The sequence below is a fragment of the Lactuca serriola genome, chromosome 5 (assembly GCF_051521515.1).
Source record: "Lactuca serriola cultivar US96UC23 chromosome 5, Lser_US96UC23_V15, whole genome shotgun sequence".
In the NCBI taxonomy this organism is placed as follows: domain Eukaryota; kingdom Viridiplantae; phylum Streptophyta; class Magnoliopsida; order Asterales; family Asteraceae; genus Lactuca; species Lactuca serriola.
In genome coordinates, this window is record NC_136412.1 from 255,428,026 (window position 1) to 255,500,114 (window position 72,089).

Consider the following 72,089-nt stretch of genomic DNA (forward strand, 5'->3'; position numbering starts at 1 on the left):
TATATGTGAGGATGCTAGTTGTTATGTTATACTATGCTGTGTTCAGTCAGTTAGCTTCGGACTTCGGTCCGATGGAGGGGACAAGGTCCCAGTCAGTTAGCTTCGGACTTCGGTCCGATGGAGGGGACAAGGTCCCAATCAGTTAGCTTCGGACTTCGGTCCGATGGAGGGGACAAGGTCCCAGTCAGTTAGCTTCGGACTTCGATCCGATGGAGGGGACAAGGTCCCAGTCAGTTAGCTTTGAACTTCGGTCCGATGGAGGGGGCAAGGCCCCAGTATGTGCTTTATATGTTATTGCATGGTATGTGGTAGATTGGGGGAGCTCATTAAGCTTCGTGCTTACGGTTTTCAGTTTTGGTTTCAGGTACTCAGTTTTTCAAAGGAAAAGCTCGGAAAGGTTGCAGTGCACACACCATAGACAGTTAGTCTGGGAATGTTTGACTCTGATAATGATATTATGTTTTGAACCAATACCCGAGAAATTATGTTATGACTTGTGATACAGTTTTATAAATATGTTTTTAGTAATGTTTTTAAAGAAATTTTTGGGTCGTATTTTTGGGTCGTTTCAATTGTGTTAAACCATTTCTCTTTCCTTTGACTCTCCTTCTTATGTGTCTTCAAAAACATTTCAGAATCAACACAATGATGGTCATTTATAAACAGGAACATACAAAGGGATTCAATTTTTTTAGGAAGCCACACATTGTCACCTGAACTCTAGTTGTGAAAATTCCCCTTTTTACATTATACAAAAAGATCATTGATGATCATTTTCTACTTGATATGGAACATTTAAAAGCCTAAATTACATTCTTTTAAGATTGTATTAAAGTCAAAATCAAGTTATTACTTGATGAATATGATTTTCCTAATAACAATGCGTGAACCCTCTCTTCCATTTCATACATTCCTACATCATGAATAAGATGGTTGTAGATTAGCCATACAAAATGAAATGTTCTGATAACCAAAATACTATACATCTTGACACAAAATAAAAAATAAAGTAAAAATCGATTTTAAAACTGAAACATAGCTCCGAACCAACAATGGAGCTAAAATAAAAGCAAAAAATCATACAATATTGATCATTTTAAACATGAAACAAAGCTCCAAATGAACACAAGAACCCAGTCATCAAGATTTATCTACCACATCGGACATATCGACCTGTAACCCACCTAATAAAGAACACACCCCCAAAAGTTATACAAAACACACACCTGAGAAACCTAAATATTTGAAGGTTGATAGACAACTATCTCTTTTCAAAATAAATGAAACTAAATACAAAAATTGATCTATATATGAAAATGTCAAGCTTTTTGTCAATTACGCAAAATTATCAGATACTTTGTTGAACATTCCCTCTTTACACCTACCACTTGAAAGCGCTCTATAAGTAGATGGCCTAAAAAAGCCACAAACCATCACAAAAAAAATATATTAGGGTTAACCTTTTTCACATATAGATTTTTGAAATTCAAGCGTTCTTCAAAACTGTGAGACCATCCTTTGTTGCAGCCAAGATAAATGATTCTGAAGCATTAGGTGGGTAATAATATTTTACTGCAAATATATAATGCAACAAATTAGTCAAAACAATTTCCATAAAAAACCCTATATTTTGATTCTTTTTCTTTTTAGACCTAAAACTTTTTTCTTTTCTGAAAAATACCAAACTTTTACCTATCACTTGTTATTTTAGACCCTAGCAGGTTACGAAAAGGGAAATCAAGTATTTTCATTTCATAAAAAAACCCTATATTTTGTACTTTTTTCCAGTTTAGACCTAAAATGTTTTTTTTTTCAAAATAAACTCAACTTTAAAATTGGTTACAACATTTAACACTAGTTGTATAATGTACTTAACTACGCCGATTTAATGAAGCTTAACTTCGCTCATGCATAAAAACGTGATTATATCCTTTCAAATTAAAATGAAATCATAAATTTTTATTTTGGTAATTATTATGATTATCTTTAAGATTCAATAACAGTGATATACAAACACAATGTATTGATCTAAACACCATGTATATATAAGATAGATTAATAAAATGAGGTAGTAGACCAACTATTCAATTTTTTTTTCTCTACAATAAAATTTCATAGTTTTGTCAGTTTTGCTCATTCACCACATTCCAATGGCTTTGGTTTAAGAGTATGATAGTGAGTGCGTTTTTTAACTGTTCAAAAAAAAATTGATTAAAAAATTCGGCCAAAAAAATAATATAGAAAAGTTAGAGAGGGAAATATGTCCAAACTCACCAAATACGTATAATAGACAAAGTAAAAAAATTATTTTGTATACAGTTTGTTAAATTATATGGTCTTTTTTTTTCAACAAATAAAAAAAATTGTTATTATGCTAAAAGATTCTTCTTGGCCATGTATTATCCATTTTACCAAAATATATCAAATTAACATCAAACTTTTTATTATCGATAATAATAACATTTTCTATAAACAATACATCATGTTTAATGATATAATATATATATATATATATATATATATATATATATATATATATATATATATATATATATATCTAAGATAAAGTTTAATTATATCTTTTAGACAAAAATAAAATTCTGTAATTCTTTTAGGTTATATTCGCTCAAAAGATAATAGATTAGATAACATTTTTCAGTGTATGCATGTAAACTTTTTTTTTTCGGTATAGTCAACAAGTACCTTATATATTTGGTCTTGAAAATTATAATCAATTTTAAAGTTGAGTTTATTTTGAAAAAAAAAACATTTTAAGTCTAAAATGGAAACAACTACAAAAATATAGGGTCTTTTATGAAACAAAAATACTTAATTTACCTATTGGTGACCTGCTAGGTCTGAAATAACAAGTAATACATAAAAGTTTGGTCCTTTTCGGAAAAGAAAAAAAAATTTAAGTTTAAAAAGAAAAAAAAGTCAGAATATAAGGTCTATTATGGAAATAACCTCTTAAAAAAAAGAATTTTGGATTTATTCATTAAATTTTGTACATAATTTTTTTTTTGGAAAATTCAATAAAAGCTTTATGTTTTCTCCTTATAATCGATTTAATCTTTATATGTTTTTTTATTCAATTACATTCCAAAAACAAAAAATTGTATTCACTTTAACCCTTTCAACCGGTCAACAGTTAATTTTCAAAAATTATATTTTGGACCTAAATTTTAAATTTTATTAAAAAATTTGGTCTAAAATTTACATTTTTGGCCCAGATTTCAAATTTTTTTTATTATTTAATCATAAATTTGGTTTTTCACATTTCTTCGAAAAAATAATCGAATATGTTTTGTTTATTATATAAAATCATATTTATAACAATAAAACATATTTTTCACATAAAACATCTTTTTTCTATATAATATTTTAAAAAAACATTTTCATAGGCAAAATACATATGTAAAATCCATTTTTTTAAAATCATTTTTGTATGCAAAATACGTATTTATAAAAATAAAATTTTCTTTATATACATATTTATAAAAACATAGTTATGTTAAAATGTGTAAAATAAACTTATTTAAAATATGTTATTATACCTACATATACTTTAAAAGAACTTTATAAAATTGATATTTAATAAGTACATAAAAAATATATACAAAGACCTATTTCATAGTAAACATATTTGTATGTATTTTATGCATACAAACATGTTTTTTATTTAAAAAAAGGTTTACAAACACGTATCTATACAAATACGTTTGTATACAAACAAGTTTTTATACATAAACGCATACAAATAGGTTTACTATGGATTATGTGTTTGTATATATTTTCTTTATAAAAACATGTTTGTGTATATTTTTATAAAATACATGTTTTTATACATTTTCTTTATAAAATTGTGTTTGTATACAAATGCATTTATTATAAAATAAGTGTTTCTATATATCTACGTTTTATAGAGCATGTGCTTGTAGATATTTTTTTTATATATTTACGTTTTTTTTTGAAAGAGACATATATTGATGTATTTATATGCACACAAAATGTTTCTATTGTACTTAATTAATACCTACATTATAAAAGTTTTTAAAGGTATATATATATATATATATATATATATATATATATATATATATATATATATATATATATATATGATAAAGTATTTTATAGAAGTGTATTTCACGCATTTTCACGGAACTATGTTTTTATAAATAGGTATTTTAAAAAAAAAATCTTTTTATAAATACTTATTTTGCATACAAAAATGTTTTTTTTAAATGTTTTTGTATAGGTATTTTGCATATAAAAATGCTTTATATATATATATATATATATATATATATATATATATATATATATATATATATATATATATATATATATATATATATTTCTTACAGATTTAGACCAAAATTTACCCTTTTCACCCTGATTTCAAAATTTTGTTACGATTTCATCATAAATTTAGGTTTTTACATTTTTCTTTTCAAAAAACAAGATCTTATATGTTTTGTTTGTTGTATAAAATCATATTTGCACAAAAAAAAACATATTTTGTACATAAAAACCTTTATTTATATATATATATATATATATATATATATATATATATATATATATATACATAAAACATTTTTATATGCAAAGTACTTTTATAAAAGCCTTTTCTATGAAAACATTTTGTATGCAAAATACATATTTATATAAACATTATTTTATTTTAAATACCAATTTATAAAAACATAGTTATGTGAAAATGCATGAAATGCACTTATGTAAAATACTTTATTATACCCCTATATACCTTTAAAAACATTATAAAATAGGTATTTTCTAAGTACTGAAAAAATATTTTTTGTGCATATAAATACATAAATATTTAAAAATCTATTTTTATTATTATATATATATATATATATATATATATATATATATATATATATATATATATATATAAACACATATTTTATAATAAATGCAATTGTATACAAACGGATTTTTATAAAGAAAATATATGCAAACGCGTATTTCATAATAAACGTATTTGTATATATTTATTTATTAAAACTTGTTTGTATACAAAAGTAATTGTATAAACCGTGGTTGTATAAATACGTGATTGTGTGTGTGTGTGTGTGTGTGTGTATATATATATATATATATATATATGTGTGTGTGTGTGTGTGTGTGTGTTTACTATGAAATTGCACTTTGTATTCATTTTTTTATGTACTTAATAAATACTTATTTTATAAAAGTTTTTTAAGGTATATGGTATAATGACGTATTTTACATAAGTGTATTTCACACATTTTCACATAACTATATTTTTACAAATAGGTATTTAAAATAAAAAAATATTTATAAATAGATATTTTGCATACAAAAATGTTTTAAATTTTTTTTTGTATAGGTATTTTGCATATAAAAATGTTTTTCTTCAAAAATATATATATATATATATATATATATATATATATATATATATATATATATATATATATAAAGGTTTTTTATGTGAAAAATATGTTGGTTTGTGTCTGAATGTGATTTTATACAAAAAAAAAAACATATTTGAATTTTTTTTTTCGGAAAAAAAAAAGTGTAAAAAACTTAATATATGAAAAAATCATAACAAAATTTTAAAATTTTGTCCAAAAGTGTAAATTTTGGACTAAATTTTTAGTAAAATTTAAAAACTCATCCAAAAGTGTAATTTTTGAAAATGAGATGACCTGTTAAGCTGGTAAAATTGTCAAATTTGATATAATTCCTGGTTTATGGGTACTTAATTAAATAAAAAAACATATAAAGGGTCAAAACATAAAGATTTTTATGGAGTTTTTTCTACTGTCAAAAAGGGTTTCTAGCTCATATGTATGAGGTGTTATCATTCCTTTTTGAAGTTGAATGTTTAAGTCTGATTGTAGACATAAAAATAGTTTAGAACTTGATTAGTTTGATGTTCTAAAAAAAATTTGTCAGACTTCGAAACTTGAAGCTTGATGTCACTGTGAAATTATGTGTTAAGATTAATCTTTTTGTTAAATATACACAGCCTTTTGGCAAATTTTGTGAATTTTTATATATAAATGCTAACAAGTAACTACTTTTTTACTTTATAATATTTTGAGATGGGGTGATTAGCAAGATTTAGTATAAAGAGGGACTTATCTGCAAAAGAAAATCATTCAGCTCATTCTTTACCATATCTTTTTGGCTTTTAGGTGTGTTTGCAGAGGAGACGGTGGGGTTCCAACTCATCGAGTATGTCTTGTAGCATATACAAAAAGATTCCACCCTCACATCAACCACTACTTTCACACACAGTAGTATTTTTTTTGTCAAACAATATGATTCTATAAAGAAATTATTTTTACTATTGAATTAGTTCATAAAACTTCTTTTAGTAAAAGCATGACCAAAAAAAGAGAACATAACCAATTTTATTGGTATTTATTAATATATCAAGTTAGGTGTTATATATTTATATTAAAAGTTAACCAATTTTATTGGTATTTCTAATATATATCAAGTTAGGTGTTATATATTTATATTAAAAGTTAACTTTGTTAATCATACATCAATCATCAATGAGTTAAAGATTTTAGAATGTATGCTTTAAATTTTGAAAACATATATAGATCTATTCATCGGGGTGACAATCATGTTGTGTTCAAGTGGGTAAGATGGCAGGTCATAAAAGTTCAATACAAACATGACCTTGGTGAGCTTAGTCCTCTTTCTCAACCTTAGTCGGATTAGCAATAAACATGTCAACCCGTGTTACCCGTTTAATTATACGAGTTATTGATTTGGATTTGTGTTCTTAGGTCATATTCGGATTTGTGGGTCACGGAAACAAAATCTAAATATCACATATTTGCTTATTAGTCATTGCTCTTTCCTTTATTTAATAAATACTATTTTTTTATTTTTTTAATCTAATAAAACAAACATATTCACAAGTCAACCTGTAAAATTATTTGAAAACTCAAAGACAAACATATAATAAATAGGTTGGCAGGTCAAAAAAAAAACATAACTCAAACTCATTTATCTTCACATCGAGTTCGTATTGTACCGCATATTATATCCAGAATGTCACCTCTACTAATTCACGTCTAAAATCCTGGCTAAGTTTGTCGCTATTTTATAAGGGAAAAATCAATATCAATCAATTTTGGAAACCTAGTTTAAAAGATTCTGTTACGAAGCAACGACTCGATTGTTCAGTTGATAACTTGATGAACTAGTTGCAACCGTTTAATGATTTATTTGTTGACTGATATAATATAATATTATTATTAATAATGTTCTACCACCTCCATGTTCGAAAAAGCTAATTTCTTTGTTATTTGACGAAACTCTTAATTTATATGAACACATTGTTGTATTTGACTTCTTGTGTTTGGTGCTATTTAAATGACTTTTTTATGTTTATAATATTCACTTTTTTGTACCAATGTTTTTCTATCATTTGTACAAACTTTGTCAATGTAAGAGGTTCCCATATCTAGTTAAATATATGTACACCTATATATTATTATTATTTCAAACATGATTTGCCTAATTTTATTATAACGAGAAACTAGATTATGGCTCGCGTTAAACGCACAGAACATAAATTAAATAAATATCATATTAATAGGTGGCATTGTCTTAGGTGAAATTTTAATAAAAAAATGTTAGTTAGATTCATTTTTAGAGTTTTGAATCAAACTTGTTAAATAAAAATATTAAATATTTATATTAGAACATTTTGTTTTTTAATACAGTAATTTTTAACATAAATGATCTACATGATCTTTATTTTATCATGACATGATGTCACTCCTTGATTAAAATATGTTGTGTAGTAGCTTTATGAAATTGACTTTGTTCGGTATACCAATCCCCATGGAGGCTCGCATGGTTCTTTTCATATTGGTCATGTAAACCCAAAAGCAACAATAAGTTGTTATATGTACCAGCAACCTGCAAAGAAATTCGATAAACATTACAATTAAAGTGCATTGCCATAACTATAAACATCAAAATCAGACATGTAATTTGGTCAATTTCTAAATTATTTTTTCCTTATAAGAATTAAAATATGATTTTTCAGGCTATGCCCAATTACATATACATATCTTTCGCTTAAAGAAATTAATACAAAAAAATAACATGTTATGAACAAAAAATAATATTAGTTTCATAATTTGTCAGAGGTTAACACTAATAAATTAAATTGAACTTTCACAAATCTTGCATTTTGGTCACCACATCCAATTAACAAATGAAATTCAGTTTAGTGGATTGATTCAAGAAATGCATTCATGACTTCTTGTAGCTGAATTTGGGGAAATGCTAAGACCTACTGAGATATGCGGGAGCGGTCTGTGAGGCTACGGTTGGTTTCTAAAGGGCATTATAAATTCAAAATCATTAGCATGTATCTTTCATACATGCTTCAATTATCAAATTTAGATCAAAGTTGTCAAAATCAAATAATAATAATAATAATAATAATAATAATAATAATAATAATAATAAAAACAGATATGTAACCTAGCAATCAAACAACAATTTTTTTCATAGAAATAAATATCACAAATCTACATTTTACACTTTATATAATATTCTTAAATTATATCTTACATTTTCATCTTTAATGGTCACTAACACCTCTTTCAACCCTATTGTTGTGACATGAAAGAACTATAGAGTACACACATGCTTAATCGTACCAACAACAATCAATATTTTTTATGATAATATTGATATAAGTTTTGTTAATGATAAAAGATAGATTATCTTTTATCTATTTAAGTTAATTTTTTTCCTTTGTAAATCCTTTATTTGTGTATATATATACATGTAATACTTTGTACAAATTAATAATAAGAATCAACAATATATTTCTCATATGGTATCAGCCTAACATAACAGATCCCTCTTTTTCTCAACCCTACCCACGCCTCTCTTCTTCTTCTTCTTCTTCTCGCTTCTTTAATCAAGATCCATGGCTGCCGAACTATCCATGACTACTCTTCTTCACATGCTCACCATTAAACTTACCTCTACCAATTATCTTCTGTGGAAAAATCAAGTTTATCCACTCCTCTCTCATCAAAAACTCTTCCCTCATGCGGAAGGTGCTTCCCCTTCCCCCTCTCAAACAATCACAGTCGATGGGAAGCAATCCCCTAATCCGGACTACATATCCTGGCTTGAAAAAGATCAAAGAGTCATGCTTCTTCTTCAATCTTCTCTAACCGAGGAAGCCATGGCTGAAGTTATTGGCATTACAACTTCTTGAGAACTGTGGACCACCCTAGAAAAGGGCTTACAACCATCACTCATCTGAATGTACAGAAAACTTGCGCCAATTGAAGAAAGGTACCTCATCTGTCTTTGTTTTTGCCAAAAAATTTAAATCTCTGTATGATCAATTGATAGATACTCGACATCCGGTCGATTCTATGGACAAAACTCACTGGTTTTTATGCGGTCTTGGTCCCGCTTTTGAGACATTTTCTACTGCACAACGGGTTGTCCAACCACCGCCATCCTTTGTTGGTCTTGTCTCTCAGGCTGAAGGGCTAGAGCTTTTCTTGGTTTCTCTTCATGGATCTGCCCCACCTGTTGCCGTCTTTTATGCTCAACAGCAGCCTTCTCGAGGCTGTGGTTCTGGTTCTGGCTCTCGAGGTGGCCGAGGTTGTGGTTTCAGTTTCTCTGGTGGCCGTGGACGTGGGAAACATCCTCCACACTGTCAATTGTGGAGGATATTAAAAAAAAGTAAAATGAAATATGAGGCTAAAATTAATCCAAAAACTATTTATCATAATGTATATTTCATAAATGGAAGTCAAGTATATAAACCTCATCTACTTGTTGGAGATCAGCAATAACATGAAAATCAAACTTATGAAGGAAGTCGTTATTTGCAGAGTAGAGGATGGAGGACTAAGCGTTGCTACAATTAGCATATGTGCTTTCTGGAATGGATTTGGCAAGAAATCTTAACAATAAAGAAGATGTTATTTTTGTTGCTTTAAAATAGGATCATTGATAAAGATCCTAGTCGTGGTGAAGCAATTTGTGACGGAGAACCGTTCTAACACGATGAATAATGAAGTTAGTATAAATGTATATTTATTTATAGTAAAAGGAAGAATCATATTTTGAAATTTTTTTAAGGTTTAAGTTGTGAATCAGAGTAATGAACAAACCTATATAATACGATATTTTTTCGTATTGAATAACAACTAACATAGGAGTTTGTTTGTTATTTTCCAAATAGTTAGCAAACTGTTGTGCATACCCATCCCAGAGTGTTACATTTATTTGTTTGCTTCTATAAAAAACAAAAAATAAATAAATATACAATATAAAATGACATTATAAAGTAAAATTTGACACAAAATTTTGAAAAGTAAACACAATCTAGATCTTCCAAGCTCAAATTTACTCTCTTTGATAATTTATTTTTCTTGTTCACAAGGGTTCCATTGGGAAGCATCTCACAACATCTCCAATAACATATATTATATAAGATAAAAAATGCAAGATTAGTATAAAAGTTTCGGTATGGTGAGTGATGGTAAATAACATAATATTGTTGTATAAATCGTTAGATTGTAACATATAAACTAACCGACATGTGTGTTCTCAACAAAGGCACCATCCAAAATGGTGTTGAAGTTTGCAAAAGAGAATCCATAAAGTGATCCAGTCCACTCATTGAATGGTGTAACTTTGGTTGTGATATAAATATTGATTTTGTTTTCATTATCAACAAAACTATTTTTGTTTTGATTAAGACCAAGTTGTGCATTTTAGATGTGGTAACAACCATCCTCATGAAGCAAACTTTTAAATCTTTCAACCCATCTATTAGTAACCTCTGCCTTGACCTTCCTTCCCTAAATGCACAAAAAACCAGTTTATATATTGTTATATGTGGTTAGAATGAACTTGTAAGAAAAATTCATAAATAAAAAAATTATTATTACCTGTTCATCAATGAGAATCATATCAATTTTTAAGTCTTTGTTGAAGATCCATAAGCAAGATGTTTTATGAGACATATTATTCTTACTCTCATGGTGAATTGACTTTTTGAAGCATCAAGTTGGTATATGAATATAATGTTGCTTTGAACTGTGTTTCTGTTTGTGAAAATACTAATCATTGTTAAACACATGTGACTCAACCAAGTAATATGGACTGGGTAAAATAGGCAAAACAGGAACAATTCAATAATTATAGGGTCAGAGTGAAAATATAGTTTTAAGGATGAAATTCATAACTTTTGACATAACTCAAGGACGCCGAATGTAATTTAGTCTAAAACATATAATGTAGAAAGTCTTTTGTATGTAATCAAAATCAAATTATAAATATAAAATAAAATTCTTATCATCCAAATATTAAGAGTAAATTACTGAAATTGTCCCTATGGTTTGGCTAAAATTGCATGTTTAATCCCTAACTTTTTTTCACTCAGATCGTCCCTATGGTTTGATTTTGTTGCATTTTTTGTCCCTATGGTTTGGTCAAAATTGCACGTTTGGTCCCTACCTTTATGTATGTAAGGGACAAAAAAACGCAACAAAATCAAACCACAGGGACGATCCGAGTGAAAAAAAAGTTAGGGACCAAATGTGCAATTTTGACCAAACCATAGGGACGATTTCAGTAATTTACTCAAATATTAATGATGTTATATAATTTTAAAAAAAAAAACCTCATAATGCAAACCTGAAAATAAAGTTAGTATAAATAGTTTTTTATGATGCTCATCAGAAAACATATCAAGCAGTAGAAGGGGCAGCAGTGGTAGGGGTAGGGGTATTTCAGGTAAAGAGAACGTATAGATAAATGTTGTTCTACCCTCATTCATCATGCAAATGGTATTCAATATAGAGGAGTATTTTTTTTATGTGGTGTATAGAAATATACCATTTCCATTCATTAATATATATCATTGTATTTGATTCATGATTACATTTGATTACACAAGTTTCAGGAATGTTGCAAATAGAGGATATAACGTTGATTATACACAGACTCACAAACAAACATAGATCAACACATTAAAAAAATCGATATAAAGGATATACTTTTGTTTTTGTAAATGAATGAAACAAATAGGCTAAAAGTAGACTGGTTAATTTTTTTTATGACCTCTCAACAGGAATACAATAATAACAGGTAATAAGAACAAAGTAAATACAAGAAATTGGAGAAGAAGAAAGAGAACAAAGTAAAGAAAGAACCTGAAAAAAAAAATTGGAGAAGAAGATCGCTGAAGAACAACATTGTAAATCGTAGGGCTCAATCCAAAATCCTAAGAATAACAACTTCACTCTAATTGTATATAGGATGTTTTTTGAATAAAAACAAGCATTATCTTCCAAAAAAATAGGGATCCTAAAATATTATCTCTGAGATTTTCGGCTATTCATTTGGAAAAAAAAAATAAGATATTAGTTATATTGATTCAAAATTTTAAATTAATTGACTTGCTTATTTAATGAGTTTAAAATTCAAACCAATATCTGAAACTGATTCATTTTATGTGGGATATACTGTTAGATAAATTATAAATAATATTGATTTTAATTTTAACTCTCACATAGATTTAATGGGATTAGATTAGATTTTATATGTTAATAACCGAATTATTGATATGCTTATTTAATAGGTTTTTCAAAAAGAAAAAAAAAACTAAACGGATTTGAATTTTGAAGCCAAAAACTATAAATAAAGAAGTTAAATTATGGACAATATTAATTAGAGAAACTGATATCTGGTATATAAATAGAATGATATGCTTTAATTAATAACATAATTGCTAAATTTAAATATTCTATCATTATTAAAGATGCTATATTTAAATGTAATTGTATTTGAATTCTATTTGGGGAGGATGATGTCAACAATTTGATTTAAGGGTGAAAAATAAAGGATTGAAACAAAATCAAAGGCCTTGATTGCTTCATTGATGAATTAATGGTTCTCTTTTAATAATATTAGAGACTAGTAGTCAGTAGTGGCTTAGACCATTATTCGTTTGACAACCCTTCGAAGTCAAAGACAATATTTTTTTATATCAATAAAGTTATCCAGCATACGTCCTTCTAAAGGGGTTCGGCAGTTGATGTGGAGCTCAGGCAAACCACTTCCAAAAAAGCACGGGCCACGAGTGGGAGCAAATCAAGTGGATGAGTACCAAATACCTTTGTCCTTCTTTCTCATGTTCTCTCTCTTGACCAAGCATAGGGTTTATCAGTAACACTATGCAGCTCAATTTTATTCTTTATATATTATTATATAAAGAGAAAATGACACATTAGCCCAACAATGTATTTTGAATTTGTCGAATCAGTCTCTTAACTTATTTTAGTGTTTTATGAGGGAATAAATGTTTGTTTTTTTTGTCAGGTCTAATTGGTTACTTTGCACAAAATGAATGGGTAACCCAGTTACCCCTTTTCCACATAGACAATTGTTGACATCGTCGTTTGAAGATTTGCAAAATCTGGAAATATCAGGTCAAAATTAAACTTCAAAGTCAAAATTGGATGATAGTTTAGAGCGTATTCCTTCTCCTTCTTCTCTTCTCTCTATTCTCACTCTAACCCCATCTCCTACCATTCATCGTCTTCATCTACCTCACCTTCATCGTAAGTTCACAATAGTTCTTGACATCTAAGTAAACTACATTGTTTAACCTCAAGCAACAATGGGGAAATCCATAATCACTAGCAGATTGGAACTCCACCTTGTCACCTTGTAGTTGGTCGGAGGTTTAGTGTTGGAATGGCTCCACCCTAATTATACTATCTGGGCGCCGCCCTCTCCACCAATCCCCACCATACATCCAACATTATCCCTTCAATTCCAACGCTCTTCAACTCCTGTAAACTCGCATTCATCGTCTTCATCCTATTCATTATGTTCTCTATTGTACCACTTTCTAACGACATCATTACATAAACTATAATCTCATTCCCTTCCCTACCTCCAACGCCACCACTTCGATGCTCTCTCACCACCACCACCACCACTTCTATCAGAGCTTCCATGAAAGCTTGACACGCCACCGATAAATCTACACTCATTCCGTGTAATACCTGTTTTCTAAAACATGCAATACCCCAAGAGTTATAGGTTGTTATGAGATGAATAGATAGACTAAAGCCTTTAGTTGCTTTATTTTGAGAAATGTTATTTAAAAAAATATAGTTAGAAAATGTTGTAGTTCATGTGATGAGGATTTTGTGGATATAAAGTTTGCTGAAAAGGAGTCCGTATGAGAAAGTTATGGCTATTTGAAGTTGAGTTGAAAGTACATTGCTATTTTGAAAAAGTCAAGTCAACGGTTGGACTTTGACCACCAAGACGTGGAATATGATTGTCACGACATGGCAATTTTACCACTCACGATGTGAGACAATGTTTGTCATGACGTGAGATCAGGTGAGTCCCTGTGACACGTGACAGAAGAGTGTGACGCGTAGCAGAATCGGGTCTAGACGCATCTCACAACGTGAGAGCATCATGCTTACGACATGATCCACCCCTGGGTATAAAAATAAGTGTTTCATGACATTTAGTGAGTTTTTATACATGTTTGATTGAGAAAGTTATGACTATTTGAAGTTGAGTTGAAACTACATTGCTGTTTTGAGAAAGTCATGTCAACGGTTGGACTTTGACAACCACAACGTGGAATATGATTGTCATGATGTGGTAATTTTTCCCCACACAATATGAGACAATGTTTCTCATGATGTGAGATCAGGTGAGTCACTGTGACATGTGGCTGAGAGTGCGTGTGGCAGAACTGGGTCTAGACGCATCTCATGACGTGAGAGCATCATGATCATGACATGAGCCACCCTAGGTATAAAATAAGTGTTTCATGTCATTTGTTGAGCTTTTAGACGCGTTTGATCGAGATGCTTCCTGAGAGTAGTTTACGGAATGTTATACCGGAGGAGTCATACCGATATACGTAAGATACGGGGTGAGTTACGAGATTGTGATTTGATAGGCTCGAGTATGTAATAATTATTATACATGATAGTTGTCAGGATTTGATAGGCTCAAGTATGTATTTTGAATATCCGTGATACGGTGCTATTACAAATGTTGTTTTCGAGATTTGTATGTAAATCTCACGGTGATATTGTTAGTTGGGACTATGAGGGTTATAAACCCTAATTTATTAAAGTTGCCCGATGTGATAGATTTAGTTAAATGGCTTACAAGTTAAGCCTATTGTAGTTATATCATTGTATTAATGAGTTTGGTGACAAATATTCATGGAGTATAGTTAATAGTAAGTTATGCCAAGTTCTGAGGAACTTGATAATTATTGGCTAGGTATTGGCGTGTGATGAGCTGAAACACATTGTAAGTCGAGGACCAAAGTTGATGTATCTGCCACTTGATCAGGCGAGTAATACTATTCTAACATCCGTTATGGTTGATACCTATGTAACACGGTATGCGTGTTGTATTAAAGGATATTATATTTGTAATTATTGTGACGTTATACAATACCTCAGGATGGACCATGATTATATACATGGGAGATTGTATTTTTACCACATATGTTATCTCGGATTAGAGATAATAATATTTAATAGGTTTGGTTATGGATTTTTGGTGGTATATTTATTCATTGCTATTATCCTAGATTGGAGATAATAATATTTGATTGTTTTGGCCTTAGTATTTTACTAGGCAAGATTATTAAGTCGATGTGTTGTTGGATATCTTAGGAGATATCGAGGATATCCGATGGATGGATTATCTATGATATTTATTTACTACTTGATTATTTTTTTATATGTTATTATAGATGTTATTCATTAAGCCGTAAGGCTTATATTGTTTGTTTATGGATGTTTTGCAAGTTGAAGATTGTAGCGCCCGAATCGATCCTGTGCATGCGGCTAGCACGATCCTAGTGATAGTTTCTTGTGCTCCGATATGACATTGTATACCAAAATGTTTTATAAAAGAGGTGAAGAGGTGATGTGAATTTAATTTAATGTTTTTAATTAATTAAAAGCCACATGGTACATGCAACTGATTATGTAATAATTATTATACATGATAGTTTTCGGGATTTGATAGGCTCGAGTATGTATTTGGAATATCCGTGATACGGTGCTATTACAAATTTTGTTTTCAAGATTTGTATGTAAATCTCATGGTGATATTGTTAGTTGGGACTATGAGGGTTATAAACCCTAATTTATTAAAGTTGCCCGATGTGATAGATTTAGTTAAATGGCTTAATAGTTAAGCCTATTGTAGTTATATCATTTTATTAATGAGTTTGGTGACAAGTATTCATGGAGTATAGTTAATAGTAAGTTATGCCAAGTTCTGAGGAACTTGATAATTATTGGCTAGGTATCGGTGTGTGATGAGATGAAACACATTGTAAGTCGTAGACCAAAGTTGATGTATTTGCCACTTGATCAGGCGAGTAATACTACTTTAACATCCGTTATTGTTGATACCTATGTAACACGGTATGTGTGTTGTATTAAATGATATTATATTTGTAATAATTGTGACGTTATACGATACCTCAGGATGGACCATGATTATATACATGGGAGATTGTATTTTTACCACATGAAGGTATAATTATTTATATATGTTATCTCGGATTGGAGATAATGGTATTTAATAGGTTTGGTTTTGGACTTTTGGTGGTATATTTATTCATAGCTATTATCCTAGATTGGACAAAATAATATTTGATTGTTTTGGCCTTAGTATTTTACCAGGCAAGATTATAATGTCAATGTGTTTTTGGATCTCTTAGGAGATGTCGAGGATATCCGATGGTTGGATTATCTGTGATATTTATTTACTACTTGATTATTTTGTTATATGTTATTGTAGATGTTATTCATTAAGCCGTAAGGCTTATATTGTTTGTTTATGGATGTTTTGCAAGTTGAAGATTGTAGCGCCCGAATCGATCCTGTGCATGCGGCTAGCACGATCCTAGTGATAGTTTCTTGTGCTCCGGTATGCCATTGTATACCAAAATGTTTTGTAAAAGAGGTGAAGAGGTGATGTGAATTTAATTTAATGTTTTAATTAATTAAAAGCCACATGGTACATGCAACTGATTATGTAATAATTATTATACATGATAGTTGTCGGGATTTGATGGGCTCGAGTATGTATTTGGAATATCCATGATACGGTGCTATTATAAATTTTGTTTTCGAGATTTGTATGTAAATCTCATGGTGATATTGTTAGTTGGGACTATGAGGGTTATAAACCTTAATTTATTAAAGTTGCCCGATGTGATAGATTTAGTTAAATGGCTTACAAGTTAAGCCTATTGTAGTTATATCATTGTATTAATGAGTTTGGTGACAAGTATTCATGGAGTATAGTTAACTGTAAGTTATGCCAAGTTCTGAGGAACTTGATAATTATTGGCTAGGTATTGGCGTGTGATGAGCTGAAACACATTGTAAGTCGAGGACCAAAGTTGATGTATCTGCCACTTGATCAGGCGAGTAATACTACTCTAACATCCGTTATGGTTGATACCTATGTAACACGGTATGTGTCTTGTATTAAATGATATTATATTTGTAATTATTTTGACATTATACGATACCTCAGGATGGACCATTATTATATACATGGGAGATTGTATTTTTACCACATGAAGGTATAAGTATTTATATATGTTATCTCGGATTGGAGATAATGGTATTAAATAGGTTTGGTTTTGGACTTTTGGTGGTATATTTATTCATAGCTATTATCTCAGATTGGAGATAATAATATTTGATTGTTTTGGCCTTAGTATTTTACCAGGAAAGATTATTATGTCAATGTGTTGTTGGATCTCTTAGGAGACATCGAGGATATCCGATGGATGGATTATCTGTGATATTTATTTACTGCTTGATTATTTTGTTATATGTTATTGTAGATGTTATTCATTAATCCGTAAGGCTTATATTGCTTTTTTATGGATGTTTTGCAAGTTGAAGATTGTAGCGCCCAACTCGATCCTATGCTTGCGGCCAGCATGATCCTAGTGATAGCTTCTTGTGCTCCAGTATGCCATTGTATACCAAAATGTTTTATAAAAGAGATGAAGAGGTGATGTGAATTTAATTTAATGTTTTTAATTAATTAAAAGCCACATGATACATGCAACTGATAATGGTAGCTTATATGGACCAAATAAGTAGGTGAAAACCGACTTTATGCCCCATAAAGCAAAGAAAAAAATTAAGCGACTAATTTAGTCAACTCAAAATACAATGTTGGACTAATATGTCTGGTGGGATGTCAAGTCCACCAATCAAATTACACTATTTAGTTGCAAATAAAACGTAATATAACGGTAAAAAGGGGTATCGATCCTCACGGAAATGGTTGTATCCAATCACCAATGCAATTTAATATAACTAGTGTAAATAAACTCACTAACTACAATTAAACTAAAAGGGGGGGGGTGTTATGATTGCTTGAAAATTAAAAGAATTGAAGAACTAAAAAGTTTGCAATTAAGCAAGGTGATGAGATGCTCAAATATTGGAGAGAATTGGTAAACCAAAGCAATTTAACACAATGAACATTTGTGTGTTTATCATTAGGATTTAATATAAAGCTTATCATTCATCCCAAATTGGTATAGCAATCATGAAGCATGATATGCCAAGATTTCTCATAGGTAGTATGGAGATTAGGGAAGCCTACAACACACTTTCTTAATCAAAATCAAAGATCCAATTGAAGCAATTGATCCCAAGAAGTTGATTAGCCTTAAGAATGAAGAAATCCCCAATTCCTAGAGGATGTCAATGCTTACACATCCATAAAGGAGTTATGATTCATAAGCTAGAGATGATTTATACCATCATAAAGCCCTTGTTCTAAGTAAAATTCAATGATTCAATGCCAAATCAAAGAAATAAACCAACAATTGCTTATTAAAGTACCAAGCTCAAAATCAAAGCATTAAACAAGCATAGGAAATATGAACTAGAATCATAGACATAAGATATATGATAAATAAGCATAAATCCTTCAAAAACCCACAAACATTCAAAGGTTTTAGCCAAGGTCTACCAAAATAGAGGATTTAGTCACTCATGGCAATAGAATAACAATCACAAAAGTCTAATTGCATAAGGAAACTACCAAATACTTGGAAAGATGAAAAGAAATGAGTTTCAAGCTCCAAAATCGCCTTCTTCTGGTCTCCAATGGTGTAAAATCGAAGTTATAGCTGATAGATCCAATCCCCCAAGGTAATGGCAAGCTAAATGACCAAAATACCCAAAACTGGGCAATTGCGCTGGTACACGCGCGCCGGAAATTCCACCCGCGCAAGTGCTGTTGGAATGCTATTGGCTCATTTTTCCTCTACTAACCATTCCACTACCAAAGATTCCTTGGTCCCCTCCATATCCCACATGATTCAAATTAACCAATCATTTTTTAGCTTCAAATATGGATGCTCCAAGCCCAAAATAACAATCCATGACCCATCTTCACAAGCCCACTTCATCCTAGTCTTTAGCTTTTTAAGCCCAAATCTCCTTTACTGGATCCATAAAGCCCAATAATGTCTCGGAAGCCCAGAAAGCCCATTCCAAGCTAATCCACAACCACAACAAGCTCCAAAACCCTACAAAATACCTCATACAAAATAAAAAGTCCCCGGTATGATTCATGATAAAGAAAATAAATAAAACACAATGCAACATTGATAAAAGGATCTAAAAATCTAAAACAAACTAATAAAAATAAGAAAATAAAATAAGCTATCAATGTCATTTTTTTCATATATATATATATATATATATATATATATATATATATATATATATATATATATATATATATATATATATATATATATATATATATATATATATATATAAACTAACGAATTTATTGAGCTTATTATAATATATTGTTTGGTGAAACTTGTAAATTAATTTTTATGCTAACTTTTTAATACACTTTTTGAGACAATTTATTGATAAATTCATTCGGTATTTTCTTTCATAAGTTTTTCATTTTCAATCCATTATTTCAATATCAAGTTACATGTTTTATAAAACATATATTTTTATAACATTTTTTAGATTTTTTTTTTATAATTTTTTACATGAATTTTTTATGTCCTTTTACAATTTTGATTTTATTTCCTTTTTTAAATATTCCATTCGTTTTTATAAATTGTTATTTTTAATTATTTTTTTTTTAATTTTTTACATATTCATTTTCATGCATTAAGTTATAAAAAACAAAGGTTCTAAAAAGTCCGTTATGGCTCCAAGGATCGTACTTAGCGCCAAGCTTTGACAAAATGTCGCATTAACTCACTTATGTATATAAAAATAAATAATAGTAGAATATATATATATATATATATATATATATATATATATATATATATATATATATATATATATATATATATATATAGACACACACACACAAAATTGCCGTCTTAAGTCACGCTTTACAAACGATGTGTTTCGTTGCGACTCAAAAAAGTTTAAATCTTGACATTACCGTTAAGGCACGTCTTATATTATTTAGAACTATGTAAAAAACATATAAAAACTCCTTATTATTTGCATATTCATTTTTATAAATTCATATAATAAACCCAAGTTATATAAAACTTTGAATCTTTTTTATTAAAAATATAATTTAAAAAAGTTGAAAGTTGTAAAAAAAAAATGCTCAGAGACAAATTCAAGTAACTTTAGGTTATATCTTGATGCAATAGAGTATGTAAGTTGGTGTTTTATATACATTTGAAATATTTTATTGAATGTTAATTTATTTTCAATTATATAAATTATTTTGTCAATTAATTTTTATCCAATATTATTACTTTATCAGCTACCGTTATTTATAATAAAAACTAATTTTTAACTAAAAACTAAATTTTTATCTAGTCTTTCAAACTTATCCTATAATCTTTTTCCTCAAAACCAAATAAGTACATTTTTAGTTATATATTATGTCATTATACATACAAAATTATACAATTTTAAACTATACTTTTTATGTTTACTTTTTAAGCTAGTGTGGAATATTTGATGTAATATAAGTTAAAATAACTAAAATAGTAAGAAGGCTATCATAATTCATAAAACGACCTTCATTTTCAAATCTATCACAAAAATAACATTAAAATAACCATATATCTAAATGACATTTACAAAATGTCTTTAATTTTTCAAAATTACTTTTTTGACCATTCCAATAATCTTTGAAATTACTTTTTAAGCAAAACTTAATACTAACACCCTTCGTACGGCTTAAAATAAATAATGTTTTTTTTTTTGGAAAAGTTATCAACGAGGATATTGGTCCTAAAAACCTAAGTACTAGTTTCAAGTTCAAATTTTAAGTAGAAGGGTATTCAATCATATATATCATAACAATAGTTTAAAATGAACCATACAACTTATGACCTTTTTGTAATCTTTGTTTTAGGTGTGAGATAAATTTTAATTCTAAACCTTCACTTTGGGTAGTCATAACGTGGTAGAGTTTCACCACATCATGGTAGTACCTCTTTGATTGTAGGATTTTAATGATCGCCACGACGTGGCCAAAGGGTTGCCTCCGTGTGGTAGTTGCTTTTGGAGAAAACCTTAATTTTTGGGCCTTGGGCCCTATTTAAAGGACATGATAGCTAGGGTTTCGTGATCATTCATCCTCCATCACCCTCCTAAGCTCCGAAACCTTAGCCTCCCTTGTTAAGTGTTGAGATCTGTGTGTTTTTTTGTTGCATTTTGAAGGAAGAAGAAGGAGGTGTAAGCCCAAGGATCAAGCAACAACACCTCTCCATCTTTAGAATCACCCTTCAGACCATTTGTAAGTCCTCAAGTTTCCATCTTGATGATTATTTGGTTGTAGATCTAGTTCCTTAGCATATTTTGGTCCATAAGAAATGTTTAGTTGGTTTATAGAGATAAATGTTGCAACTTTATGACTTTCCTGAGTCCTATGAACAATATATCTTATAGATCTAGACTTTGGTTGGGTTTCTTGACCTTGCATGTGTTTTTGGTCACTTTTATCTCATTTTGACCTAAAAAGGATTCTAGACATGAATTGGACATGCATGTCTATAAAGCACCCACCTTTATGCTAGATCTGGAATTGGAAACTCTTCTAGAGTGGTTGGGTTAAGGACTTTCCAGATTAAGGGGTTAATGGTTAAGTCGTTATATTTTGCCTTATTTGGACCTAGGGTTTGGGATCTTGATCTCTTTGGGCGTCTTAATGGATAAAGTTGGAAACTTTATCCATTTAGATCATAGAATGGACTAGATCTAAGCTTTGGAACTCCTAGAATCGAAGAAAATGACTTATCCCATTAAGTTGTTAAAAACCAAGTGCCTACGACATGGCCTTAGGTCACCACAGCGTGGTGACTGGGAAATGCCCGACTGTTTTAATTGAATGAGGGTCACGATGTGGTCATAGATGGCCACGATGTGTCGATTAACTAAAGTCAACATTGACCGTTAACTTAGACTGTTGACTTTTTTACTTGAGTTGACTTTTGGTCAAACTCCAAGCTGTGGAAGTAGAGCTAAGGGCTTACCTATTATAACTGTATAGGTGGTGCGTAGCATCGTTGTTTCTGGCAGTAAGAGCAATAGCAGTTGAGTATCGACTAAGATGTGAGTCTCTTCACTGTACTTGTGGGTCGAAGGCACCAATACTAACCCATTGGATTATGTTTGTAGGATGCTAGTTGCCTTTGTGACTATACTTTTGGGATGTTACACTGTTTAACTTCCAAGTTATCACTATCCATTGGTCTCATGCTCATCTGTGAGTACATGTAAAAATAATAACATTAGGCTCGGGACATAATACCAAAATTAGACCCTGGAATTGAATTGAGTAATGGCCACCTATTTGATAGAAACGTTTGGTCAAATACTTTATAATGATACTATAAATCCCTTATTAAGTTCTTATTCATAAATATGAAATTTTATTGCTTCATAATCATCCTTAAGATTTTATAAGATCATAGGTTAAAATAGGACCTGATTTGGAGTCCGTAGGTGAAAGTTATGACATTTTCAGGTTTTCACAGAAAAATTACACGAAAATATTTTTTAAGTCTTCAATTTACATAAGCCGTGTAATTGTCAATTTCATAGTTGTTATTTTGAGCATGAATATCAAAATGGACAATTAGCTAATCTAGTTTGACATTAATAGTTCTAAATCCAATTCTAAACCGCTAGGATTATTATTTAACAACTATTATATGTTTTAGACACTAAACATCCCAAACAAAACATTAAATCATGGATTAACAACCTAAAATTAGAGATCTAATCGATTCAGATTCAAAACCTTTGCTTAACATAGTGTTCCAATCAAGTTCCAAACCATTCACAAACATTATTATACATAGATTTGAGGTTCAAGTGTGTTGAGTCCACCTTTTGATTATCTAAAATCCATTTAGCTTCAATTGAACTCAGTTAAGCTTCTATTTCCTATCATACATTATGCTCAAATCATCACCACTTGATCTTCACTTTGACTTGATGAATTCACTCCTCCTTATAAAGTTTCAAAATCATTTTTAAACTTTCAAAAGCTAGATTAAACAATTTTGAAACTCAAATTGACATATATACACCAAGTCAAGATGAAAACTCTCAACAAATCCATAAATATAGTTCCAATCAATGGATGGATGCCTTAGCTTCCAGTTAGTTTCAAAACATTATTAGAGTATCAAATCAACATTAAATTCATACATGGATCTTAGACTTTAGAATCCACCATTTATAAGCTCATAAGGCTTTCAAAAGTCACTATAACTCAAATGTTAAACCATTAATTAATAATAAGAGGTTATATATATATATATATATATATATATATGTGTGTGTGTGTGTGTGTGTATGTGTGTGTATATGTATATATATATAAGTTGAACCTCACTAGATGTAAGAAATAAACACCATATTATGATTAGTTTTTAGTTTGATATTTTCACCCAAACCCTAGATTGAACTACATGGAAAATAAAGGAGAATAGAATGTTTGTACCTTCAAAACTATTCCTAGTGAAACCTTAGATTCATTACTAATTTTCAATAAATATCCATCTTACATCCTTGTCCTTTAAAAAACATTTTTTTTTCAAATAGGGTGAGAATGGTATAACCACTTCACTAGTTTTAAAACATTTACAGTTTTAGCTTTCAACTTTCGAGTCATGCCAAAAATACAACCACCCAACTGTTGGATTAGGTGTCTAAGCCTATTACTATAATTGGTATATACTTAAATTGATGGTAGCACAGTTCTTTTGGGTTGCCCTCAAACCTAGTAGTTGAATAGGGTAACTTTTAGAGAGAGAGAGAGACTGAGTTATTAATTTATTATATTGATTAATAAATTAATTAGAAGTAAAAATAAATGATTTGTTAATATATTATGAGAATAATATATTAATTAGAAATATTATTGTTAAATTAAGAATAAGTCAGAAATTAATTGGGACTAATTTTTGGATTAATTAAAAGTATAGGGGTTAAAACATAATAGTTTAATAGCTGAACAAGAAGCATTCCAGAACCTTCCTATAGCCTTTGATGATTTTAAGAGGGTTTAGGGTTTCTAGAATTATCCTTGGAGGATAATTAGGAAGCTGGATAATTACCAAAAGGAAATAATATTATTTTATTCCTTTTAGGGTTATTTAGGGTTTCCAAGTTATATAAGGAGCAATTTCGGCCATGTATTCTAGACCTAAGGATAGCTGAAATTCTGATCTCTCCTCTCTCTCTCTCTCTTTAAGTTTTCTTGGTTGTTAAGGGTTTGGGTGTGAACCATCAGAGGCACGACACTTGTGATGCTTGCTTCCAAGAGTATTTCAAAAAGGATAGGTTTGACTGTTTACTATAATAATCAAAAGGAATGTAATTTCTATTTTGTTTGTCAATTTTGAAAATACATAGGGTTCATAGGGTTCTCGTTGTTTAATAGAATGTTACTTCAATAGTGTTATGACATAGATCTAATAGGTTGCATGTACCCTTAAGTGTTAAGGATTTATGCATGATATTGTATGTAAAACTCATCAATGGTATCATAGACTGGTTGTTTAACAATTAAATGTACATTGCGTGAACTTGAACAAAAACATTTTTTTTTCTGTCAAACTTATCTCACAACATGAGCACAGTACAATTCAGAATTTTGTTTTCTCTCAGACCGATCTCACGACATGAGACTTAATTCTCATGACATGAGCACAATATTTCCAGAATTTCATATTTTTTGCCTAATTTGATTTATATGGTTATTATTTGGTAATATTCTCTTATAAAATCTGCCAAATCCTAATTTTACTTATATTAGATAATTAAATAATTAAATAAAACCTTAAATGTTAGGAGATAATCGTAGACAAGATAATGCTTAATTTATTAAAATATTAAACCTTGTATTTTTTTAAAATGTTTTAAAGTACACCTTATACTATTTATATAATTAAAAGTTTAATATACATTATATGTATAAGAATAGTTGGTCAAATCGCTAGTACACCTCATTTACGAAACCATGTTATAAAGAGGATATAAATGTAACGCCCGCGTTTCCAGGCTAGACATTATCATTGATGTAATAGTCTAGGTTAACCCTCGTAACTCTTTTTGGAGTATTAATGATGAAATATTTGAGTATTATGTGAATTATGTGTTTATTTTCTTAATTATTATAATTTAATGAATTAAGAATAAAATAAGCGTCAAAATTAAAGTATGAGATAAGCCTGATATCTTTGCATAAAGATGTAGTGGTCGAAACAAGGATTCCGAAGATATAAAGAATGCCGAAATCCGAGTTATAACAAAAAAGTTATGACTTATCAAAGTTTCGCGACAGAACCGGCAACGTTGAATGACGTAAAAAGTGAAATTTACGTTAGAGCGATATTTAGCCTTAGTGATCTAAACGAAAGTCGTAGAGTTCGTTAAACCGAGAGCCTGCATAAAAAGAACGCCCAAATCTGACTTCGTATGAGGAAGTTATGATTTTTCTAAGTTTCGACTTAGCAGTATGCAGCCCAAATACTCGATTTGAGATCGAGCGGTTTTTAGCCGAAACAATCTAAACGAGAATTGAAGATCTCGTTAATTGTAGTGAAACGATGAAAAGATAGGCGAAAACAGACGTCGGGTGAAGAAGTTATGATTTTATAACGGAGTTTTCTTGTCCCGGCTTACTAAAAATAAATAATAAAAAAAGTCAAAATTAGCCAACGGAGTCTAAACGAAAGTTGTAGAGCGTAGTCTCACCTACGTGTGGATATAAAGAACGTCGAAAACAGAGTTCGTATGAGGAAGATATGAATCTTTGAAGTTTATTAAATATTTTCGATATTTAATTTAAATATAAATTATCCGATATTATCCAAGGAGGGGGAGTCAGCGAGCTGATCCTCATTACGCCCAACGTAAATCGAAGTTCTAGCCCCTATAAAAGGATGTCGAGGGCAGCCGATTCTTTTGCTCATTTCTTCCCTTTCTCTCGCATTTTTGCATCGTTTTTCGTGCAAGAATTATCCCGAAGCCCCGCTATCATTCCCGAGCCCCGAAGCAAGTCTCGACGCCCCGAAGATCCCGAGAAGTGCCATTCCCGAGCCGAAGCTCTGCCCGCGAGAAGTTCGGTTTTTGTGAAGATCTTCCAGATCTGCGGAAGAATACTACTTCTACAAGCCGTAGTGCTGTCCGATCATCTTCTGATCAAGTGAGTGTGTGCTTACTTTCTTCTAACGCATAATTATGAAGTATTTTATACGAAATATGTGGTATGTGTATATTTTGTTGTTATATGTGTGAATGTATATTCACTTTCTTCTATCTCATAGATATGATTTATTCTCTATGAGATACGTGTTATGTGTATGTGTCTCATCTGTTGTTTGGAATATGTATTGAATGAGAATGCTATACAGGTTTTAAACTATGTATAAAAATATATATTCTTATCTACTAATATGTCGGGTAGAACATGGGTAGATAGTTGTGTGATAAACAGATGAGAGGCCTCGATGTTGTTTTTTATTCAGTCATCTAGCGGAGTTTAGATGACGACCACAGACTTTTCAAGACAGTCCTGTGGAACGCTAGCAGGTTCGCCACCTGTAGGTGTTAATGAACTTGGGTGTTCATCCGTTGTACTACATCCCCCTCATGGTTGTCTTATTTGATTTATAGTGCTGAGGAACCCCCGAAACATGTGTTGTCGCCCCGATGAAATATTCTTAGACTAGGTCCCTTGTGTTAGTTGTTTTAGGGACATAAAGTGAGAATAACGGGAATGGGTAATTGGGTTATTGTTGGTTAATGAAAATAAAGTTAATTACTTATTGTGGGTTGAAAACACTATATGCTCACCAGGCTCCCAAGCCTGACCCACTCAGTTTTATTTGTATTACAGGAAGTGGCGCAAGGGAATAAGATGGATGAATCATCAAGTTGTTTTGTTTACAAGTCTGTATATGTATATATTTTTTAAACGACTTGTAATGTTATCGTTTAGGCTTTATGGTCTGTATCGGAACATGACATCTCGAGTTTTGATTATATAATGAAAATACATTTCTTAATGAAATGCTTTGGTAAATATTATTTTATCATACTTTGTTTTTAGGAACAAATTCCGCAAGTCTTTCAAATCAAAAGGATTTACTCTGAAATTATTTTAAAAGCATAAATGAAAATCGGTCTTTTCTGGCCGAGATTTTGGGGATGTCACAGTTGGTATCAGAGCATTAGTTTAAGCGAACTATGAATTGTTAGGATTTCTAGACTTAAACTTAAAATGCTAAGTGAAATTTTGAGATATGTGTCTGTGATATTTTAAACACGAGCACTAGTTTATTTTAGGAAAGTTGCCTAAAATGCTTTTATGTGCTAAATGTTATATGTTGCCATATATGATATTATTTGTTCGGATCTATGGTCTGTTGCCGACCGGATCTGGAAACCTTATGTGTGTAGGATTCTAAGCGTACGTCTATGAATATAGAACTAGCATGTAAACGTTTCGGAGTGATTAGGATGATTTGAATATCTATCGTGAATGAGGATCTAATTTCACCTTATTCGGTGTATAGATAAAAAAAATGGTGAGAACAAGAAGTGGAGTTGGAAATGCTGATGAAAACAGGAATCAACCACCAGTGATTGAGCAAATACCTGTCGTAGCAGCAGCACCTGAGCCGATAACGATGGCTGGTGTACAAATGATGATTCAAACAATGTTGGATCGTCAAATGGAGGAGACTAGGCGGTTGCTTCAACAGAATCGTGAAGAACTGTCAATTCAAGTGGAAGAGCCTGAATTAAATGAACGACACTCTGAAGGTGGAAACTTCAGTGGATCTGTTGGTCAAGCCAACCCACCGATAGTTAGGCAAAACAATCAAGATAGAAGAAATGATGGAATAGGATGCAAGTACAAGGACTTTCTGACTTGCAAACCATCGACCTTCACTGGAAAGGAGGATCTGATCGGAGTTATGGATTGGATCTCGGAGATGGAATTGGCCTTTATGACTTGTGGCTGCAGAGGCAAGTTGCAGACCACGTACGCAGTGCGTCAATTCCGAGGTGGAGCCGTTCGTTGGTGGAACACTCTAAGGAAAACCTTAAGCCCTAATGAGCCACTGCAATTGTCATGGGCAGAGTTCTTGGCGCAGTTCAAGCGCAAGTTCTGCTCGGCTCAAAATTTGTTGGAGTTGGAGAATAAGTTTCTGACATTGACGAAAGGCAACATGTTAGTCGATGAATACACTAATAACTTTACAGACAAGATGGAGTTTGCTTTGCGCATCGTTCCAGATGAGCTGACAAAGGTTGACCGGTACGCGAAGGGACTCTCATGGGAGTATGCAGTGCCAGTTCGCCAGACACCTACTCTAGAGGCAGCTATTTGGGTTGCCAAGTCTGTTGAGGACATAATCAAGGGAAGAACCGCCAGCAAGGTTGAAGTTGGCGAGAAGAGAAAGTTTGAAGGAACTTCAGGTTCCAATAAGAAAAGCAAATTTTCAAAATCTGTTTCGAAAAAGTTTGGAGGAAAAGAGGCGAAGCAAAATGGTGTGAGAAGTGAAAGAAAAAGCACTTTAGGAAATGTAGTGAGGATGTAACCTGCTTCAAGTGTGGAAAAATTGGGCATTTTGCCAATGAGTGTCCGTCTAACAAAAGGATGTGTTTTGGTTGTAACGAGGAAGGGCACATTTTGAAAGACTATCCGAAGAAGAAGGAGGCAGCTAAGCCCAACATTCCACCAAAGCCGAAGGCGAGAGCCTTCCTAATGACACTTGAGGCTGCAAAAGATGAAGCTGATGTCGCTTCAGGTACCTTTCTCGTAAATGAATTACATGCTCAAATTTTGTTTGATTCTGGAGCCAACTACTCCTTTATTTCGCATGAGTTTGGTAGAAAACTAGTTTTGCCTGTTGATAGACTAGATAATGCTTTATTAGTCGAAGTTGCTAGTGGCAAGTTTGTACCTATTAGCCATCGTATGAAAAACATCTTAAGCGACCTTAATGGGAATAAGTTTCACGAGGAATTATTACCTATCGAACTTAATGGTTTCGACATCGTTCTGGGAATGGATTGGCTTAGCGCCAATGATGTTGAAATATTGTGCAGAAAGAAGATAGTAAAAGTAAACCCGCCAGGGAAAGATTCGTTTATGGTGTATGGGGACAAACGCAGAGTAAATTCTGGAATCATTTCTCTAATGAAAGCCAGAAAGTGTTTGACCAAGGGATGTACATCATATTTAGCATTCGTGATTGATGCTAAGAAGGAAAAGAAGGTGATGCAGAGTATTCCAGTGGTATGTGATTATCTAGAAGTATTTCTCGAAGATCTTCCTGGATTACCACCTGATAGACAAGTGGAGTTCAAAATAGACTTTTTACCAAGAACCACGCCAATAGCAAAAGCACCGTATCAATTAGCACCAACGGAGATGAAGGAGTTGATGGTGCAACTTCAGGAGTTATTGGACAAAGGTTTCATTAGACCTAGTTCATCACCCTGGGGAGCTCTGGTGTTATTCGTGAAGAAGAAAGATGGAAGTATGAGAATGTGCATCGATTACAGAGAGCTAAACAAGGCAATAATAAAGAATAGATACCCGATGCCAATGATTGATGACCTGTTTGATCAATTGCAAGGTTCGAGCTATTTCTCGAAGATTGATCTAAAGTCAGGATATCATCAGCTAAAAGTGAGAGAGCAGGATATCGGGAAGACTGCGTTCAGAACACGATATGGACACTATGAGTTCTTGGTTATGTCGTTTGGACTAACCAATGCTCCAGCAGCATTCATGGATTTAATGAATAGGGTTTGTAATCCATTCCTTGATAAATATGTGATAGTGTTCATAGACGACATTCTGATTTATTCGAAAAGCCAAGAGGAGCATGGCAGACACTTGCGAGAAGTGTTAGAAGTTTTGAAGAAGGAGGAGTTGTATGCAAAGTTCTCCAAATGTGATTTTTGGATTCGATAAGTCCAATTCTTGGGTCACGTGGTCAACCAGGAAGGGATAATGGTTGATCCAGCAAAGATTGAGGTTGTAATGAAGTGGGAACAATCGAAAAGTCCCACGGAGATCCGAAGCTTTTTAGGATTAGCCGGATATTACCGAAGGTTTATCCAAGGCTTTTCTTCGATTGCTACTCCATTAACAGCTTTGACCCACAAAGTAGCTACTTATGCTTGGAGTGATAAGCATAAAGAAGCATTCGAGAAGCTAAAGAAGAAGCTATGCGAGGCACCGATACTTTCTCTACTTGATGGAGTTGAAGACTTCGCTATTTATATCGATGCGTCTGGTGTTGGATTGGGTTGTGTTTTGACCCAAAGAGAAAAGGTGATCGCATATGCATCTCGACAGTTGAAGCAGCATGAAAAGAACTACCCTACTCACGATTTGGAGCTGGCAGCGGTAGTTTTCGCTCTAAAAATATGGAGGCATTACCTCTATGGCACGAAGTGCAAACTTTTCACTGATAATAAGAGTCTCCAATATCTCTTTAATCAAAAAGAGTTAAATATGAGGCAACGACGCTGGCTAGAGTTACTTACGGATTACGACTGTGAGATACTTTACCACCCTAGTAAAGCTAATGTTGTTGCTGATGCTCTCAGTCGGAAAGTCAATCTTGAAAGAAAGAGGCCAAGAGCGTTGAGAATTGAAGTTGTCTCGACAATTGTGGAGAGTATAAAGAAAGCTCAAGAAGAAGCTTCTGAGAAAAATGACCGAAAGGAAGAGCGTTTGGGCAAAACGTTGGTGTTCGGTATAAACAGTCACGGACTAAAGGTGTTCCAAGATCGGATTTGGGTACCTAAGTCTGGAGGAATAAGAGATCTTCTGATGGAAGAAGCTCACAAGACTATGTACTCGATTCATCCTGGTAGCACTAAAATGTATAGGGACCTGAAACCCTACTACTGGTGGCCAACGATGAAGCTTGATGTTGCAAAGTATGTGGCCGAGTGTGTGACTTGTGCGAGAGTCAAGACACAACATCAGAAACCATATGGGAGTTTAGAACCTTTACCTGTGCCTATGGGTAAATGGGAAGACATTGCGATGGATTTTGTCACTATGAGAGACCTCGATGTTGTTTTTGATTCAGTCATCTAGCGGAGTTTAGATGACGACCACAGACTTTTCTAGACAGTCCTGTGGAACGCTAGCAGGTTCGCCACCTGTAGGTGTTAATGAACTTGGGTGTTCATTCGTTGTACTCCATCCCCCTCATGGTTGCCTTATTTGACTTATATTGCTGAGGAACCCCCGAAGCATGTGTTGTCCCCCCGATGAAATATTCTTAGACTAGGTCCCTTGTGTTAGTTGTTTTAGGGACATAAAGTGAGAATAACGGGAATGGGTAATTGGGCTATTGTTGGTTAATGAAAATAAAGTTAATTACTTATTGTGGGTTGAAAACCCTATATGCTCACCAGGTTCCCAAGCCTGACCCACTCAGTTTTATTTGTATTACAGGAAGTGGCGCAAGGGCATAATATGGATGAATCATCAAGTTGTTTTGTTTACAAGTCTGTATATGTATATATTTGTTGAACGACTTGTAATGTTATCGTTTAGGCTTTATGGTCTGTATCGGAACATGACATCCCGAGTTTTGATTATATAATGAAAATACATTTCTTAATGAAATGCTTTGGTAAATATTATTTTATCATACTTTATTTTTGGGAACAAATTCCGCAACTCTTTCAAATCAAAAGGATTTACTCTGAAATTATTTTAAAAACATAAATGAAAATCGGTCTTTTCTGGCCGAGATTTTGGGGATGTCACAATAAGGAAGTAACCTATAAAATAGTTGTTGAATGGGTGTTGTTGAAATATATCACAATTGACTCCTCAAAGAACATCTTAGTACAATTATATGACTAAGAAAAGCAATCGGAAGTTGTTGAAATAGTTAGATCAAGAGATGAATCATACTTTCTTTCCAATCAAGTTTTAGAGTCATACTCTAGTAACTACAAATTGTATCTTGAAACTCATTTCAAACTAAGAAGGTTGAAAAACACCTCAAATATGTGGAGTAAAATGTTTTCTTACTCTAGCACATATAGAATTGGAGTTGTGATGTTTTCATTAATCAAGAAACAAAGGATAAACTGAAAGCTATTATATGAAGTGTTTTCTTGTCGAGAATCTGCACGGATTTTTGAATATTTGTTTTAGTCATCAATGAATGTTCCTTGAGAGAAAACTCATATGTCAAGAAGTCAGTGGGAGTCTTATTGATCTTGATAGTTCCAGGAGTCAGTCGAAAATAAACGTTTTCGTCATCAGTAGCACAGGACCTGAGGTTGATAACATATCGTGTTCACTTGACATATTATTTTTTCTATGCACCTTCCAGCTGAGTTGGCAATGCTTATGAGTTTTATGGTTCTCATTTGGCAGCAAAAAGAAAAGCACGTTGGTCAGTGAAAGTACATTGATCAATATGGGTAAGCTGCTTAACAACACGGAAACACTGGTAGGCCCTTGAGCTACCAGAGGGCAAGAAATTCAGAATTATGAAATTCGGTCCATGAAAGGAAAAATAGATTTGAATTTGGTTTGGTCCTAAACCTTATCTTATGATTGTAGGTTGGAAATGATAAATTCACATGGATGCGAATGTATATACCATGAAATCTAGGTGGCAAAAGGTTTCGCTCTAATTCATGAAAATAATTATGAGGAAACACTTTCGCTAGTAGATTTTAAAGATCTAATAAATATCATATTGGTTAGTGGTTGTGTTAATTTCATTCTTAAATTCACAATATGATTACGACATCCTTCTTTATATTTCGAATTGTGAGAAATGACAAAGAAAATTTTGAACCTTTAAGACATATATCTATAGGTTTTGTAAGTGTTTAGACACACATGTAAGCTATCCAATGAAGGTGTATAAGCTTAAGAAGTCTAGTTGAAGACTTATCGAAGCATCACGTAATAGAAATCTATATTTTAATGAGAAAGTCAAAAGTACTTCAATTTGCAAGTTGCATAGTTTGGGAATTATTTCGCTATAATAGACTTAAGGAAGAGGGCACCCATACTTCTTTTCGAATATCAAGGTTTGGATTATATAGTTTAATAGAACTTAGTCATAAACATATGTGAATATCATGTGGAAATGGTTCAACATAGGAAATTCAATGTATGGAAATATTATAGCAAGAGACAGAACAAATATTAGGTACTTATGAAAGACATAATGAATCAAGTCCCATATGTTTCAGATATATGATCAATTACATATGCTATAATAATCACTTATTCTAATTTTTTCAAATGCTCAAAGCATTATGAGATAAAAGAACTAAATGCTCATAACATTGTAAGATAAAAGAACTAGAATTTTGTATGACTAAAGTTGCTAAACAATTGTCAAGAAAATTTTGAGGTTTACTGAAGATTGATTGCTTGTGGACAGTTGGAAGTATGGTATTAATTTGCAAGGACCATAGTCACATGTTTTAGATTGAGATGATTCTTAGTCAAAATTGATGGTCATATGGGAATATGGAAGAGTTTCCATAATGGGAGTTGATTATTAAATATGCATATAAGTTTGAAACTTTAATGCGAAAGAAGTGTTCATGGAGTGTACTTTGAATTAGAACCTCCATTACTTTGGAATTGTTTTTAGTAACAAAGTTCCAATGGAATATTTTATAATATCGTTGACACAGCCGTTGTGAATTAGAAGCCTCGACATCACATAAAAACAATGCTTGCAAGGTTGGAATTCCAATACATTTTAGATAGTGACAAGAATTTGGAATTGTGAAATGAGCATCATTGGAATAATGTCCAGTCGTTCTGTTTACAAAGGAAGGACCATAGAGAGGCATAGAATGCATGTTCATAACATGGCATGACTGATGCTTAATTCAAGTGATTAGTTGATTACTCGAAACATTATACAATGAATAATTCATAATTATTATGGTAATTAAATAATAAGAGTTTTATTTATATTCAATAATTTTGAGACCATACTTAATTAGTTTGCTATTGTGTTTCACTTCACATGTTTTACTTCCTGAATATTTTGATTATTTGAAATTCCACAGTCGCTCATAGTTTTGGAAGTAAGTAGTGAAATAAGACTGTCATGAATTGAATTGTAGATTGTCTATGGAGATTAGGCATTCCAATGGATGCTACAATGTTCATGCGTACTTAAAAAAATGGAGATATTGAGTATTGGATAAACCCATGCTCAGAGAATTACTAATGGATTCTATCACGAGTAATTTTGAGACGATAATATCTTATATTCTTAAAACTAAGATATATGAGGTGTAATTTACAAGTCGTTTGTACATTGGTATTGCGAAAACGTATCAGTAACTTGATGTTATAAAATGTAGTGTCATGTGCGATTTGGTGAGTAAAAGTTACAAGCATATGAGTCGAAGTTTATTCGTTCCATTTTCCCTAACGGGAAAAGAAATATCTTTGGGCCCCTCGATGATTTGATCTCGACATCAGAAGTGCTTGGCCGAGCCCGGACTAAATTGATGTGTTCAATTAGCAGTCTGAATTCAGTCGTCATAAATCGGAAAATCAAGAAACAAAATTTTGGACAATGAGATTGATTTCAATCCATTTCTCGTGTCCCTACGATATCTTGTAGAATGAAAGAATATTTGATCACTTATCTTAGGACACTTAACTGACTGAGTTAGAGTTCGACAACAACTTTTGGAAGCAACAACTTGCTTATCGGTTCAAAAGTTTACTAGAAATTATAGTTATAGACTTATCCAAGTGGAAGACTGTTGGATTAGGTGTCTAAGCCCATTACTATAATTGGTATATACTTGATTTGGTAGTAGCACAATCCTTTTGGGTTGCCTTCAAACCTAATAATTGAATGATAACTTTTAGATAGAGAGAAAGAGAGAGAGAGAGAGAGAGAGAGAGAGAGAGAGAGAGAAAGAAAGAAAGAGAGAGACTGATTTATTAATTTATTATATGATTAATAAAGTAATTATAAGTAAATATAAATGTTTTGTTAATACATTTTGAAAATAATATATTAATTATAAATATTATTGTTTACTTAAGAATTAATCAGAAATTAACTGGAATTAATTTTGGGATTAATTAGATTGATTAAAAGTCCAAGGGTTAAAATGTAATTGTTCAATAGTTGAGCAAGAAGTATTCCAGAACCTTCCTATAGCCTTGGACGGTTTTAGGAGGGTCTAGGATTTCTAGAATTATCCTTGGTGGATAATTAGGAAGTTGGATAATTATAAGAAGGAAATAATATTATTTTATTCCTTTTAGGGTTATCTAGGGTTTCAAAGTTGTACTATATAAGGATCCTTATACCTAGAAAGTTGTACTATATAAGGGTTTCAAAGTTGGCGATGTCTTCTAGACCTAAGGATAGTCGAAATTTTGATCTCTCTCTCTCTCTCTCTCTTCAAGTTTTCTTGGTTGCTAGGGTTTTGAGTGTGAACCATCAGAGGCACGACACTTATGGTGCTTGCTTCCAAGAGTATTTTAAGAGGGATAGGTTTGATTGTTTACTACAACAATCAAAAGGTATCTAATTTGTATTTTGTTTGTCAATTTCGAAAATACCTAAAGTTCATAGGGTTATTGTTGTTCAATAGTGTTTTGATATAGATCTAACAAGTTGCATGTACTCTTAAGTGTTAAGGATTTATCTGTATTATTACATCTAAAACTCGTCACCAACTTTATGACCATCATATTTCACATCTAATCCTTCCCTATTATATAACTAATATAGTGGTCCTTTCAAGGGTTAACCAAGTCAAACCTTAAATAGTAGGTTTGGTCTAATTTACATTTTTATCCCTACTTTACATATTTGACTCTAAATAACTTTTAATAAAATTCACTAAATCATAAAATATTTTATAATATTATTAGGTTGATTATTTAATTTTAAGTAATTATTATATTTATTTATTTTAATTTCCAAAAAAATATTTTTCCGCCAAAAATTGACAAAAATTAGACACGCGGATGATGGACTTAAGTTGAAGTACATTTATATATTTGGAGTCAAATAATCACATCTCTAGCGGGTAAAAATTGAAATACAATTGTATACGTTTTTCAATTGTTTGAAGCGAGTATGAATTGAAATTTGACGTTCTAATCTAGGTTCGATTACCCTTATTTATATTTTATGAAAGTGCTTCTTTGATTTATGATATTTTTTTCAAAAGTTATTTATCTTATTCATAATTTCACAAAATCCTATTTTAAACTTGAATAATCAAAATTAAAATTGAAAATTATTTAAATAAAACATAATTAACAAGAGAAGGGTTTCCCTTGGAAATCAAAATTACTGATAATCAAAAGAACAAAAGTAGGAGAAAACCATTAATATAATAAGCAATCAATCCATGGTGAGGATGTCAGGCAATAAGCTTATGTATAAAGTCAATTGCATAACAGATTAATTAGTCTTAAAGTTGATTACATGAACAAAGCTTGTATCCCTTATTAATGTATGGTTTGCCTATTATTGATTGCACTACACATGATAGTTGTAAGACATGAGCGGAGAAGGAGACATATGGGATATGAAGGCGGAGACTAGTGACAGAGGGAGGCTATGGGAGAGAGACGAAGACTATCCCAACCGCTTTGGCAACTTGAAGGAGTGACATTACTTAAGGAAGATGATCAAAGAGATAAAGATGTTCACTTTGAAAAAAATGTCAAAATTGGAAGAAAAAAAATGATAATGTAGTGACTTTGGTATGTGACAACTAATTAACCATAAGATTTTCGGTAAAATGGTCGATATTGTAAATTTTTTGATAAAGAAATATTCGATTTGGAAAAAGTTGCAAAGAAATGTTTGATTGGGAAATAATAATGTTGCTGATAATGTTGTGACTTTTTTTTAAATGAAGAAGGTTACATGGTCTAGAACATTTTTCGTTTGACTTTTGATTAGAACAGTAACATACATATACTAACCTACTTATTAAACTACTTTTTAATTCTATATGTCATTGATGAAACATGAACCCTCGACCTTATGAATAGAAGACATATCACCATATTGCTAAGCCAAAGACACGTCGTTGCTTGACTTATAAATAGTAAAATAAACATCATTAATTGGCCAAATTAAGAATACTATGTTATTATTTTTACACTTTTTGTATTTACTAATAAAAACATCATAAAAAAGTTGACAAAATTATGCTATTGGTCCCTCCGGTTTGTCGGACTTAGCTGGTTGAAGACTAACAAAGTGTTTATGTGTTTGGTCGTCGTGTTTTTCATTTCAAGTGTAGCGGGTTTTTATGGTTTCATTTTCTTTCATGATTGATCTAAAATTACTATTTTACCTATGATTTGATTTTTTATTAAATTTTATTTTCTTTTTTATTTAAATTAATCTTTAGAAAATTTGATGAGATCTAAATTTACCACCCACCACTTCCCTTTCACAACCACCTCATACAGCCGCCACCACCACTACAGTTCGATGCCCCCACTATAAAAAATCTAAAATCTAAATTTTTTTCATCAAATATCAAGAAGGTGAATCAAGAACAATGGATGAAGTTTGAATTTTAAAATCGATTGTATGTTCATCAAGGTTATGAAGGTGATTCAAGAACCTAGAAAAGCAAAATGGATATGGTGTGTGCGTGCACACACATGATCGATCAGATTATGTGTCCCTCTAATGAATATCATTCAGTGACTAAGAAAATAACATACAAATATATACCCTATTTCGGTCTTTCCTAAGGCTAGGTCTCGCTGAGGCGGGTCATGGTTTCAGTTTCCAAAATTGAAAACCACATACAATTTCATATTCCATTTATAGGATGAGATCTTGATTGTGTTTGTCATTAGGCTTCCATGTTTGTTTTGAATTCCAAAAATTATTTCAGAAAATAGAGATGGGTAAATAGATCTAAAAGGAAAACTCACGCACAAATCTATTTCAGATTCACTATATATATATATATATATATATATATATATATATATATATATATATATATATATATCCAGAGACGAAAACACACACAAATCAATTTCAAAAAACAAAAACCATCTAGCATAAATTGATTTCGAGGGATGAATGCTCACACATATATAATACTTGATCTTGAATCTAGCCACAATGTTAGATATGAAGGAGGAGGTCGGATGGTGTTTCTAGAAAGAGGAACTCAACGTTAGGTTAAAAAAGAAAGATTGGAGAAAGCTGTAGGGTTTATTTATTCATTTTAAATAAAATTAGTTAAAATTTATAAAATAATTAAATAGGAACCGAAATTTCATTTTATATGCATATAATTGAAACCATATGAACCAGACATGTAGATAAAAGATTGATCACATTAGAAATTGAAACCATATGAATCAAACATAATCAAACATGTATAATTTTCATAATTGTCCTCATCATGTCATATCTGACAAAGTAGAGGGACCAATAGCATAATTTTGTATAAAAAGTTAAAAACAACGGCTAATTAAAAAAAAAAAAAAAAAAAGTAAAAGTTGCATGGATTCTTGTATTGAAGTATATTTATTCTTAAATTCCACATCTTTGGCTCTCTGCAACCCTGGTCACTGAAACCACTTTCATTGTCCCTAACCCCCCTGACCTTTTGGTTCACCAGAACAACAATGGCGACAGTTGTTTACCCTCTCTTTTCCTTTTCATCACCTAAATATCCCTTTCTTTACACCCCTTCTCCTTAACATTCTCATCACAAGCCAATCATGACAACACTCCTCCATTTCTTCTTCTTCTCCTCATTTGCTCTGTTAATTTCTTCAATCTCTGCTCTGAACTCTGACGGAATCCTTCTTCTCTCTTTCAAATACTCTGTTCTCTCTGACCCACTTTCAGTTCTTGATAACTGGAACTATGATGATCTAACTCCATGTGCATGGCGAGGTGTCACCTGTGAAGATTTCTCCGGGTCGGGTACACCTGAGTCTTTAATGGTCGTCAGTTTGATTCTTCCTAATTCTCATCTTCTTGGTTCCATTCCTCAGGATTTGGGAATGATTCCGCATCTTCGTTCTCTTGATCTCTCTAATAATTCGTTAAATGGGAGTTTACCCCCTTCGATTTTCAATTCTTCTGAGCTGGAAACGCTTTCTTTATCCTCCAATGTCATCGCCGGCGATCTCCCGCAGTTGATATCTGGGTTGCAGAGTCTTAAACTGCTTAACCTCTCCGATAATGCATTCGCCGGAAAGTTACCGGAGAGTCTTGCGTCTTTGAAGAACTTAACATCGATTTCTTTGAAGAATAATTATTTCTCCGGGAGTGTTCCTGGTGGGTTTGATTACGTTGAGGTTTTGGATCTGTCTTTCAATTTGTTCAACGAAACTCTTCCTCTTGATTTTGGTGGAGAGAAATTGCGTTATCTGAATCTGTCAAATAACAAGCTTTCCGGAACAGTATCAGCTGGGTTTGCAGGGAAAATTCAAGCAAACGCCACCATTGACCTCTCATTCAATAATCTCGCCGGAGAAATCCCGCAGGTCTTGTCTTTATCCAAGCAGAAAACTGAGTTCTTCGCCGGAAACATGGACCTGTGTGGAAAACCACTCAGCAAAATGTGCACAATCCCTTCATCATTATCAACCCCACCAAATGTCACTGCAAATGGTTCCGCCACCGCAGCAATTGCAGCTATTCCCAAAAACATGGACCCGTCTCCGTCGTCATCAACCACAACAGGAGCACCGGCTGTGGCGGATAGCCACAGTGGCTCGAAAGTCAAGCCAGTGAAAATAGCAGCCATTGTCGCCGGAGATTTAGCCGGTATAGGGCTTCTCGCCATTCTTTTCCTCTACGCTTACAATTTGCGAAAGAAGAAGATGAACCAGAACCAAAATCAAAATCAGAACCCAAAAACGAAACCCGAAACCAAAATCCAAGAATCCAAGATTTCAAAGGATATTTCCAGTACCAGAGCTTTGTCCTCCAAGACCTGTTCATGCTTGAATGGTGTCACCGGAGACGAAACATCGGAAACAGCGACTGGGTCCGACAGTGATCACGACAACGATAATCTGACAATCGACGTCAAGGGCGGAGATAAACAAAAGTGTTTGGTGATTGTAGATGGCGAGACAGAGCTGGAAATGGAGACATTGTTAAAAGCTTCTGCATACGTATTGGGTTCAAGCGGGCCCAGTATAGTTTACAAGGCGGTGTTGGGTGGTGGAAACGGCAGCGGAGGGGTGGCGTTTGCAGTTCGGAGGATCGGAGAGAGTGGGGTGGAGAGGATGAGGGAGTTTGAGAACACAGTGAAGATCATTAGTAAGTTGCGACACCCAAATTTGTTAAAGGTACGAGGGTTTTACTGGGGTGAAGATGAAAAGCTTGTTATCTACGACTATGTCTCCAATGGAAGTTTGGCCGGCGCCGGTTACAGTAAGCTCCCTCTTCTCCGTCCTTACCAACCATGCGCATTTTAGCATACCACCTTGATTTCTGCTAACACATACCCGAATAAAATGAATTTTTTTATACAATTATAAATACGTTTTACTCTTATATCAATCAAAATAAAATTCGAAATTATTGTTTTATTATAAGGAGAGCAAATATTCTTTCGACCTCAATAGTTGAGATTATAATTTATAACTAAATTCCACAAACACCACGACAAATCAAAGTTAGCGATTAGCATGTGATATTAGCGCGTTTACTTAAGGAAAACAATTAAACAATATATCGAATATAACAAATCTGAGTTACAAGAATCGTGTATTGTTTTTTTTTTATCGTTTTATGATGCTTTTAATATTTATATTCTTTATCAAATTTTAGGAAAAGTTGGTTCATCTCCATGCCAATCTTTACCTTTTGAGGTCAGACTCAAGATAGCTAAAGGGATTGCTATGGGGTTAGCGTATATTCATGAGAAAAAGCATGTACATGGCAACATTAAACCTAGCAATATCCTCTTGACAATGGAAATGGAACCGATCATTAGTGATTTCGGATTAGAATGGCTCATATCAGGCAAACATAGCCATAAAACAAAGGGATCAAACCGACACTTTGGTAGCAAACGCTCAATATCGACACGTGAAGAAATGATGATTAATCATGATTATCATCACTCTGCCAGTAGTAGCCCTTACATGGCTCCGGCTACTGGGTTACTCGGGTGCACATCTCCTTATCATGCACCCGAGTCGATGAAAAGCCTAAAACCAAACCCTAAATGGGACGTGTACTCATTTGGTATTGTCTTACTTGAGCTCATATCGGGGAAGGTATTCTCAGAAAGGGAGTTGGGAGAGTGGAACGCTAGTTCTTCAGATATTGATGATGAGAATTCAATCTTGAGGCTCGTAGATATGTCTATCAGGACTGATAATAATGGAAGACGCGATGCGACACTGACATGCTTTAAACTAGGGTTCAATTGTGCGTCATTGGACCCACAAAAGAGACCTTCCATGAAAGAGGCATTGCATGTACTTGAAAAGATACCATTCTCATCTTGTTAATGATGAAGTTGCAACATAAAAGCCTAAAAGCATCAATTGGGATGAAAAGGGGCTAAAGTGCATCACTTTGGACCTTTTGACTTGAAAATTTTGTTGCATAATGGAGATTCAAGGGATGATTGATGAATGTTGATAGTTGATTCAAAAGTATTGTATGTTTTTGAACTTTTGATTAATAAAAGTAGAAGGCACTCCTTAAGTTCTAAGTAATATGGTATATTTGGCAATTTAGCTTTTTAACTTTATGTTGTTTGTTTTATTGATTGGGGTTTGATTTGTAAGTATCTTTGTTAGATTGTTCTTATGTCGACTTAATATTGAGAATCATATACCATCTTTATTAAAATCATAAGCGTGGAACTAAAACTAAGTTTATTCAATTCTAAACATAAGAAGACAAATGTTTGAGTTTGACTTTCTTGTCTTGCAAACGAGTTATTATTGATCTTTCAAGTGAAAAGTAAACTTGGCGTACTTTAACTTGATAATAAATCTTTATATTTAGTCGACGTTATAGTTGCTCAAAACCAAACCTTTCTTTAAATATTATCTTTTGTAGTTTTTTGCTTGATATCAACCCAACAAAAGCAGTGTCGTGAGTTAGTTGATTGATTGAACTTTTTCTAAAGGACAATTCGTAAATATAAAGCCTTAGAGTTTGAATATGAAGAGAATGCACTAATGTACATATAGAAAATAGACTAAATTGCATAAATGGTCTTTGTGGTTTGGTAGATCACACTACTTGAGTCCAAGTTTTTTTTTTCTTGCAGCACATCATTCATTTTGACAGACGACGTCGAAGGCTTACCGTCAACCCTCATCACATGCCGTACATGCCAGGTCAATTTTATCCAATTGTGTACTATCTCTTTTTAAATGTTTGAATCTATTATAATAAATGAAGATAATTTTGGCACGTATCAATCTCCAAAAGTTTTCACACTTGTCATTTTGTGATAGTTTTTAATATCTACATGTCAATTTATTGTTTTTTTTTTAATTTTTAAAATTAAAAAGCCACACAATACTTATACTTATATATGTAAAATATTAAATATAATAAATATGATAGTAAATTGCAATTAATATGTTTCTTCATTCTTTATTTCAAAATTTTATTTTAAAAAATAATTATTGTTTACATTTTAATATTTTATTTTTTTAATCAACCCATATAATATACGAGTTTTACACATACAAAACATTTTTCTACAATTGTGAAATTCAAAACAAAAAAATGACGTTTTGCAACTGTGGCCAACTTGGGATGGCACTAACTCCATGGACGAACACCAACCTTAGTTGTAGGTTCTAGTCTTGTTCAAAAACCAAGTTGATGTGTCTTTTCTTTGGTTGGATCGACTCACTCATATGTCCTAGATCCATGGAAATGATACGGGGTTTGTTGAAGGCAATAAATGTGGTTTAAGCCAATGGTCAAGAAGTTATAATGGAGGCAAAAGAAAGTATAGGATGATGTTGTTTGGCAGTTGGTTATTAGTCATCTTGTTGTATTTCTGTGTCAACTAAGCTAATTTCTTTATACTAGGCCTTTTTGTTGATAATGTGCCAAAACTCCAAATGTTCAGTTAATTAAGAGTTTAAAACTAAAAGAACAGTTGATTTTCCTATTGTAATGTTTTTGTAGAAAGGAGAATATGATCTCCTATTGTAACGCTTTTGTAGAAAGTAAGAATATGATCACTTGACATCCTTATGTATCCTTCCTAATAAATGAAAAGTTTTTTTTTGCCATTTGTCGTATTTTCATTCAATTTGTCAAATGTTATTTTGTTATTATTTTGAATTATTTTTTTTCCACATGTCATTTTATAAGTTTTTCTATTTTATTAATTTTATATAATATTTTAGTGTAATAATTACAATAAATGTACTAATAAATAGATATCAATTTCATTAATAAACTTACCTTTTAATTTCAAAATTCTTAAAATTAATGTTCATTAGTTTATTTTATTTATTTAAATTTAAAAGATAAACACATTTCCATTATAATAATTCATTATTTTTCTTATTTTCTTATAAATTCAAAGTTTTTAAATATTTTGACATTTATATTTATTTTCTTTTTAAATTAACTCATATAATACATGGATCTTATAACTAGTTATGTATTAAATATATAAAATTTAAGGCAATGAAACTATTTTATGATCATTTGACCGGATGATATTACCAAATATGGAAGTAGCCTTTTACATCACCTTAAATGTTGCCAAATAAGAAATATACTTTAGAGACAAGGTTACCCAATCTGGTAAAGTGTTTACGTGCCAAAAACATATTGTTACTTTAGACTTAGAGACAATTATATAACATGCATTCCAATAGCATATACCTAAATAAACTTCAAATTAACTAGTGTTGAGAATGCATTCACCATAGTTCAAAAATCCATTGAAAGTTAGTATGCATTTATATACAATTGGCCAGCTAATTAATTCAAAAAATGCTTATTCAAAAAGTTAACCAACGAAAGGTTACAACATCATTTGCCCCATATTGTATCCGTCCGCTACAAACCTTACTAATTTATGTTGAGTGGATTGGCACTTGATGATCTAATGTCATCTTTGTGGATAACATTTTTATTTAAAATATGCTTAATGATCAAGGCCTGTTATATTTTGATTGAAATTAAGCAAGAGTTTAGTGCCCCAATTCTAAGAGGGCCCCACTCAACCTAAATTTCGATTAAGGGATTGCGCATGCCACAAATTGAATCAGCGATAGCCAAGCGACCTCAACCTGCAACTGTTCTTCTTCTCTTTCTCTGTCTTCTAATTTCATTCTTCACTCTCGTTCCTTTAAACGATTAACCATGTTACACTTCGGAAGAGGAAGAGCAGGTCCACCGGATATCAAAGATACTTATAACCTATTCAGTCCTCATCCTCAACATCACCTTTCATAAGTTCATAATTTCATCATTCAATTTGTAAGGGATGATTTGTTCCCCCTTTTTGATAAGTATGAAAAGGTTGTTGATGTTTTCATCCCTAGAGATCGCAGGTATAGTTTCCCACAATTAGATTTAGTGGTTAATGTGCAATAATAGGATTTATCATTTTTGTGGAATCTTGCATTTGTATTTTTCTTCTGTAACGTTTTTCATACACCAAAGTGATTGAAACATTTCTACTTCTGGAAAATATGGCTAAATCCAATAATTGGCAACTGAATTTTGTTTATTTGTTTGTTATTCTTTTATTTTTTTTCTAATATAACATAGAATTTCGTTGTGCTTAAAGAAAATTTTACTTATATCTTTACAATTTCAATTTTTTGCTTTGAAAGTCTATCTAGTTATTGCAAGCAAAGTTGCTTAAAATCTTTTTAACTATTGATAACGATGTTATATTAGGTAGAATTTTTAAAGAACAATGCTTCAATTGGAAGAAATGAGCATAGTGTGCTATAATAAATTGATCAGTGAAATGTAGTCACACTCTCTTGCATTTAACCCAATTATATTATTAACTTTCCTATAATTTGTTTTGATTATGTTATAAAATGAAAATCTTTATTCCAATTATTATTGTCTAAGCATATTTGGCTTTACTAATTATGTAATTCCTGGTTGATTATAGGACTGGAGATTTTCGAGGTTTTGCCTTTGTTCGATATAAGTATGTAGATGAAGCCCAGAAGGCAGTGGACAAATTTAATGGTAACAACTGAATTTCCATTTCTTTTAAATAATCCATTTCATGAATTAAAAAAACAATCTTTCCTTTTTACGTCTATGTCATTGCTTCAGGAAGAATTGTTGATGGTAGAGAGATAATGATTAAGTTTGCCAAGTATGGACTTGATGCTGAATGTGAGTCATAGTCAATTTTGGTGCTAAATATATTCACAAAAAACATATACATAATAAAAGAACAAAGGATTCAATCAAACGCCGTTTATAAATTATTTAGTTTATTATTGACGGTCCCAAGCTCATCTAAATGAGGAGGTTTATAACATTAACTATAGTAAAGAACAAAGGGCCCCAAATTTTTGGTTCGCTTAGAGCCCGCAAACTGATTGAGCCACAACTGTTAATGATCTTCTAAAAAATCTATTCTTTTCATGGATTTAGTCAAATGCCTAAGCCCATCGCCCGATCATCAGCATCATGCCAAGTCTATCTCTACCCAAGTCCTTCATCTTTGTCATCAACTACCTCCTCCATAGCATCTTCTTATTCACGTAGATGTTCATTAATTACATTAACATCTTATAATTATTGGTTTAATCCATAAAGTTTTAATATAAAAAAAACAAGAAAAAAGGAAAATGAAGAAGAATTATGACAATCACGTGCAACTATCCATATTATCTGCATTTGTTATTTCCATTTTCTTTAATCAAGGTTGTCAGCCAATTTTCTTTATGTAGTTTAAATGAAGTAGGTGGATAGTAGTTGTCAAGATTTAAATGAATGTTCTTTTTGTATTAAGAAAAGGTATTGAATGAAAAAGTCAGACACTTCCTCTCAACGTTTTTTTGGCATTTTTGCATTTTGCTCTCCTTTTTTTGAACATACACACAAAAACAAGGAAGCTCTCCATCTCCACTTTGATTTTTCTACAAAAGATAAGTGATTCAAAAGGCAATAAATCAACATTTGGTATTAGAACGTATAAAAGTTTATGCTAAAGTATCAATCCCGATCTGTATCCATGGGAGATTCGTCAAGGAACGAGAAGGATGGGCAGATTACACTATAATATCCTATGTTGTCAAGAAACAACTATGTTGCATGGGCTATTAAAATGAAAATGTTCATGCATGCACAAGGTGTTTAGGATGCTGTAAAGCCCAGTAAACCAGAAGATGTAGTTGAAGTTAGAAAAGATAAGATGGAACTTGCAACCATCTATCAAGGAATTCTAGAATATATGTTATTGTCATTGGCAGAGAAACAAACAACAATGGAAGCATGTGAGGCTCTAAAAATTATGTACATGGGGGCTGATAGAGTAAAGACAGCAAGGGTGCAGACGTTAAAAGCATAATTTGAAGTTCATATGAAGGAGATGGAGACTTTGGATGAGTTTGCTATGAAGATAAACAATATTGTAAGAAATGTCCAGGCCTTAGGAGACAAAATTGAGGAAGCATATGTAGTGAAGATGCTACTACAAGCAGTGCCATTAAAGTTCTTGCAGATTGCATCACCCATTGAGCAATTCGCAGACCTTGATAAGATAACTGTTAAAGAAGTTGTTGGTAGGTTGAAAGCTTGCGAGGAGAGAATCCGAGGGCATAGTGAAGTTAAAGAAAAGAAGCTTATGTTGACTCACCAAGAGTGGTGATATGAGTATATTTAGTTATAAAATTCATGCATTATCTTAATACTTTATGTTAATTTCATCTCAAATAATGAACCAAAGGTGCTTAATTAGCTTAAATATTTCATTTTCAGTAACAAATACATGCTCAGATGGAAAAGGAAGCGGAACTAGCGATTGGAGGCTTGGATCTTGGATTTTGAAGAAAGAATGATGTTGCTGGACAGCTTGACCCCTCGTCAATGTTTTGGCCATATCTCATGAACCGTAACTCCGATTGATGAGATTTAACCCGAATTAATAACTGGGAAATCCATTAATTTAGACAACTGGCCACTGCTTGAGTTAATTTGTTTCCTAAGGATTAGTAATAGCGAACATGAAACTAATCATCTTAGTCGGTAGCCAATGAAGAATTAATCCGATACATTGAAATCATCCATGGGAACAAATGAGTCGAACTAAACAGAAGTCCTCTTTATTATTGAATTTAGTTGATTTTTATTTGCTTAGCTCTTAGTTTCTTAGTTTAAGTTTTAGTTAATTGTTTAAGTTTCTAGTCTTGCAAAACTAGAGAAAACCCCCTTTCTATTACTTGTTTTATTTAGATAATACTAGCATTTATTTTAATTGTTTACCGTTCCCTGTGTTCGATACCCTACTTACCTGAACTAAACTGCTAATCGATAGGTACACCGCCTTTCGTGTGTTTGTCTTTGTGTTTAAGTTAGTAGGATTAAAACTAGTTGGTTTTACACACATCAAGTTTTTGGCGCCGTTGCCGAGGAACGGTTCTAAATAGTTAATTTTATTTGCTAATTCTTATCATTTTTTTATTGATTAATTTTTTTTATATAGTTTAATTTTTATTTATTATGTATTTGCCAAATCTCGATGCTTTTGATGTTTTTCTTGAGGAAGTAGTGCAGGTAAATGAGCAAAAAGATGAGGACTATGGCTCAGATGAAGATTTGAAGAAATTTGATAGATGGTTAGATAACATCTTGTCTAATGATCAAGAGCAATTTGAGTCACAAGAGCTAAAGTTTCAAGATGAAGAATTTAATCCAGAAAAAGATTTGGAGGAGCTGGAAAGGTTGCTAGCAGAGAGGTCGGATGAAGAACAAGAACAAGCTGAATTGCAAGAACCAAGTTGTGGTTTGACCATTACCACGACATGGCCCCATGTATTTTCAGTTTGTGTTTCGAAGCGTGGGGTGACGACTCCAACTTTGGAGAAAGTTCTAAGGCACGATCCGTTTTTGATTAGTATCCAACCGGTTCCAACCCTTGTCAAGATTCTTGGGTTTTATGTATTCAAGCTTGTTTGGCCAATTTTAGAAGATGTGACATCCCCATTTTCACGGCCAGAAAAGACCAATTTGTTTATGCTTTGTTTTATAAAATCAGAGTAATCTTTTAAAGAAAACGGTTGCGGAATTTGTTCCCAAAACAAGATATGATAATAACTTATCAAAACATTTCTCAAAGAGAATGTATTTTCATTTAATAACAAAACCTCGGGATGTCATGTTCCGATACAGACATATAAGCATAAACAGAACTTACATTCAATTACACTAATGATTTACATCTCCTTTAATCTTTCAGTGCAAAGCAACTTCATATCGATACCTTTGATACAATTAAACTGAGTGGGTCAGGCTTGGGAGCCTGGTGAGCATATAGGGTTTTCAACCCACAATAATATAATTATTATATTCAATCATCAAAAAATCAACCCAATTACCCATCCCCATTATCTTCTTTTAATCTTCCCTAAAGATATTATCCTAAGGGTCATCTCCTATATCATATTTACCGCTCATCTCCTTACATCTTATATCCTTATATGCTTGTTCCTAAGAACTTTTCCTAAGGATCATCGCCTGTATCATATAGACAATGCTAATTCGGGGATCACTCCCTCAATATATGTCTAGTAAGGGTTAGGGTATCATCGCATGATTTCACAGCCACAACATCGCCTGGACTCATAAATCATAGTAAGGGTTAGACTATCATCGCATGAATACGCAGCCACAACATCGTCTGGACTCGTATTTCATAATAAGGGATAGACTATCATCGCATGAATACGTAGCCACAACATCGCCTGGACTCGTAATTCATCACCTATCTATGATCACCTAATTAGCATCACCATTATATCCTCACCTTTCTCTTATCACATTCTTTCAACACACATCAACTATTTCATCTACCCATGTTCTACCCAACATATTTGTAGATATATATTACATATACAAATTATTTAAAAACTCGTATAAAACATTCATTCAGCATCCATCTCAAGTAAACAAACAGTATATAAACACATAGCATGTATTTCATAGCAAATACTTCATATCTATGTGTAAGATGAAAGTGACTATACACTTACACATATAAACAACTTTATATTATACACATAACACGTATTTCGTATAAGATACTTCATAATTATGCGTTAGAAGAAAGTAACTACACACTCATTTGATCAGAAGATGATCGGACAGCACTACGGCTTATAGAAGTAGTATTCTTCGGTAGATCTTGAAGATCTTCACAAAAACCGGACTTCCTACGGACAGAGCTTCAGATTGGGAATTTCACTTCTCAGGATCTTCGGGGCCTTGGGACTTGCTTTGGGGCTCGAGAATGATACCGGGGCTTCGGGATATTTCTTGCACAAAAAACGATGCAAAAACGCGAGAGAAAGGGAAGAAATGAGCAAAGAAGTCGGTTGCCCTCGACACCCTTTTATAGGGGCTGGAAGGTCGAATTACGTTGGGCGTAACTTGAGATTATGTTGGGCGTAATGACGATAAGATCGCTGACTCCCCCCCCCCCCCCGGATAATATCGGAATATATATATATATATATATATATATATATATATATATATATATATATAAATAAAATATCGAAAATATTTAATAAACTTCAAAAATTCATATCTTCCTCATACGAACTCCGTTTTCGACGTTCTTTATATCCCCGCGTAGGTGAGACTATGCTCTACAACTTTCGTTTAGACTCCATTGGCTAATTTTGAATTTATTTTTATTATTTATTTTTAGTAGACCGGGACAGGAAAACTCCGTTATAAAATCATAACTTCTTCATCCGACGTCCGTTTTCGCCTATCTTTTTATCGTTTTACTACAATTAATGAGATCTTCGATTCTCATTTAGATTGTTTTGACTAAAAACCGCTCGGTCTCAAATCGAGTATTCGAGCTGCATACCGCTAAGTCGAAACTTCGAAAAATCATAACTTCCTCATACGAAGTCAGATTTGGGCGTTCTTTTTATGCACGCTCACGGTTTAACGTATTCTACGACTTTCATTTAGATTGCTAAGGCTAAATATCACTCTAACGTAAATTCACTTTTTTACGTCGCGCTGTGTCGTGCCGGTTCTGTCGCGAAACTTCGACAGGTCATAACTTCTTCGTTATAACTCGGATTTCGGCGTTCTTTATATGTACGGAATCCTTGTAACATATACTAAAACTTAGTTAAGATTATTCATTCTAAATAATCTTTCATCAAAAATTCATTTTTGACGCCTATCGTTTCAAAATTGACTAGCCCTGATCTACGGGCGTTACAGTTATCTCCCCCTTAGGATGATTACGTCCCGGAATCATCAACGAAAATAGAACTTGTATAATGATTCCATATGCTATCTCTTCATCTTATGTAATAACCGTAAATTCTATGTTTCCGCGAAAGAGTATTTAACTCTATGGCTTTCTTGACCGCAGACGATGCCCAATCTTGCATCTGCTTATCGTACTGTGTTGTACTTTCAATCGTCACCCTTGAGTTACCAAATAAGTCGTTATTATGGACTCCTTCTTTTTCTCAGGATAAATACTTTCCTTTATCTATTGTAACAAACCGATGGGTCGTACTCTACTGACCTCTCATCGAATGATGCAATGCTTAGACTCAGGTCTCTTAGAGTTAAATTCCAAAATGGAATATACCTTCCTTCTATTCTAATGTGATATAATCACATTTCAGCATGTAGCATTTCTACCTACAAACTTCTTTTAACAACGAGCGCGACACTATCAATCGCATTAACTTCAACCTTCTGACTTAAGTTAGATGTTACATCTAACTTGGTCCTCTAGACCACATAACATACTCCTCGTAGTCGAACTCAAATTTAAACATGACCACTAGGGTCGGAACAAGAACCATCTTAGTAGTCATTACCGAAACAATGGTAATGGCATACCAAAATAAAATGGAATCAATCACTAGCTTCTTGGTAACCTTGCGACTTTCCCTGATCCAAGTGCGAGTCATGTGCTTCCGGTAGTATAGATATCTACTACCATTCACACCTACTCATACTTGTCCCAAGTATTGTCTCGCAGTTAACCAAGTCACCATACATAAATCATATAATCATTCAACACATCAGATAACAAAATCAGGGTTTATATTAATTCTTGAAACTATTACACAAAAGTTCAAGTTCACCCTATACTATGCCTCTAATAGGCTACATCATAAGTTACTATTCACACTGTTACTTCATAACTTGATTGTTGGATATAAAATCCTCATTCTTGATTCGCTTCGTCGAGGATCATGTGGAATGCCCTTGGCTGTGGCGGTACGTTTTTCTTTGCAGCTTTGTCCTTCTTTGGGCAGTTCTTCGAAATATGACCACCATCTCCACATTCGTAACACTTCCTATTGTCGAACGTACAATCTTTGGAATAGTGACCGGTCCTACCACACTTATAGCAAGTCACTTCTCCATCGCATCTTCCGAAGTGCTTCTTCTTGCACTTTTCACACCACTTGGTTTCATCTTTTCCTCCGGATTTCGAGAGTTTGGTTTCTTTGTCGATCATTGAAGATACCTCGTGTTTCCTTTTCCCTCTAACTTCAACTCTCTCTAGACCTTTTTCCCTTATTTGGGTCTCAACATTCTTGGCTGCCCAGATGACGGCTTTCAGAGTGGTTGCTTGCTTGACTATCGGACCAAAGTCCGCTGGTAATCCATTGGCAAACTTGTTGACCTTGGAAAGTTCAGTTGGAATTAGGTATGGAATAAGCTTCATCTTCTTCGTAAAGCTTGTAGCGTATTCAGTGACGCTCAATTTTCCCTTCTTTAAATTCTGGAACTCATTGTTGATTTCCAGAAGATCCTGCTCAGAGCAGTATTGCTTTTTCATTTGCTCCACGAACTCTTCCCAAGACATCTTGCTAGCTTCCGCCTTGAGCATTGAACCGGCCAGTAACTTCCACCAGCTCAGTACTCCAGATTTTAACAGAGGGATTGCAAGAGCGGTCTTCTGTCTGTTGCTACACTCGCAACTTTCAAACATTGTCTCCATCTCGGAGATCCAGTCCATGACTTGCACCGGTGTCGGGCTCCCAGAAAGACATGGTGGTTTGGATGCCATGAAATCCTTGTACTTGCATCCACGTCCATCATTGTCTCCATCCTGATTGTTTCGGCGAACTATTGGTGGGTTGGCTTGACCAATGGTCCCACTATAGTTCCCTTCTTCTGACTGCCCCTCATTCAGCTCAGGCTGTTCAACTGGTATTGAGGGTTCACTCATGTTGTTCAGCAACAATTGTCTCATTTCCTCCTTTTGTTCAGCCATCATGGCTTGAATCATGGTTCGCACTCCAGTCATTGTAATTTGTTCAGGTGTTGCTGCTACAACAGCCACTCGCTCAACCACAGGTGGTTGATTCATATTTTCGTTCACGTTTCCAGCTCCACTCCTGGTTCTTGTCATTTTTGATCTATACACCGAATAAGGTGAAATTAGATCCTTATTCACGATAGATATTCAAATCATCCTTATCACTCCGAAATGTTTACATGCTAGTTCTAATATCGTAGACGTACGCTTAGAATCCTACACACATAAGGTTTCCAGATCCGATCGGCAACAGACCATAGATCCGAACAAATAATATCATATATGGCAACATATAACATTTAGCACATAAAAGCATTTTAGGCATCACTCCTAAAATAAACTAGTGCTTGTGTCAATTTAGGTGTACTACCTAACATATTTTAGACACACTCCTCCCAGTCATTACTTAGCATTCTAAGTTTAAGTCTAGAAATTTCCTACAAATTCCTAGTTCGCTTAAACTAATGCTCTGATACCAACTGTGACATCCCCATTTTCACGGCCAGAAAAGACCGATTTGTTTATGCTTTGTTTTATAAAATCAGAGTAATCTTTTAAAGAAAACGGTTGCGGAATTTGTTCCCAAAACAAGATATGATAATAACTTATCAAAACATTTCTCAAAGAGAATATATTTTCATTTAATAATAAAACCTCGGGATGTCATGTTCCGATACAGACATATAAGCATAAACAGAACTTACATTCAATTACACTAATGATTTACATCTCCTTTAATCTCTCAGTACAAAGCAGCTTCATATCGATACCTGTGATACAATTAAACTGAGTGGGTCAGGCTTGGGAGCCTGGTGTAACGACCCGTCCCCGGTATGATGATTCCATAGTATTTAATTAGAAGTTTGCAAGAGGGACTCGGCGAGTTCATAGCCTGACTCGCCGAGTAAGGACGGGATTTCGAGCACGTGTTAGTCGGCGACTCGGCGAGTCCATATTCGGGACTCGGCGAGTCTGCCTGCCTGGGAGAAACCCTAAATCCCCGGGTTGCTCACTATTTAATCCACCTTATAGCCCCCAATCTCGCCTCCTTCACCCTCAGAAAGCTGTGAGAAAACCCTAATCCATCCTTGAGTGATCTAAGTGTTCTTGTGTTAAATTTTGAAGGCTTGAAGAAGGAGAAGAAGAAAGGAGCAAGGAGAAGAGGTGTAGAGCAAAGATCCAAGGGCAAATCAGAGTTCTTTGAGGTATTCTTCGGATTCCCTCCTGTTTTATGCTTTTAACCTCCATTAGAACTCTTCTAGATCTAGTTTGATGCTTCTCTCAAGCCTTATGATTGTATGGATGCCCTATTATGTCGAGATATCCTTAGATCTGTTCATTTAGGAGTTGTAGAGCCCAGATCTATTGCCTTTTTGAAATTATCTTGCATGAAAACCCTAGATCTAGCCTTTATTATGCTTTTTGAGCCATTTTAGCTTCATGGATGCATATGGGCACGTAAAGATAGAATCTTTACGTGCTAATCGAGTTAAGGGAGTCCAGATCTATTAGTTTTATACACTGGATTCAAGCAGAATCGAGTTTTGAGTTGCTGCATGCAAGCGACTCGGCGAGTCGGAAGAACGACTCGGCGAGTCGAGTCGCGAGTCCCCGTTTTTCCCCTTTTGAGTGATGACGAGTGGAAGCCTGTGAGTAGTAGAGTGAACTCAGTGAGTCGGAGAGTAGACTCAGTAATGGAGGGACTCGGCGAGTTGTTCATACAACTCGGCGAGTCCAAGGCAATCTTCTTAAGCTCAAGAACAACTCGTCGAGTTGTTCATATGACTCGGCGAGTCGGATGAAGATTGTCTGAGTTCTGGGATAGAGAGAGTACTCGTCGAGTCGATGCCATACTCGACGAGTAGCCACGAGTGGGGTTGTGAAATGAGATTAGAGACTCGGCGAGTTGGTGGCCCAAATCGGCGAGTCAGGTCAACTGTGGGTTGACTTTGACCGGGAGAGTTGACTTTGACCAAGGGTAAAATAGTCATTTTACCCCAGTGCAGTGTTTAGTATTTGATTGAGTGTGTTTATGGCCTTGTAGCCGGGGAGATACCGGAGCAGCAGCAGTTAGCTTCCAGAGCCATTCACACAGCAGCCAGTTCACGAGGTGAGTTTCCTTCCAGTAGTAACGGGTCTAAGGCCACAATGCCGGCCCGTTTAGCTAGCAGTCAGCTTCGGACCCCGATCCGATGTAGTAGTTAGTATGTTTGATGCCTTCATGGTTCAGACAGGATATGTGTTATGCCAGTTGATATGGTTATGCTATGTTCAGTCAGCTTCGGACTTTGGTCCGATGTAGGGGACAGAGGCCCAGTCAGCTTCGGACTCCGGTCCGATGTAGGGGACGTAGGTCCCAGTCAGCTTCGGACTTCGGTCCGATGTCTCAATCAGCTTCGGACTTCGGTCCGATGTCCTAGTCAGCTTCGGACTCGGTTCGATGTAGGGGACGAAGATCCCAGTCAGCTTCGGACTTCGGTCCGATGTTCCAGTCAGCTTCGGACTCCGGTCCGATGTAGGGGGCAAGGCCCCGGTTAGCCGGACTTCGGTCCGATGCAGTGGGCAAGGCCCAGTATGTGCTTTATATGTTTGTGTGGTATGTGGTAGTTTGGGGGAGCTCACTAAGCTTCGTGCTTACAGTTTCAGTTTTGGTTTCAGGTACTTCCGCAAGCAGAGGGAAGGGCTCGGGATGATGACATCGCACACACCACAGCCACAGTTTTTATCCTGGGAGTTGATCAGTTATCTTATATATGTTTTGATACAGTCATGACACCATTTTCTCATTTGTATTTTAGTATGGTTTTGAGATTTGCAACGCATGGTTTTATTACGATATACTCCGTTTTATGATTATGGTTATATTAAAAATGAAATTTTCGGGCCGTATTTTTGGGTTGTTTCACCTGGTGAGCATATAGGGTTTTCAACCCACAATAATATAATTATTATATTCAATCATCAAACAATCAACCCAATTACCCATCCTCATTATCTTCTTTTAATCTTCCCTAAAGATATTATCCTAAGGGTCATCTCCTATATCATATTTACCGCTCATCTCCTTACATCTTATATCCTTATATGCTTGTTCCTAAGAACTTTTCCTAAGGATCATCACATGTATCATATAGACAATGCTAATTCGGGGATCACTCCCTCAATATATGTCTAGTAAGGGTTAGGGTATCATCGCATGATTTCACAACCACAACATCGCCTGGACTCGTAAATCATAATAAGGGTTAGACTATCATCGCATGAATGCGCAGCCATAACATCGCCTGAACTCGTAATTCATAATAAGGGATAGACTATCATCGCATGAATACATAGCCACAACATCGCCTGGACTCGTAATTCATCACCTATCTATGATCACCTAATTAGCATCACCATTATATCCTCACCTTTCTCTTATCACATTCTTTCAACACACATCAACTGTTTCATCTACCCATGTTCTACCCAACATATTTGTAGATATATATTACATATACAAATTATTTAAAAACTCGTATAAAACATTCATTCAGCATCCATCTCAAGTAAACAAACAGTATATAAACACATAGCATGTATTTCATAGCAAATACTTCATATCTATGTGTAAGATGAAAGTGACTATACACTTACACATATAAACAACTTTATATTATACACATAACACGTATTTCGTATAAGATACTTCATAATTATGCGTTAGAAGAAAGTAACTACACACTCACTTGATCAGAAGATGATCGGACAGCACTACGGCTTGTAGAAGTAGTATTCTTCGGTAGATCTGGAAGATCTTCACAAAAACCGGACTTCTCGCGGACAGAGCTTCGGCTCAGGAATTGCACTTCTCGGGATCTTCGGGGCCTCAGGACTTGCTTCAGGGCTCGGGAATGATATCGGGGCTTCGGGATATTTCTTGCACGAAAAACGATGCAAAAACGCGAGAGAAAGGGAAGAAATGAGCAAAGAAGTCGGTTTCCCTCGACACCCTTTTATAGGGGCTGGAAGGTCGAATTATGCTGGGCATAACTTGAGATTACGCTGGACGTAATGACGATAAGATCGCTGACTCCCTCCCTTCAGATAATATCGGAATATATATATATATATATATATATATATATATATATATATATATATATATATAAATAAAATATCGAAAATATTTAATAAACTTCAAAAATTCATATCTTCCTCATACGAACTCTGTTTTCAACGTTCTTTGTATCCCCACATAGGTGAGACTATGCTCTACACCTTTCGTTTAGACTCTGTCGGCTAATTTTGACTTTATTTTTATTATTTATTTTTAGTAGGCCGGGACAGGAAAACGCCGTTATAAAATCATAACTTCTTCATCCGACGTTTGTTTTCGCCTATCTTTTTATCGTTTGACTACAATTAATGAGATCTTAGATTCTCATTTAGATTTTTTTGACTAAAAACCGTTCGGTCTCAAATCGAGTATTCGAGCTGCATACCGCTAAGTCGAAACTTCGAAAAATCATAACTTCCTCATACGAAGTCAGATTTGGGCATTCTTTTTATGCACGCTCACGGTTTAACGTATTCTACGACTTTCATTTAGATTGCTAAGGCTAAATATCGCTCTAACATAAATTCACTTTTTACGTCGGCGCTGTGTCGTGTCGGTTCTGTCACGAAACTTCGACAGGTCATAACTTCTTCGTTATAACTCGGATTCCGGCGTTCTTTATATGTACGGAATCCTTGTAACATATACTAAAACTTAGTTAAGATTATTCATTCTAAATAATCTTTCATCAAAAATTCATTTTTGACGCCTATCGTTTCAAAATTGACTAGCCCTGATCTACGGGCGTTACAGAAGAAAAGAGTTCAATTTTACAAATTGGTCCAAAGAAAATATTCAATGCAACAGATGGATTGGCATTGAGTATATTGGAAGTTTATTAACTTGAGAGTCTAGCTCAAGACTCGCACAAAAAGAAGCGCTTGCGGGAGGCAACCCGTCATTAGAGTTTGCTTTTCTTTTTCTTTTAAACTTCTAGTATTTAGGGATAATATAGGAATTTTTATTTTGATGTTTGTTTTCCTTTTTATTACGTGGTTTTGTCTTTGGTCTTTTTAGAAGCTAGGGTGACGAATTCTTAAAGCGTGAGGGAATTAAAGTGAGTGGTCGAGTCGTTTACGAGAAGATTAGAAGATTTTGAGCGATATGTTGAGTCCGATGTTTATATTTGATTAAAAAGAGTCTCGTCCCTGAAGAAAATGAGGAGTTGTATTACCTTGATACTCTCCGTGAACACAAAATTAAAGTTGAGGCAGAAAGAAGAAAAGACCTGATCTGAGTCAAGAACTCGTCGAGTGCATAATACTAACTCGACGAGTCCAAGCAAAAAATCACGATTTCTGCGAGTATAGCGATTCAACTCGGCGAGTCTCCACATAAAACTCGGCGAGTTTCTCATTCTTTTTATATTTGAGTTGACGATTTGATTCTATTCGACGTTGGCATTGTCTATATTTTTGAAGATCATTTTCCGAGCGTTTCCAAGATGCGTTTTCCCACATATTGAGAGTTGTCAACCACACGAGATTTGACACCCAAGGCATGGATGCGCTGTTCCCATGCCAAAGTCAGCTGAAGTTGGAGATTTACATGAAGAAGATTAACCTCGCGACTACTATCCCAAGGGAGTTTGTTCCAATTCGCTCTTTATTTTATTGTTCATTATCATGCATTATATGCAATGGGGACATTGCATAAATTAAGTGTGGGGTAGGGGGTTGGTTAAATTAGTTAAAATTTTAGTTAAATTTTGAAAATTTTGAAAATTTTGCATTAAAATTGCTAGGGCTAATTTAGAAAATTTTGGTAAAACAATTAGGGATCATGCTAGTATTATATCTGATGATTGCATGAAAACCCAAATGTTTAGTCGAGCCTATGTACGTTCTAGTGCATTTGTGGCTTCCTTATTCCAGTGAAATCATGAGACAAAAACACAACCTCGCTTAGTTTGAAGGATGCAATATGTTTAGCATCGTGTACCAAAAATGTATCCAGGAAAATTATTATAGTTAACCAATAAAGGTTGAAGTTGAGCGCCTCTGCTTAAGCATGTAGGATTTTGAGTGAAACAAGTGAGTTACATGTTAAAAAAAAAAGAGAGAGAATTACAAGAAAAGTTGAAGAATTTTTGGAGCATCAAAGTTAAAGTATGAAGTTCAAAGATCAAAAATTCTAAAGAAATTCAAAAGTTGAAGATACCAAAAATCAAACAACAAGGTGGTGAATTCAAAGAAATTAAAGATCAAATGTCAAAGAAGTGAAGAATTCCAAAGGGCTCCAATGTTGTATCATAAATTGTAATTGTCTAGATTATGTATGGTTGGGTTGCTCAACCAAAAATACCTTGAGGTTAGGAGGTTTTCTGCGGATGGATTCGGAGGGATGCATAAAATGAGCATTGTTCGGAAAAATTGGGCGAATGTTTATAAGGATTGTGAGTATTTAGAGTATGGGGGGTTCCTTAGGAAAAATTTTAGACACAAATGCATGTGTTGCAGTCTTGGCATAATGGCTGGGTTCGATTGGGATTGTTTTATGTAATATTAGTGTACTAAAATTCAGTTTTGCTTGGGGGCAAGCAAAAGTCAAGTGTGGGGTATTTTGATATGAGTATATTTAGTTATAAAATTCATGCATTATCTTAATACTTTATGTTAATTTCATCTCAAATAATGAAACAAAGGTGCTTAATTAGCTTAAATATTTCATTTTCAGTAACAAATACATGCTCATATGGAAAAGGAAGCGGAACTAGAGATTGGAGGCTTGGATCTTGGATTTTGAAGAAAGAATGATGTTGCTGGACAGCTTGACCCCTAGTCAGTGTTTTGGCCATATCTCATGAACCGTAACTCCGATTGATGAGATTTAAAATGTTCTAAAAACAAGACACAATTTCAGACGACTTTCGTGTTTTGAGAAAATGTTGATTCCAAACGTACTCGGCGAGTATGCCATCAACTCGCCGAGTTGGTCAGAAGTTTCGCGATTCTGGACGCGCTGACTTGCCATACACGGGTTTTAAGTGCGGACTCACCGAGTAGGTCACTGGACTCGCCGAGTAGCCTCTGTTTTGTGAAAATCTATATAAAGAGACTTTCAGATCGATACCCTAGTATAGAGATGAACCCTTGGAGGCCAATTGTCGACTAAAGGTGCTGCTGGAGCGTGGGAAGCAAGGGAATCAACCTTACATTCAATTTTAAGAAGAATCAAGGCAAAATCAATTTGACTCTTTACCTAATCTCTTGTTTGAACTATGTTTTTACCAATTGATTTCGTTTTTGAGCTTGTTTCTGCTGTAATCATGAGCTAAAACTCATAACTTCTGTTTAGGTAGATGAATTTGTGAACATGGATTGATTATTTGATTACGATTAATTTTAATTGGTGATTATGTTTTATTAAGCTTGTTAAAGAACCTTATATGTTAACAATAACTATTCTTCTGTTAATAAATTAGTAATTAAGTTGTATGAACATCTCTTAGTTATTAATTTCATATGATTTATTGTGACCACATAGTTGTATGTCTAGGAATAACGAATGTGAAACTAGAATTAACTAGAAGATAGGTAAGTTAATGTGTGAGCTTGTTTGATGAACATCAGCAAGAGGTTAATTGAAGGGCCAGTTTAATTAACCATTACAAGTCTTATTTAACCCGAATTAATAACTAGGAAATCCATTAATTTAGACAACTGGCCACTGCTTGAGTTAATTTGTTTCCTAAGGATTAGTAATAGCGAACATGAAACTAATCATCTTAGTCGGTAGCCAATGAAGAATTAATCCGATACATTGAAATCATCCATGGGAACAAATGAGTCGAACTAAACAGAAATCCTCTTTATTATTGAATTTAGTTGATTTTTATTTGCTTAGCTCTTAGTTTCTTAGTTTAAGTTTTAGTTAATTGTTTAAGTTTCTAGTCTTGCAAAACTAGAGAAAACCCACTTTCTATTACTTGTTTTATTTAGATAATATTAGCATTTATTTTAATTGTTTACCGTTCCCTGTGTTCGATACCCTACTTACCTGAACTAAACTGCTAATCGATAGGTACACTGCCTTTCGTGTGTTTGTCTTTGTGTTTAAGTTAGTAGGATTAAAACTGGTTGGTTTTACACACATCAAGTGGATTAAAAGAAACAAGAAGCAAAGTGAAAAGGAATCAAATCCTCTCACAGATCCTACCATAACATTCTAAGCAATCAACGAGGTCATGGTGGATGGAGCAGCTATATTAACCGTGGAAGAGGCCATGGAAGAGGCGTTGCTGACCAACAACGAGAAAGAAACCGGGGGTCATCTAATAGTTACTACAAGAGCAAACTCCAATGTTATAACTGTCAAGAATATGGGCATTACGCCTCACATTGTAGAAATCCAAGACGTGAAAGGAACCATGAAGAAAATCTAACCCAAGATCATGCTGAACCGACATTATTATTGGCTTCTTTTGACAAAAATGAAGCAACAGAGGAGGTGTTCTTGAATGAAGAAAAAGTGAAACCAAAACTGAAGTTAGCCAGTGATGAAACAACTCAGTCAAATGTGTGGTCTCTAGACAATAGAGCAAGTAACCACATGATCGGTTAGAAAGATAAGTTTTATGATCTTAACCAAACAACTCAAGGTTATGTAAAGTTTGGAGATGGGTCCAAGGTGTGCATAGAAGGGAAAGGTTCTATCATATTCCACTGAAAGAATGGAGAGCAACGAAAGCTGCAAGATGTGTACTACATCCCAAGCTTGTGTAATATTGTCATAAGTTTTTGTCAACTAGCAGAGAATGGTGACCGGATCTTGATACATGGATCGTTTTTGTGGTTTCATAACGTAAAGGGAGACTGCTCATGAAGTTAAAACAATCTCCAAATCATCTATACAAAATCATTTTGAATGAAATCGAGTCCATATGTCTGCTTGGTGAGACTTGTGAACAAATTTGGCTTTGGCATGCATGAATGGTTCATGTTAACTTTACTGCCCTCAAACAAATGTCAAAAAAGAACTTAGTTTGTGTACTACCAAAGATAGATAACCCTACACGGTTGTGTGAAGGATGTCTAGTAGGAAAACAGACACGAAAATCATACCCAACACAAGCAAGCTTCAAGGCAAAACAGAGGCTTGAGCTAGTACACAGGGACCTTCGTGGTCCTATTTCACCACCCACACTTGCTAGTAACCAATATTTTATGCTATTAGTTGATGATTTTACTCGAGTAATGTGGGTATATACGATGAAGACTAAGGATGAAGCCTTCAATGTTTTCAAAACGTTCTGGATATTTTTCGAAACAGAAACAACTGAAAAGTTAAAGACCCTCCGAACAGATCGTGGTGGTGAATTTCTGTCAAAACAGTTCATCAAGTATTGTGAAGAAACCGGTCTAAACGACACTACACATTACCATATTCTCTACAACAAAATTGAGTTGTAGAGAGACGAAATCGCATTGTTGTAGAGATGGAAAGAAGTATACTCAACAATATGCATGTACCAGAGACGTTATAGGGAGAGGCTGCGCACCATGATGTTTATGTTCTTAATCGATTGACCACAAAAGCCTTAAAGGATGCAATACCTTATGAGATGTGGACTAAAATATAGCCACAAGTTGATCACTTAAGAGTGTTTGGATGTATTGCTCATGTAAGAACACCTAGAAGTCATCTTCAGAAACTTGATGATCGAAGCAAACGTTTGTTGCACCTAGGATGCGAGACAGGAACAAAAACACATAGATTATTTGATCCAAACACAGGTAAAATATGCATCAGTAGGGATGTATGTTTTGAAGAAGATAAAGATTGGTCATGGGAAAAGTTAACTTTGTTAAAAGGTACACCAGGAGCAACTTTTACAATTGAAGGTTACTCTCCAGAAGATAGCCATGAAGATGTAGGCAACCAGGAACATGAAATATGGATACAAAGTCCTACACCAGAATAAACCCATCAGACAATTGCACAAACCTCTACATTTGCATCTTCAAGTTCTATCGGTTTAGATACTTCTACAAGTACTGAATCAGACTCGACAGGTGTAGGAGCCCCGAAACGGTATCGTTTATGGGACAATATTTATGATGAGTGTGACGAAATTTTGTTAATGCATGATAGTGAGGAGCCTTTTTCATACTCCATGGCTAGTGAGAATGTTGATTGGTTAAATGTAATGAGAAGTGAACTAGAAGCCATTAAAATAAATAAAACATGTAACCTAGTTGAACTCCCACCAGGTCGAAAACCCATTGGTCTCAAGTTGGTTTACAAACTGAAAAAGGATTCGGATGAAAAATTATTGAAGCACAAGTCAAGGTTAGTAGAAAAAAGCTACATTCAGAATCCCGGGATAGACTTTGATGAAGTCTTCGCACCCGTTTCTCGACTCAAACAGTAGGTATTTTGCTTGCTCTTGTAGGTAAAAATGGATGAATTATGCACCACCTTGATATAAAATCTGCATGTCTAAACGGGGATTTGGAAGAAAAAGTTTATATGACCCAACCAAAGGGATTTGTGAATCATAATGAACCAGGAAAAGTATATATGATATCAAAAGCTTTGTATGGGCTTTGTCAAGCTCCTAGAGCTTGGAACTCCTGTCTGGATAAATATCTAAAAAAAGTGGGTTTTATGAGATACCCACAAGAATATGAAGTTTACACAAGAAAAAGGAATGATAAGCTCTTAATAGTTGGGGTGTATGTTGATGATCTTATTGTTACAGGAAATTGTAGTAACGAGGTGAATCTCTTCAAAGAACAAATGCAACAGGATTTTAAAATGAGTGACCTTGACTCATTGTTATACTACCTGGGAGTGGGTCAACAAAAAGATGGTATTGCTTTAAAGCAAACAGGATATGCGAAAAATATCATGGAAAAGGCAGGCATGGCTGAGTGCAACTCATGCAAATTCCCCAATGGAACCCAAGTTAGAGCTAACGAAAGATGAAGAGGGAGACTCCACGTAAATCCCAAGGAGGATAGAAGCATCATTAGAGTTATGAGATATCTCACACACACTCGACCTGACATCTCTTATGTTGTCGGGATTGTAAGTCAATTCATGGAGAGACACACAGTCAAGCATCTACAAGCAGTAAAACACATACTAAGCTATATCAAAGGAACCATTGATTATGGTTTAGTATACACTAGGGGGAGTGGAGAAGACATGGTAACCGGGTACACTGATAGTGATCTTGGAAGGGACGTAAATGACAGACGCAGTACATCAGGAATGACATTCTATCTTAATGAAAATTTGGTTACTTGTGCGTCGCAAAAACAGAGGAGTGTAGCTCTTTCTTCATGCGAAGTAGAATTTGCGTCAGCAACAAGTGTAACGTGCCAAGGAATATGGATGTGTCGGTTGCTTAGTAAGTTAACAGGAAACAAAGTTAGTCCAGTGATGTTGCATGTTGACAACAAATCAACCATAGACTTGATAAAAAAAACCAATGTTTCATCGAAGAAGAAAACACATAGACATAAGGTTTCATTTCATACGTGAGTGTGTTGAGAATGGAGACATAATAGTCATACATGTGAGCAACAAGGAACAAAAGGCAGATATTCTCACAAAATCCATGACAAGCAAGAAGTTTGAGGATATGTGTAATTTGTTAGGAGTGAAACAGATTAAAAGTTATGGATTAGGAGGGAAAACATTGGTTTAATCCATGGAGTTTTAATATAAAAAAACAAGCAAAAAGGAAAATGATGAAGAATTATGACAATCACATGACGCTATCCATATCATTTGCATTTGTTATTTTCATTTGTTTTAATCAAGGTTATCAGCCAATTTCCTTTATGTAGTTTAAATGAAGTAGGTGGATAGTAGTTGTCAAGTTTTAAATGAATGTTCATTTTGTATTAAGAAATGTATTGAATGAAAAAGTCAGACACTTCTTCTCAACGTTTTTTTGGCATTTTGGCATTTTGCTCTCCTTTTTTCTGCACATACACACGGAAATAGGGAACCTCGCCATCTCCCCTTCTATTTTTCTACAAAAGACAAGTGATTTGAAAGGCGGTAAACCAACAGTCATAATCATAATAAGTAAAATGGTATTTACCGGTATAATATGTTGATTCATCAACTTTTACATCACCTACGACTTTTATTTCTAGCTCAACAGACTTATATGTATTATCTAGTGAAACCTCATCATAGATGTCCTCTATCACTACATTACATGGCCATTTACAGTAACTACCAAAATTTGAACTACTATGATATGCAGTCAATAACACACCATATCAGTACTTTATCGTTGCTATAGCGTTTAGGGACGAGGAGAAAAGTCCCGAATAGTGGTGGAAAATATTGGTTCTGCTAATAGCACTAATTTTAACTGATATTTACCATAAAATCGAAAATCGTTTTTTTATCTTGATTTTAAGTCGAACCAAATGATAGGTTTAACTTTTTTTAGCCCAAGCTCCAAACATGATTACATTTTCAATTTTTCAGATAAGAATTTTGACCTAATAACATCAACGTTTTTTTTGTTGTCTGTGATTTTGTGATTTCACTTCATCTCGTCGGTAAAAACATGTTCCGACTCCCCAAAACCTTTGGAAATCAAGCTACAAACGATTCTTATTTTCTAGGTTATATGTTATTTAATTAGCCAAAGTTAGAACTAACTAGCCAAGGCTAGAACCTTTCAACATGGTGTTTGCGATTTTGACCAAATAAAACTTTTCTTAACACTTTAAAATATCATTGGTCTTTGATGCGGAAAATCTCGGTTAAACAAAACATTTTGAGATAACAATATTGTTTCAAAATATTAAAACACTATGTATGTCATAATTAATATCTGACATACTTTAGAGCATAAAGACATACGGTCATGAATACTATTACGTGGTTGTCTCTTATTTCACTTTTGGCATCCTAATCAGTTTCCAACAACCTTAGTATGACTACCTGTGATGCATATAAATAGAATGGGTCCGGTTGTGAAACCTAGTGAGACACATAGGGTATTCAATCCCATAATATGTTAATTATAAATAATCATATGTAATAATCCTGCAAAACAATCATTATCGGACAAAATAGATAACTAAACCAACATAAATATATAAGACTGTCTACATGTACATACCTCGTCCGATCGATTCTCACAAATCGTAATTCAACGTTAATCTGGAAGAATCACCTTACCCAACGAATCATTTGAGCAATTGTTTGACTACACAGCTAGGTGATTCCTTGGTCAGATAAGTCATTTAAAGGCAACCAATGTTTAGAGTATTTAATAAATATTGTATCCCATTTTATCTACGTATGTGGGTGTTAAGTCCACACTAGCAACGTAATTTACAAGAACATCTAGAATAATCAAGTTTTGTCCTCCTACTTCGAGAGATGAGACGGACATACCTACCGGTTGTTTGATACAAACCCACCACTTCAAGTTGTCTAGAAAGAGTTGGACTACTACACTCCGCTTGAATCTCAAACTTTACCCCAAATGAGACTACTCACTTATTCAACTTACTTTGAAATAAACATCATTTACAAACCTTAATTTATAACTAAACCAATCTGTAATATAAATAATCAATTTATAATACAGTTTCTTGTTCATGTGATACTATAATAAAATAGGATATACATTTTAGCACAGAACAATTAATAAGCATTTAATATATATATATATATATATATATATATATATATATATATAATATTTAAAGCAATATATACTTTTATTAAGAATATGCTATTGAAAGTAAATATGTACTCACCTGGTTGTAGGTGTGTAAAACCCTGGTTATTAAATAAATAAAAAGATAAAATTAATAAACGAAGAGTCACCCTAAATCCATATTATTTAGTGGGGTGTTGGTTTTGGGAAGCCAAATGTTATAAATTGGATTTATTTGGGGGTTAAAGAGTAATTTTGAGATTTATTTTGAAAAGGATTTGAAGGCTTAAGGGGTTATTGGTAATTATTGGACTTAGAGTGAAAGGGTTTTGGGATGTGAGGGTTAAATGGTAACTTTTGGGACTATGATTGTAAAGAATTGTTAAAGATAAGGGCCATTTGGTAAATATTATACTAAGATTGAAAGGAATAATACAAGGAGGGACCGTAGTTGTTATTATCGGAATGAGTTTGGATGGTGTCGGGTATATAAGCCAACGAAACCCTAACCTAGCTATCCCTCTACATCCGTCACCCACCTTATACCTCTTTCTTCACTTCCGGCGGCCTCTTCTCTCTTCAGTCTCCGGTGCCGCACCACCCGCTTCGCTTTTGTTCTCCGGCAGACGAACAGCTAATCGACCGCCTGTTGCTGCCTCGATCGAGATTCCTTCGTAGCCCCTAGCCGCCGGTGACGACATGATCGGACGGAAGAACGATCTTGAACGATGACAAGACGGTTGCAGACGACGTCAAGGTTGTGTGCCGCCATTCTCGGATGCGCCTCCGCCTCTTCTACCACTACAATGTCACTGCCTTCGCCACCTCAGGCCACTGACATCGTAGTTGGGACCGTAAACTACCGAGAAGTCATTGCTGCCTGCTTCACGTGTTGCTGCTGCCGCCACGGCCCACCGCAGGTGGGTATTGGGTTTATTTTCGAGCCAAGATACACATATTGTATCTCCTATTAGTGTGCATATGGTATACGGTGTTGGTTTGGTTGGAAATCATGGAAGACTGCCATGGCTGCCAACCATGGTGGTTGTGTGCGTGTCTTTGCGGGTGTGTGTAGTTTTGTGTGATCGGGAACGAAAAGTGAACCACCACCACCACCATGAGGTGGTGGCTGCCACCGTGTACCACCACAGGCCACCACGAGGGTGGTTGTGTGTGTGTGTGTGTGTTTATTGGCGTGTGTGTGTTGTGGAGTTGTAACTTGTAAATTGTGCCCGGAATAATAATAGAAATCTCAAACCACCACCGTAGGGTGGTGGCTGCCGTCACCGGCCGCCGTGTCGGGTGGTGGTGTGCCTCGTTGTATGGTGACTCGTTTGTGATGTTTGGACAATGGACATAAACCCTAATGGGCCTAATGAATCCCTAATTGTCATTAAAGCCCAAACATGTGTCTAATGGGCTTAATGGACCCTAATAGATCTAAGGACTTAGCTAATGGGTCTATTAGACTAAGATGGGTTGGAAACCCTATAGGGTTTGGAAAACCCTAGTGCCATGAAACCCTAATTTGGGACTTATCGGGACCGCATCAGAATTATTTAATGAACTTAAAATATTAATTAATAATCATTGCAAATTAACCTAAGGCCATGTGGGACTTAATGGATTAAGTCCTTAATGGATTAAGTGTTACACTTAACCCTAATCATCATTTTATGTGAAACCCTAATTTCACTTGGGCCTTAAGTTGGGACTTTCTATTGGGCCTTGATGATTGGGTTATTAATGGGCCATCCAAGATCAAGCAAATAGACTAGAATAATTAATGGGCTTTGTGGTAAGGCCTATATAAGGAGTTGGGCCCAATTTGGAAAATTAGGCCATAGATGGGCCATAGTTGGGCCTTAAGAATTATATGATATTGGGCCATTAGAGTGTCAAATGCTGGACCGAAATAAATGGTTGGGTCTTAGAGTGAGACCATGTAGAGGTTTGGGCCCAATTTGGAAAATTGGGCCATATGTTGGGCCTTGATTCACAAATTGGCCTTTGGGCCTTTGGATTGGGCCTTGAGCTTGAATCAAGATAAGATAGGGGTAAAGTAGTCTTTTACCCCCAAGAATGGACTTATGATTTTGAGTTGGAACCCAATTATTAATTGGGTATTGTTTGATGTTGACAGTTCGAGAACCTATCAACCAACGTTGGAGTTTTATCTACGGGACTTAAGCAATGCCAGGTGAGTCTTCTCACCATACCCATGGGTCTAAGGCACCAAGGTCGGCCCATTATGTGATTATGTTATGTGTGTTGGTCATTATGTGATTTGATATGATATGGGATTGTGTGTTTTTGCATGAAAGACCCCGGGAGGAGCCCGTGGCATTGGATATAAGACCATGTGGGGTATCCCATGGCATTCCTAGGTAGAGACCATGTGGGGAGCCCATGACATTGGATGTAAGACCATGTGGGGTAGCCCATGGCAGTCCTAGGTAAATACCATGTGGGGTAGCCCATGACATTCTACAGGTTTTATGTATGCATGGCTAATGTGATGTATGTAACTTTTATAGCTAATATGATATGTGGCATGCGGTAGAGATGGCTTGTATAGCTAAAGTGATACGTGTTATGTGGTAGAGATAGCTTTTATAGCTAATATGATATGTGTTATGTGGATTGTGTGTGGGGTATGCTCTGGGGAACTCACTAAGCTTCGTGCTTACGGTTTTAGTTTTGGTTTCAGGTACTTCGTTTTTCAAAGGAGAGGAGTCGTCTCGATTGTAGCGCATCACACCATGTTTTCCACACATGAGATATTTGGGATTACACTCTGATATTATTTCATGATAACATGTGACGATTACTGACACTTTAGTTTTGACGTGAGATGTTATTACATATGTTTTTATACTTATGGTTTTATAATAACTTAGTTAAAATTAAATTTTTGTCCTTGAATTTTGGGTCGTTACAAGGTGAAAGAGTTGGGGTCAGGTCAGTGCTTACTAAATTACTTTAGTTTTTCCTTTTAAAAGACCAATATACGAATATTACCAAATCTCAGTTATCGTTTATATTATTTGCGACTAAAATAATAGTATTTTTAGATTCATCAGTAATACCAAAAGAATATTGAGTTCTATTAGATAAGGAAAGACCAGGTAAGATCATATTAGAGGTAGGATTCGTTTGGTATAAAGGTATACTGTTTGGAAATTTCACCTTAAACACCTCACTGGTTCTTGCTTAGGTATCACTCCCATAAGTAGATCGATCAGTATAAATATTGGTATTACTAATAAATATTATTTATAATTTCACAATAATGACTACGAATATAAATATAAGTTAAACTTAAAGCATAGTAATTATAACTCAACTTACAGGTTGTCTAGCGGAAAACCGACAATTTCACGTTTAGAACTTTGATACCAAAGCTCTATTTTGTCGCGCTCTCTGATGCTACAACACTTCGTTAATGTAATAAGAATTTGAAAGTTAGATCTCGATGAGTTTTAGGAAGAGGGTTGAGAGAGAGAGAGAGAGGTGTTAAAAATATGAAGACAAAGTGGTTATTTATAGACTTTTGAAAAGGATACGTCGCGCAATGGAGAAAAATTCATCCATTTGTTGTGCCACATGTCGATCTAATGTTGGGCATTTTTGACAAGCCTTGGGGAGGAAGGGTTATCTCTGGTTACGACACGTGTGTCCTTTCTGATGATGCCACGTGTCTGCTTCTCGGTGGTGCCACATCATCAGCTTTGCGGGTAAATTTTGGAACTTCGAAAATTCATATTTTTCGCATACGAGCACCGTTTTGGATGTTCTTTATATCCCTAGTTTCGTATCGACTAGTACTACAACTTTCATTTAGATTTCATCGGCTAATTCACATTTTATTTTTCATTTCACAATACATGAAGGTTACACTGCAAATGATGCTGCAAAATTCATAACTTCTTCATACGAACCCCGTTCTCGACGTTCTATATATCGGTGGATTCGTATTTACACAAACGCACACCATGTAAGAATAATTCTCATATATTTGTTTATTATACACTTCACATCGATTTTTTAAAATAAAAGGGGAATCTATATGTGATATGTTTAACGGAAAAGTGTGGGCCTTACAGCAGCAGTGGCGCTGGTGCTGAGGAAGGTGGTGGTGGTACAGGTGGTAGAAGTGGAAGTGGGTAGATGAAGAGGAGTGGGGAGGTGGTGGATTCATATGTGAACATGCATAAATTTATATTCACATATGAATATTATCTATTCCCTGTCGTGTCCGTATGATGGAGGGTTTTACGGCAACATATAAATGAGTGGCTGAGATTGATTCCCTAGTTGTCAACCTTTTTTCTCAATTGAACTTATATATATATATATATATATATATATATATATATATATATATATATATAGGGTTAAGTTCAAATGAGAACACTATTTAATGTGAGAACGTGAGAACACTACTTTATGTTACTATTCTACTATGAATTTAATATGTATAGTATTGTAGTAATTATAATATGAATATATTCAATTTTATATTGCTATTCTACTATAAAATTTATATATATATGTGTAGTATTTTAGTAAATTCTAATGTGAATGTTAAATATGTGATTGTTCATATATTCGGTGATGAATAATGTCATAAAGTTGTACATACAAAATTTTAATGTAAATATTAATGTATGATTGTTCGTATATTTGTTGATGAATAATGTCATATCGTTGTATATACAAAATTCATAGTAGAATAGTAACATAAAGTAGTGTTCTCACGTTCTCACATTAAATAGTGTTCTCATTTGAACCTAACCCTATATATATATATATATATATATATATATATATATATATATATATATATATATATATATATATATATATTGATGATGCTAACTTACTTAGTGCTTCTTATCGCTTGTTTTTTTATCTAGGTATATGTTGCATTTTGAAAGTTTTGAACTGTTCTCAACATCTTTACTTTTTTTTACATATTGCATGAGGTTTATGCCCCTAACTTCATTATGGTATTTGTTTGATTTGCTACAATAATGGAATCTATGAAAGCGCATATATGCTCGCATCCCATCTTAATTGCTAATTGCAATCCTATTATGAGTGCTTCGTATTTTGACTCATTATTTGAAGTAGCAAATTCGAAACGCAACGCATAAACTACATCTTCTACAGTTGGGTTAGTTAATATTAGGCCTAGCCC

The 72,089-nt window shown here is 33.9% G+C and overlaps 1 protein-coding gene across 1 annotated transcript; it reads left to right on the top strand.

Moving 5' to 3' along the window:
• The first annotated feature begins 39,197 nt into the window (after positions 1–39,197).
• On the top strand, positions 39,198–42,354 carry LOC145054048 (putative LRR receptor-like serine/threonine-protein kinase At4g37250). The gene is made up of 2 exons (XM_079002178.1): positions 39,198–41,056; positions 41,456–42,354. Exons 1-2 carry the CDS (start codon positions 39,385–39,387, stop codon positions 42,142–42,144), a joined length of 2,361 nt encoding a protein of 786 aa, XP_078858304.1. The 5' UTR covers positions 39,198–39,384; the 3' UTR covers positions 42,145–42,354.
• Positions 42,355–72,089: the final 29,735 nt, after the last annotated feature.

Coding starts and splice junctions, on each gene's coding strand:
- LOC145054048 (XM_079002178.1), top strand. CDS start 39,385: ATGACAACACTCCTCCATTTCTTCTTCTTCTCCTCATTTGCTCTGTTA. Junction 41,057..41,455: donor TTTGGCCGGCGCCGGTTACA/GTAAGCTCCCTC, acceptor ATCAAATTTTAG/GAAAAGTTGGTTCATCTCCA.